Genomic DNA, 72,089 nt, shown 5'->3' with positions numbered 1-72,089 from the left:
GCAATATCATGAATCGTATATTTTGACATAGTCGAACGTCTACCATAACAGGTTATACTATAAATACTGATGTTGGGTATGTCGCAATCTATGTAGTGGGATATGATTGATTAAGATAGGATTTGTCCCTCTTACATAATGGGAGCAATATCTTAGGCCTCTTGATGGAGTGAAACTAGAAATGCATGGTCATGCTCAAATAAGTTGATATGAGATATCACACTTATTTGTTTATTGTAGTCTACTCATAATATCAAGAAATATGAGATTGAGCTATACAAGTGTGACTATTCCAGAACTTGTGTCCAATCTAAATATTAAGGATAAAATGATATAATACATGAAAAAATATCACAAAAAGGTTATGTCGAATCACGACTTCTTGTAACTTGGATAGCAATGATGCATTGCTAAATGTCACTCATTGCTTGTAATATTAGAAACGTTCTAGTATTACTACTAACGTTACAGGAGCCTATAGGATCACACCCTATAGTTGAAGCGAACAAAATCCAAATACATTTGGTATTGCATTTAGTTTTCACATGAATTAAATTAATTATTGAATTAATTTAATTTGATAGTTAAATATTGAACACATTATATGTGCAAACTTGTTGTACACAAATAGAGAACATAGATAAAATTAATATATGAATTTGATTCTATAAAATATTAATTGTATATAGTTTATCGAAATTATTAATGTAAACAGTTATAATAATTAATTTCAGTCAAAATATGAAAGACATAGAAATTGATATTCTTTAAGAATGAATATAATTTCTTTTTCTAACTTTCCATTTTTTCTCTAATAATAAGGGAATAATCTCATTTTATTTATGATATGTGATATCAAAGAGAATAAAAAGGAAAATAGTCCCTTAGTGTGTTAGGGTTACCAAGAAAACACAAATCAAAAGGTCTAGCAGCTGTTTTTGAAAATACTCTGAAAAGTTCAAGAGAATTTGTTGTTCGTTCTTTGACTGGGTGGATTACGTAGAGGCCGAGACGTTATTGTTGCGGCTTGGGATCGACACCGTTCAAAGGGATCCTATCAACAATGTTGTTCGTCGCTCTTTCAGTTCCGAAAAGGTATATTTTCAACCCTTGTTTCAACTTGATTCATTCCTCAGACATGGATCCATGGTTGATGATCACCAAAATAATTTTTCCGCTGTGCCATGGGGCGTACCAGTGATCCAACATTTTATGTAACAGGAATTGAAGCAAGCATTTATAATATATAAAGCAAGATATGGCCTTATGAAGCAATCAGTGCAATCTATTTGTTTGGTAACTGAACAAAAAATCAATAAGACAACAGCTTATTAAAGGACTGAAGGAAACAGATGATCGAAGAAAAAGACGGGATAGATGGTGGCAGTGACTGACGATGTTGTCAACACAAGGAAAGCAACAACTTGAGACGATAAAAGTGATCAGATGGTGCAAGGGTTTAAAGAAATTAGGTCTAAGGAGAAGGTTGAAGATGGACGACAAAGGAAAGAAATAAGGGAATTTTTTTTTTATGATTGAGGACTTCAAATTTTTAAATGGTCTCTTCTTTTTTTCTTTTTTTTAGAAATGATGGCACAATGGAAAAAACAACCATCATATAACTCTAATGTTAGATGCTTGCATCATCTTAATGCATATTGTAATGTTGCAAAATGTTTTCAAACATTTTCTTACTACAAAGATATTAATATATGAATGTTTTATTTTCAGTTCAAAAATGGCACCAACTCCCTTATTGAACAGACTCATTGAAAACAAAATGAACGAAAATAACTATAATGAATGAAAAACGAACCTTATAATTATTCTGAGCTATGAGAAACTTAATAGTTCTTGATAATAAGTGCCCTTCGGCCACTCAAGTTGAGGCTAGAAAAAGCTAAGAAGAGTTTGATGAGATAAGTCATTGTTATATGCTAGCAAGCATGACCAGTACCCTATATAAGCAACTGGAGAGTTTTAACACTGCCAAACGATTCTAGATAAGCTAGAAGACATGTTCGAAGGCCAAACTAACTTGACCTAAAAGTCTACTATAACTAGCTTGATGAATGCCCTGCAAAAGCCCAGTACTCCGATCAAAAACTATATGATAACTCTTATGGGATACTTTGCCGAGGTTACGAACAATGAGGCCAATTTGGACCAGAACACTTAAATTGAGATGGTGTTCAAGAGTATGTCCAAGGATTTTGTTGGTTATTTGGTCGCATATAACATTGGTAACAAAAACTTGATGTTTACATAACTCATGAAGGAGTTAAAATCTTATGAGTTGATGTCGAATGATGTTCAGTAGGTCTGAATAACATAAGCAAATATAGTTGTCACTTCTTCCCCAAAAGGGAAGGGAAAGCGTGCTAAAAAAGGCAAGACTAAGGTCTCTGGGCCACGACAAGTGGAAAGGAAGAGAACCAGAAAACCTAAAGACTTATCTAAGTCTAAATGTTTTTTTTTTTGCAGTAAGAAAGGGAACTTCAAGGCAAACTGTAGAAAGATGAAGGAATACCTTGCCACTAAAGGCAAATGAATGAAACTCTTTATAATAGAAGCTTGTTTAGTTGGGGATTCAATGGACCACTAGGTCATTGATTCGAGAGCCACTAATCATGTTTGTGTTTCTACGTAGGAGTTCGAGGAGACGAAATATCTTAAAGATAAGAATCTATCATTGCGGACTGCAAACATGACAACTATGACAGTTGAAGCAGTGGGAGATGTACATCTTTACTTTGATAATGTTAGAAAGATTATTTTGAATGACGTTTTCTATGTACCAAGTTTCAAAAGAAACTTGATTCTCGTTGCATGTCTATATAAAGACGACTTGATCGTGACTTTTAATAATGGAATTGAAAATTTTAGAAATCGCAATCTTATCTGTAATGGACGGATGTCAAATAATTTCTATTTTAGCAAACCAAAGATGTATACACTGCTTGATACTGAAATATCAAATAAGAAACTTAAAACTTCTTGCTTTAATAAGGCGTATCTTTGGCATTTGAGACTTAATCATATTAACCAAGAAAGAATCACTAGACTTGTGAAAGAAGGCATCTTAAATTCAGTTAAAGAAATCGATCTTCCACAATGTGAATCTTGCTTAGAAAGAAAGATGACCAAGTGATCTTTTAATGCAAAAGGAAAGAGGGTCGTAAAACCCTTAAAACTTGTGCACACTGACGTATATGGCCCCATGAGCGTTAGTGCAAGAGGGGGTTACGAATATTATGTAACCTTTATTGATGATTACTCTAGATATAGGTATGTATACCTAATGCACCGCAAGAGTGAAACCTTTGATAAATTTAAAGAGTTTCGTGCGGAAATGGAGAAACAAATAGGTTTACCCATAAAGGCACTTCGATCTAATTGAGGTGGGGAATATTTATCAAATGAGTTCTTAGGGTACCTCACAGAGAACGCGATTCTATTCCAATTGACCGCATCAAGCACTCCAAAATAGAATGGCATGGTAGAGATAAGGAATCGAACATTGTTAGACATGGTACGTTCGATGTTAAGTTATTTGAAGCTGCCAAACTCTTTTTTGGGATATACAGTACAAGTGGTTTGCTATATTCTAAATGAAGTGCCAAATAAGGTAGCATCAAAAACTCTATACGAATTATGGCATGGTAGGAAGCCGAATCTTAATCACTTAAGAATTCGAAGATATCTAGCCTATGTATTGGAAAAAGATGCGAGGAAGTTGGAATCACGGATAGAATTGTGTATCTTTGTAAGATATCCAAAGGGAACAAATGGTGGCTTGTTTTATAACCCAAAAGAGCAAACTATAATAGTGTCAACTCATGCTACTTTTCTTGAAGAAAGTTACATGAATGACTTCAAACCTTGAAGTAAAGAGGTACTCAAGGAAATTTTGGGAAATATACAAAACCCTACATAAACGGTTCCAGAACCAACTCCTAATAGTAGACTTGCAAACAATTAACAATATAGGGTGTTTTGTCGTAGTGGGAGGGTCTCTTGTAGGCCTGAGTTCTTCTAATATGGCGGAAGTGATTTTAACACTAAGTCTTTCAAATAGGAAGATGGCCCACTTACTTATGATGAAGAAATACAGAGTGTTGATTCCAAGCTTTGAGAAATAGTTATGAAAAATGAGATGGATTTTATGGATTCCAACAAAGTGTGAGAACTTGTAGACTTACCGAAAGGGATAAAATACATAGGGTGTAAATGGATCTACAAGAGGAAAAGAAATACAAATGGAAAAGTGGAAACTTATAAGGCCAGACATGTAGCAAAAGGTTATACTCAGAAAGTAGGTATCGATTACAAAGAAACATTCTCTCTGGTTGCTATGCTTAAGTTAATTCGCATATTGTTATCTATTATGATGACTCTCAATTACGAGATCTGACAAATGGATGTCAAGACAACATTTTTAAACGGCTATCTTGAAGAGAGCATCTATATAATGCAACCCATCGAATATATAACTAAAAGAAATAAGCATAAAGTTTGCAAACTACTTAGATCCATATATGGGCTTAAACAAGTATCTCGTTCATGGAATCAAAGATTTATCAAGCAAGCAAAAGTTTTAGATTTGAACAAAATGTTAAACCTTGTGTTTATAAACTTTTAGGGGATGAAGAGGTGGTATTTCTTGTTCTATATGTCTATGACATTTTACTCCTTGGGAATGATGTAAGGACATTGTCATCGGCTAAATTGTGGTTAACCCAACAGTTTAGCATGAAGGACTTGGAAGAAGCTAATTTTGTTCTGGGTATTCGAATTTTAAGAGATTGAAAGAAAAAAGTGATAACACTGTCTCAGGCTTCACACATAGATAAGATATTAGAGCGTTATATAATGACCGATTTGAAGAAGAGAAATACACCCTCTGTATCAAGATTTTATCTCTATTTGGAATATTGTCCTACGACAGCGAAAGAAAAAGAGAACATAAAAAAGGTTCCTTATATTTGGTAGTAAAAAGTCTCATGAGAAAGGTTCATTATGCTTCAGTAGTAGGAAGACTCATGTATGCTATGTTATGCAATGGGGTTGGTAAGTCGATATCAAGCGAATCCAAGACCATGACACTAGCAAGTAGTTAAACGTATACTTAAGTATTTAAGAAGGACGAGGGATTATATGCTTATGTATTCTGGAGAAGATCTTACTCCTATAAGATATATTGATTTTGACTTCTAAATGTCTCGGGATTCGAGAAAATCAACATCCAATTTTGTTTTTGTCCTAGGCGACAGTACCATTTTGTGGAGAGGTGTAAAGCAGAGTTACACTGCTTAGAGGCTGAATATGTGGTTGCTTCTAAGGCTACCAAAGAAGCAATATGGCTTCAAAAGTTCCTTAAAAATCTTAAAATCATTCTTGGTATGGGAAAAGCTATCAACACTGTATTGTGGCAACAGTTCGACAATAGCTAATACCAAGGATACGAGAAACCAGGACGAAACATATTGGTTGCAAGTATCACATCATAAGGGAGGCAATTGCAAACAAAATCATAGATGTAGTCAAGGTCACATCCGAGACAACCTTGCCGACCCAATTACCAAAACTCTACTAGCTAGGAGTTTTAAGAAACACATGGAGAGCATGGGAATGCGGAATATGACTTATGTACTTCACTAGGGAAAGTGGAAGACTATTGGATCTGGTGCCCTGAGGTAGTATATTCGTTTGTAAACTTGTAATTTTTTTCAAAAAAATTGAATAATAAAACAAATTCATGGATTACATTAATATACTTTGTATGATTATCCACGTATGGTTTTTGCACGCAAAGCAAAATGGAAGCAAATGTTACTCATTGGTCGTCTGACGTTTAATCTAATACTAATTGATATTACGTGGTCGGATCATAATATGGAAATAAAACTTGTATTAGTAGATGAACCTAAACATATCATTAGTCTAATAGAAAACGAGCAAACCAATTGAAAGACTAATATGTCATCTATCAAGTCAATTTATGGAGATGCTTTATCTTAGGCATCGGAGCGACTGACTCTCAGAAGATAGAGACATAGTTGTGACTGACTGGACTGACAATACATCGAACAAGATCCAAGAAGAATAGATCCTGAATTCGTTTATGGATTTATTCACTTGTGACATTTATAATGTGGCATACCTAAATCCTGAGTGGGTGACAGACTATGTATGCGTGACTCGCACACTTTGATGTAAGTAAAAAATTGAGTTCAAATAGATAAGGAACTAAAATCTGGTGTGCTGGGTGTACACTTCTACAGTATGTGGAGTCGATCACAATAGTGGAATTCATAGCCCAAGACATGGGTAAATGATATCCTCTCATCGGCATTACATGGTTAAAGAAAAGTAAACATGGACATAGGTCATTCGTCTTTATGAGGAATGACTTGATTACTATTTGATAGTAATTGACTTTTCATGAAGAAAGATGTAATGGTTACCGTGAGACAAAATAGGATCATATTGGGAGAACAGATATGTAACAACCTATTTTTCAGTGGTGTCAAAAATAGTGGTTTTGAGACTTCAATTCCAACGAGTGAGTACGTAGATAGTATAAATTAATATTTACGAGTTTATTAAAGTGTCATATTAAAGTTTGGTACAGTGATTTTGATGTTTAGTTGGTCAATTAATGAAAAAGAATTAAATCGTAAAAGCTATAAAAGTTAACCAGTATTATTTTTATTAGTTAAAATGTTGAATTAATATTTATTTAAGGGTTTAAATGGAAAATTAACTCTTTTTGTTTATATTGGACTATGAGTGAATTGTTTTAATGTTTTTAAGTTAAAAACTTTAATTAAAAATAATGTTAAAAATAAATATAACATAAAATAAGAAAAGAAAACTTCACCATCTCTTTCATTTCTTTTTCCCCCACCGAAAAACCACCATTGAAGGAGAAAAAAAAGCTTCAAGCAACCTTAGATATTCAGCCATTGCATGTAAGTTAAATCCAAGCCCGTTTTTAGTAAATTTTATGTTTTTGAGATCGTTGTAGCTTAATTTTGCTAACCTAGGGACTATTTTGCAAAATCATCAAATATTTTAAATGTTGCCATTGTTGTTGGATGTTAAATGGTAGAGTTTGGAACTTTGTTATGAAATATGACTTATTTGTAAAGAGATAGTTGTTAGTTTTTGGATTAGGGACTAAAATGGAAACTTCCTAATATTAACATGAAATTTTTATAAATTTTGGTCCTAGGAGGTTTTGTGAGGATGGAGTTGTAAATGGTTTGAAAAATGGAGCTTATTTAGAAAAGATGTAATTGTTTACATTTTAATGACTAAATTGAATAAAATGTAAAATTTTAGGAAAATACCATAAAATGTTAAATAAAAGGTAATATGTATATATTTATGATTTATAAGTATTTGAAATTGATAATTGAATTAAACTATTATATAGATCAAGAAACGGATCATCTGGTAGATAAATGCGAAAAGGAAAAAATTGCTGAGTAGTCCTTAGTTTCGTGTTTGCTGCCAATTTTTGATTAGGTAAGTTCGTATAAAATTTATTCTGATTTATACTTGTTTTTATGATATTTTATGTAACAACTTGTAGTTAATTTTTCTATGGAACAGTAATTTTGATTGTTAGAGGGACTAAATTGCAAAGTGAAGTGTAGTTTTTGAATGTGATTGAAAATAAGAAAGTATACGATGAATTATATGTATATGATGATATTCAAAGGACTGATTGGTATGAATATGAATTGAGGCCCGTATGAACTTATTGAACGACTAGGATACAAATGACATGTTATTCGGGTTATTACCGTTTCAGGTGTTGGTCTTAGATGTTTTACCAATAGCTAATGTCCTACATTTGTTGCAGGTTCTTCATAGCACGTGTGAACAACATCGTGTAAAGTTACCATCTTAACCCATAGCTTGTGTGAGCAGGCCCATATTCACATCTCGTGTGAGCATTTCTATCCCGAGTATCCAATGTTATTTCGCTATAGTTCATCGGGTAAAAACAAGACTTATGGAATGGAAATGATAGTATGATTTTATTATATGTGAATGGTATTACATGAACCAAGTATGTTTGCTTGTATATGATAGAAAAGCATGGAAAACTTTTTATGTTTCAATTGTGAAGAAACTAACCTTGTTGGGTTTGTGGTTTGCATAAGATATCAAAGAATACCATGTTTCTTAATTTTGGGTAATTTATGTTAAATTTGCGTACGAACTTACTACGAACTGTGTATGCTTACGTCTGTTTTATTTTATTTCTTATGGATCATTAGAAATTATGCGGTCGGTTGGAATCAAGTTGGAGCTCACACTATCATTTTAACAACTTGGTAAGATTTTTTAATCATTTTAAGCTAGGTTATAAGTGGCATGTAAATAGGTGTTGTGGTTCTATGTGTATATATACAAGTTTGTGGTTTGAAATGGTTAAATGAATGTTGAAGTGGTATTTTGGTTAAGTTGGTAGTCTTGTGTGTATGATTGTATATATATTTATATGTAATACTTTGATCATGCTCCAAAGGCTAAGTTTTAATGCTTAATATGGAAATGGTGTGAATGGAAAATATGCATTTGATGTTGTGTATGAATTTGTGGGCATTGGTTTGGATGAAATGAATTGTGGGTATGGTAAATGATATCATATTTGGTCCTTGTTACATGGTGTATAGAAATGTTTATGATGCTTTGTATTGGTGTAAAATATAAGTGTAGTGTTTCAAAGTTTTGATGTTGGAATGGTATCATTGAGGCATATTGGTTAGAATTAGGGAAATGATATAATTTAGTTTGCTTTTGGAACAATTTGAATAGGTTTCTGGAATGGATAATTGCTATTGATGATATATGTGAGAGTGTGGTTTGTAACTTGCATTATAATGCACATTTCAGCACATACAGGCTAACATACAATCATGTGTCACACACGGGAAAGTGAGATGGCTGTTTGCTCTATATGATCAGGGTGGTTTTGGTTAAACACGATCACAGTCTCTCACATGGCCTGGCTACACGATGGTGTGAATGTTTGTAATTTTTTACATTTTAGTCCACACGGCCTGGATACACGTCCAAATGGCTCCAGCTTACATGATCTCAGTTTTTAACACGAGCTAGGCACATAGTCGTGTGGCCTTGTTTTGTGATTTTCTCCGAGTTGTTTAAAAGTTTGTAATTTAGTCCTTATTTTCACTCGGGTCAACTAATGAGCTTTTGTAAGATCGATTAAAATTCATATTTTTAATTATTAATAATCATGAATCATGACTTGTATTTGTTGATTTATTGAAAATTTATTGATGTTAAATGTATGTGATTGATCATGTCAATTGTTGTAACATCTTGTAGCTCGGTCCGGCAATCGGACCGAGTAAAGGGTGTTACAATATATTATCCAAAGAGATTAAGGACATCCTATTAGGGTAACATGCTTATGACAAGGTCACTGGACGAGCACTAATCGAGTTGATTTCGTAATGATATGCCGTTAGGGAGAGCTTTATCATGATACTATAGTGGAATGACTTCGTGACTAAATGAGTTTATAATTAATAGGCAAAAAACTAGAACTTAATTATAAATTATTTGTCTCAATTGCATATGTCCAATCGGTCCCCCTGCTAGCTCGTGGAAGCTAGAAATGAATTGCATGTTGAATCAAAATGAACAGAATGAATAGAAAAAGAGAAATGGAAAACATTCAGGAAATGATTATGGTTTTCTCCAAAATGAAAATGAAAATGGAGAAAATGGAATCATTTGGAAATGAATTTGGTTTTTTCAAAATGGAAATGAAAATGAAAATGAAAATGAGAAATGAATTCATTTATAAATGAGCAGAATTCTAAAAAATAATCAAATGATTGAGTTTATGTTTTGAGCTATTTTAAAGCCGAAAATGAAAATAAATCATACGATCATAGTGAAAAAGTTGAGCGGTGAAATATTAAATATATTTTTCAAAAATTTTATTAAGGGTAAAATTTTACCGGGGGTAAAATTGGGATGAAAAAAGTATTTAATTAAATATAAATATTGAAGTTTATTTTGGGAAATAGTAAAATAGAATTGGGTTGGATCATATTACAAAGTACTAGGTCAAAAATTCTAGAAAATATTCATAATTGGACTTGATGTGAGAGAGGCTCAAAATCCCTTCATGGAATATGAAGGGGCGACAACCCTAGTAGGAATACTAGGGGTGTGCCACCCAACCTAATCCTACCCTAAGTATGGAGTATTTTTCTATTTGAAATAAACTTCTCTAATTCAACAAGAATTCTACCTTCTCTCCCTATAAATAGATGGCACCGGTAGGGCTATTTACACATAACTTTTAGATATCATTATTCTACCTGAAAATAGTGAAAATTTTATTATCTAAGAATTAAATATATTTTCTGGAAAAATGATTTTTCTTGTTTTTTTAAAAGATAATTTTTGTTTTCACCCTAAAAGAAAAGAAAACTATTTCTAGTTTCTGTGTTTGGTTCAATTTGATAGAGCCACACTCAAGGCAATTTAGTTTTCAAACAATTAAAGAAACGATTTTGGAACCCTTCACCTCATTTTTTGATACTTTTTTTATTGCCGAAGACCGTTATTATGGAATGGGACACCTTGTTAACCTGCAAATCGTAGAGAAAGCAAAAGAGAAAGAAAGAAATTACAGCAAAGAAAAAGGTGGCAACAACTTTGTAAAGGAAAATCAATGAGGGGAGTTTTTGAAAAAGTTTTGGAAGAGTTTTCTTAGCTAATAGATGTTTTAGCGGCTCAAGTGAGGTAAAGTGGCATTTATATTTAAGTTTGTAGGGCTTAAAATTGGTGGGTTTTAGGGTTTAAGCATTGAATCACGTCACTAGGTCGGGTATTTTGTTACAAAACCCAACTTGATGTTGTGACACCCACTTTTTTTGTCACGACATTCCACTTTGAACGCTAGTGTCACGACATTCATCCTTGTAATTTCCAGGTTTCAGCAAAAAGTTTTATGTGGCAACATAGAGGTTCAATGTCGCAACATTCCCCCTAAAAGTTCGTAATTTTGGTTCGAAATATGGTGTTGCGACATTGTTGGGCCAATGTCACGACAACAACTCCATTTTTGCAAAAAAATATTTTTTGGTGGTGTCAGACTATCATATCCTCAATTCTTACCTACCTACGTTGATTAAATAAACGTAAGTATTCAACATACATTACCTCTTATATTATTATGTCCTACTCCTACATAAAAATTAAGTTTAGTTAAAAAATACGAAAAATAAAAGTAAAAATTTAAAAAAATATTGAAGTTTAATTACTAAAGTATTAAGTGCTGTTGCTAGATTCATTTGACAACCCATTAGATTTCTTTATTGACTTCTTACCTCGAGTTCAGCCATCTTGATTTGTCTAGTGTTCGTCATTCTAGCCTGAGTCCTTCCATCTCTCTCTCTCTCTCTCTCTCTCTCTCGTAGATATGTTTTCCTGCACACATAAGACAACAAGTATACCTTTGATCAAGGTTGTTAGTGGTACGATAAGATAATAACTGATTGTTTTCCAATAACTACCTTACCGGTTCCTTATCCTTGGAAGGATTATCGCATTTAAACACTTCCAATTCCCCTTCGATGTTCATTATTATTTCATTTTTCTCTAAAACGATAGTGGGTTTGGATGTGGCAAAAACGGTCTTCTCAACAGGATGGGAATCTTTTGATCTTTCTCAAATTCGAGGACAATGAAATCCACTAGAATTATAAATTGTCTCACTTTGACCAATACATCTTTTAATAAACCTTTAGGGTCTACCAAAGACATATTGACCAATTGCAATGTTATTGAAGTGCTCTTTAGTTCTCTTGATCTTAGTTTTCTGTAAGTAGATAAGAGTATTAAATTTATATTGGCCCCTAAATTGTATAGGGCCTTACCAAAGTTCATATCCCCTATCTCTCTTGGAATTATAAAGCTATCCGGATCTTTTAATTTATGGGCATCTTTTTAGTAATAATAGCACTGCATGAGGCATTCACATTTATTTGTTCCCCTTTCTTTATTTTCCTATGCCTAGACATAATCTCTTTTAAAAATTTTGCATATTTTGGATTTTTTCGATTAGATCTAGTAGGGGTAAATTAACATTTAAAGACAAAAATAATTTAAGGAAACTTATAGATTTAGCTTCATCACTTTTTCGCTTGTCTTCAAGCCTTGATGCGAATGGTATGCTTTTGAAATTCGGATCAATGCTCAATTGTGTTTTCAATTCAGCTACCTCTTCGGTTTCTTATGGCTCTTCAGCATTTGGAGAATTATCCACATGATCTTCATTTAACTTCTTCGAATCTGGGACATTTGGGTTTTTTAGGACTGTACCCAAACATAGCGTAATACCTTTCACGTACTCCTTCACATCTCTCCAAGGGTTATTCTCAGTGTTACTTGGGATGCCCATGTCAACTTGCCTTTGTATCATACCCATCATTTGGCTAAGTTGTGCCCAGATGTCAACGAACTGTGTGTTTGTTTCGGTGCACTTATTCTGCACCTGTCAGATCTCAATACGCATTGATTGCGTCTCCCCTTCTATCTTATCCATTCATTGCTCACATGAAGTGTGGTCCGTACTCATTGGGCGCCTTTTGTACTCTAGATATTTTTGCATATGTGGGGGTTGATAATGAGGGTTCTATCAATTTGAGTGAAATTTTTACCTCCTTTATTTCCTCCCCACTTAAGATTGGGATGATCCTTCCAACTTGGATTGTAAGTGTTGGAATAGGGATTTCTGACCCTATTTCCCAGATAGTTAACCTCATTGGATTGGCTCTTAGGGCAGTGCCCACTAATATGAAATGGTTTGTTCATGGATGGTCTGGTGGCATTCATCTCTAAATGGTTCAGCTTTTCTAGGATCTGCTAATATTTGTCCTCCTCCTGGATAGCTTTCACCATTGGTGGTCTCAGGTTGTATGTAAATCTTTCATTTGGCCACATATATAAGTTCATAACCACGTCCTCAATCAACTGATAGGCTTCCTCGCAAGTTCTGCTCATTAAGGCCCCTCCTAATGCTCCATCTAGTCTAGACCTTAGGTTTCCATCCAACCCATTGTAGAATATTTACATTTGTAGCCACTCTTGCATGCCATGATGTGGACGCTTCCACAATAGCAACTTAAATTGTTCGCATGCCTCATACAAATTTCCCCTTTTATCTGTCGGAAGTTTACAATATTGTGCCTCAACTGGAATGTTTTACTTATTGGAAAGAATTTGGTCAAAACTCATCTTACAAGCTCCTCCCATATAGTAATTGAACTTGGAGCCTGCAAATCTAGCCTACTAAACACATTATCACACAAGGAAAAGGGGAACAACCAAAGACAAATAGTGTCATTAGTGACCCCATTAAATTAAAAAGTATCACATAGTTAAAGTTAATGTTTTAGATGTAGATTTGGGTCCTCAATCAAAGTGCTCTAAAACTGCAGATTACTCTGAATCATTGGAACAACGGCGTGAAAGTGTATATAATCGTAATAAGTAATAAAGTGATAAGTATCGAGTATCATCTCCACAGGGACTGTTTAGGCAAAATTTATGAAATAAAGACTTTAGCAAATTGGTGGTGGAAAATAATATTTTTAGGAGTAAGATAAGATTAACTAAATTAATCAAACTAATAAATACCTAAGTATGCAACTAAAATGACCATAGAAAATTTATGCTAGTCTTAAGAGTTTTCACAATGGCATGCTTGTATGAGAACGATCATCCTTCCTAGCCTAGAATTATTCAAATTGTTAAAAGATGTTACGTGAATTTCGTGGTTAAATTGATCATTTATTAACCCTAATTGAATTTAGTAAAATATTTAACTTAATTAATTACTAAACCTATTTCACATATTTCTATGTCCAACAGACTCAAAATTTCAAAAGCAAAACATATTACAATGTTACGTAAGGTAATAATAGTTTTGGTATTATTACGATTTAATCCTGCATGATTAAACATTACACCATACAAGTAGTTTGCCAATTAATTAAAACAATGTTCATATTAATTAATTAATTCATACATTTCTTCACATTTATAATGCAATAGAAACTTAATAATGATTTTACTTATGCGAATAAATAGATAAAAACACAGAACACCTTTTAATAAAATTGATTAAAATGAACTAAGGAAATCAGATCATTCTAACAACAACGAATTTAAGAAATAATAATATTATTGAAAAAAAATACTTAATTGAACTCATGTTTATGAATTGAACAAAACAAATAATAAAAAGGGGAGAAGAAACTATAGACGAATCTAGATGTTCCCAAGGCATAAACTGATCCCTCCTTCCTTTTCTCTTCTTGTCTTGCCATTACAACTAACCCAATTTACCCTCAATAAATCCGACTAAGTCTACTCTCAAGGCTATGTAAGAACTCTTTTTCAAGAGACATAATTAGGGAATGGAGAAAAGAGAAAGCTAGTGGAGAGAAAATGAAGAGATGATGAAAAGTGAATGAGATTCATTGAAAGGAAAATGAGGGTCCTATTTATACTAGTTAGTGTTGGATAAAAATAGCATTTAGGAGTCTTGAATTTCTCCTTCAAGTTATCATCCATGAATTGAGGAGAGATGGGTTGATTGGTTTACTAAAATTAACTAGGTTCTTGAAAATGGAAGGCTTGAAAAGTGGAGGGCTTGGAATGATAATGGAGAGAAGTTTACGAGATTTTTTTAATTATTGATAGCTGATTTGGGATGGTTTATTCTACTCCCTTATTTGTGGAACAGTCCTCTCTCAATTGGATATTCTGCCTTTCTCTGCTTCAAGTTGTCCAAATTAATTGTCCCAATTAAGAACTAGGTTAATTAAAATGTAGAGGTCCAAAATTAATTTTCTTGGGTGTCCATGGATGTTGAATATTAAGCTATCATTGTGTGACAAATGCTTTTGAAAATACTTCAACAATTTGATCTTCTCAAGGTGCCTTCAAGGTTGATTTTGTCCCCATTTGGCAAAGCTGCTCAAAATTGGCATAATTACGTAAATTTATTATCAAAATAACTAAAATTCAAAGTTTATATTAAATCATGTCTAATTTAATTATTTTATAATATGAACACAAAATACAATAGAAAATACTTGGAATTTGTACGAATTAATGTTCAGAAGACACTGAAAAAATATATATTTTAGTGTTTCCAATCATCTAAATGATTATCGACTTTATCCCAAAATTGTTAGCGTTTATTGCTGGTCGGTTGATGCTGCCTTGCGCAACATCTAGAGTAGGTAGAGCATAATCTCGAAAAGTGCGATTCTGCTCTACCATCAGTTCTGCTATTGGTCTGTCATAATTTGATATGTCAAATTAGGCTCCCCAGTACACTTAACGAGCTTGTTTCCAAGAAAATTATATGTTTTTACTTAATTTCTGTTCTTAGTTTTAATAATTGAACTAGTGTGTTCTCGATTACTTTTGAGACTTGATATGGCCAATTGCACTATAGGGACCCTAACTATAAATTAAGTGTTTTAGGGAGTCAATGGTGACCCGAAAGTGAATGAAAATATCACCTAAAAAGTGGGTATCGTGATATCAATGCATAGAAGTTGTGATACCCCTGATAGTGTTGAAACGAGAAAAATTGTGATAATCTAAAGTGGTATTGCGATACCCAACATCCAAGGCAACCCCACACTTCAAGATTGACAAAGGTATCATGATACCAAACCATGGGTATCGCGATACCACTGTCGTAAGAGGAGAAAATGATAGTAGGGGTAGTCCTTGTCCAACTTCAACACCAACAAAAAACACACGCTGAGGGGAATTTGAGGTATAAGAAGTTGGGCCAGAACACTACTAAAAGAAGTCAAAATTGGCTGAGAGAAACACACTAGATACAAGCCTTAGTTTAGTTTTCTTAGGATTTTCTTAATCTTTTAGGGTTTTACTTTTCTCTTCTCTTCTCCATAGCTTAGGTTTTATTTTTCCTACACATTTTCCATGTTTTTTCTTAGTTCTATCGTTAATAGTTAAGTTAGTTATCACTGTAGCTAGGGTTTATTTGCTTAGTTAAAGCTTCCACCTCTTTTGTATTTACATTTTAATCCCATGTTAATGTTATTCAGTTTTGTTTAATTTCCTTTGTTAAAAATTATTTCTTTGGTGTTTTTATTTATTGTTCTTGCCTTTATTATTATGCTAGCCAAGCTTTTGCAAGAAAACTTGGGTTTTTATTAATTTCCTTAGGGTTTAATTAATGTTATTTTTGCTTGATATCTTGTTGTTAATGGTTTTAATAAAGCATGAGTGGCTAAATATCTAGGGGTTGGTTGATGGAAATGTTGGGTAATTGATTTTTGAGTTTAGGGGCTAAATTGCAAAACTAGACTAAATCGAATAGACTTCAAAACTTAAGCGTGACACCCTTAAGGGAAAATCAAGATACGTGAGATCGAGAGGACACCATACCGAGCATTGATTTGATAGTCTCGGGCTAGTTTGGTGAGGTTGAGAGATAAATTGAACTAAAAGTTGAGGCCGAGAGGTAAAATGGAGTCAATTTAAGAGTAATAACAATTTAGATCCCTAATTCGAATGTCAACAAACCACTTGGAAATCAACCAACCGCTTCTTGTCATCGTATTTACTCGTATTTGATAGTTACATAGTTTACTGTCTTTACAATTTAGTTCTTTGTTAATTTAAGTAATTAATTAGTATAACCAAACCTTTGAATGGTTTGTCGTACTATGGTATTTAGCGAGTAGTTAATTAGACTCCTCGATTTGCATGCTCTTAGCTTTAGAATTGTAAGTATACAAGTCAAATTGTAATATTTTTAAAGTATTTACAACAGAACACCAGGAAGTATTTCGTCATTGTACCCAATGGAGGTTTGTTTAGAAAGCAAAAACTAAATTAAACAACCAAATTTCAAATAATAAAATTAATAAAAAGATGATAAAAATATTATGTAAAAGAACATAAAATAAAAACTAAATTAAACAACCAAATTTCAATCAATTTATGCAAATAAAAGATTAACTTGCATATGTGATCGTGATTAACTTCAGATTTAGGTTTTAACAACTTAGCTAACAATTAACCTAGTTAATACTTTTTGGCCTATAACTAAATTAATTGATTGTTTTCACCTATTTATCTTTCGACCTGATAGCTTAAATTGGGATAGATTAAATGGTGCTCAGTAGACTATCCTTTCGGCTTCATCTACCTAAGTTACTTCTTAGGGTCGTCAATCTTAGGGTTTACTTTCGCTTAACCTATACCAAAAAAATTGGAATAAACCCTAAACCCTTAGTCAATCACTCCCATTTCCACTCGTCAATCTTCCTAGGGTTCTTAGTTCATGGCCATACTAGATGCAAATTTCCCTAATCAGAGTTTTAAACAATCTATTGAAACATAAAAAGAAGAAAAGGGAAAAGAGAAATCTAGAATCAAACTTATGTGTTGAAGATTGATCCATGAAACTCGTGGAATATATGTTGATTGTGATTCGATTGAAACAAGAATGGAAATAAACAAGTAAAATTACTGAATAAAAGAAAACTAAATTGAAATTGATTCAAAATAAATGTTTGAACATAAAATAAAAACTAAAACCCGTAAATTTAGTAACAATGAAATTTAATAATCTAAAGAAGCTCCCTTAGGTCAATTATAGATTTCTAAGTATGTTAATTAAGGTTGTACGGATGAAAAACACCCTTAATTGATAACTAGGCCTCGTCAAATTGGTGTCGCGACATCCCAAGGTTGTTGTCACGACATTGGACTTCGAATATAACACCTATTAGTTTGAAATTGGATGTCGCAAGATCGATGCCTTAATGCTCCCCTTCAGCTTTGAAATTGGGTGTTGCGACATCCATTCTGAATGCTGCGACATTTTGAGATAATCCACTGACTCATCTGCCTAAAACGATGTCCTGCACACACAATTTAGTCCTTCCTTAAGCCCAAATTGGTTTAAAAAGTTATGAAACACACTAAAATGCTCGTTTTATTGAATTCAAAGATAAACTTACTAAACTGATAATTTGAATAAAAAGCTAACAAACTACATAAACACGAGCCCTTTAAGTGTTGAAAAGGGCTTAATTTGCCACAATGAATTGTGGTAGATCATCTATTCCACGTCGTGGCGTCACCAAACAATTTGTAACGTCATGATATCAAGCCACTCGACATTGTGACGTCACATATTGTCGACCGACCTTGCAACAAATCCAATTGAATCAAAACATACCAAAAACATGCCAAACAAGTTCAAACACTCAAATTCAACTTCATAACAAGACATTCACTACATATACATCAATTAAACCTAAACATTTCAATGTCATTAAGGCATACCAACTAAATCATTCCAAATGCCTATCCTTACCTATGCCAAGTATATCAAAACATACCAATTTACTTCAACATACCTAATTCATTCATCAACACTTTTATAATATTATCCATGAACCAAAATAACCATTCATCAACATATACCTTAAGCAAAATAACTAAAAATTACATTTCAATGCATACATCAAATTAACCATTCTTTTCACCTCATTCCACCATGTTTAATATGCCAAGTACAAATAGATACATATATTACCTTTCCAAAAGAATCAAACATGGCCAAAACATGTACTAACCAATTCACATACCATAACTAATATGCAAATCACCATGAACCAAGTTCAATACCATTTACAACTCATAAAGACTTATATACATCAAGGATTACACCAAAACATTTATATACATGCCACAATCCCTAACTCAAAATGACCAAAAAGCTACCGATTTGGGGGTAGGATAGTGTGAGCTTTGGACGATCCGACTTGACATGTTCTGTAAGATAACGATCTACAAGGAAAAGGGAAAACAAACTAGGTAAGCATATAAAATGCTTAGTAAGTTCACAGGCATTAAACGAAACTTAACTCATATTTTATCTAAATACAAAATGCAACCTTAACTTTTCATAGTTTAGCTAGGCATGGCAAAGCAAAGAATCAATAAGGTGAGTATTAACATGTAATCGAACCATATGAAAACTCAATCACTTATCATACCAATTCATGTCATTTTGTATAACAAATTTCAAACTCATTCAATCAAGGGATAATGTAATCACATACATATTTAAGACATTTTTCCAATACATTATTCAAGTTCAATTCAACATTTATTCAAGTGAACATCAAGATCATTGTATTTCATTTCCATTTCTCATTTCGTATAATTTGTTTCACTCGATGAACCCTAGTAAACGGACTCGGATACACAGTAGCTACACCACACTAGTTGCTCGTCTGAGATGAATAAATTCATATCAGGTTTACATGTCTGATCTGACGAAATTTGATACGTCAAATTAGGCTTTCCATTGCACTTAACGAGCTTATTCTCGAGCAATTTGAATGTTTTTTTTGTGTTTGTACTTAATTTTAGTTCTTCATTTTAATAAGTGAATTAACACATTTTATGCTATTTTAAGACCTGAGATGACCAATTAGCACTCAGGGAGTCTAATGAGGTTGGTAAGTGATGCAGGGTATAAACCCCTAACTCGTCTCCGTTACTATATTAGGGTTGCGGAGTATTACCAAGCAATTCCAAACAATTTATATCAAAATATATATCATTAATGTCATTCAATAGTAATTAACAAAAACTCATTAAAAACCTATCAAAAATATACAATTGGGCTTTAAATCGGACCTTCAAGGCCCTAAAAATAATTTAAAAACAATTTGGGACTAATTTGAAACAAAACAGAGGTTTTAAGAAAAAGTTGCAAAAATGTGAAAATAGGGGTCACACTACCGTGTGACATAGCCCAGGCCGTGTAACAATTGAACAAGGGCCACACGGCCGTGTCCCAGCCCATGTCATCACCCGTGCAACTCACTGAGTAGGGTCACACAGTCGTGTCGCAGACTGTGTGCCAGGCCATGTAACTCTCTGACTTGCCACACACTGCCGTGTGCCAGGCTGTGTGACAGTCCGTGTAACTCATTGACTTAAAACACTAGGAATTTACAAATGACACACGGCCATGTCACCAGGCTGTGTGCACCAAATTTGACCCAAAAATCATGCCATTTTAAAACCAAACCATACCTATTCCACCACTCCAATTATACACATATTCGAAAGACCTAGGCACTATTCCAACACATCTAAACATACCAAATCAATCAACCAATTTCATTTAACCAATATGTCATTCAAAGGCACCACATATATACTAAACATTTAGTCTAAAAAATTATTAAAAGACCTTCTTTATAAGACATTAAGCAAATAAGCATTACACTATGAATAAAACCACTTCATTCAACAACTAAACATCAAGGTGTTCATATATGCATTATATATGTATACTTGTTTCATCAATACAAAACATACCCTAAGTAAAACAAGCATCTCATTTATGAGCTACATCCATCAACATTTCAAAATCACATATTTATCTATATATACATGCCACTACCTAAAAGATACAAAAACTACCAAATTAGATGGATAGTGTGAGTCGGATGGTTAATCCTTCCAGAAAGTCAGCAACAATTATCTACAAAACAATCCACAAAAACCTGTAAGCTCACATAGCTTAGTAAGGACATAGTATAAAATTTAATCTAAATACAATTAGACACGGTTCACATATTATTTGATTACTAAAATTTCTAGAATACAAATAATGAGATGATGTAACGATATAATGTTCTCAAATATACCAGAATAAACTCAGGAGCATGTATATGCCTTCAGGAGTACCAAAGTAAAATAGGAGCATGTATGTGCATTCAGGAATTCGAAGTACAAACAAGGGCACGTATGTGCATTTAGGGGTACCAAAGTACAAACAGGGGCACGTTTGTGCATTCAGGGGTACCAAAGTACAAACAATAGCATGTATGTGAATTCATACAATAACTATCTATAAACATATTAATTAAAGAACAATAATATAAGATTACAAGTATAATTTCATTTACGTATTGAAATACTATGAACTTACCTACGATTTAATTTCGGTTAACACGCAAGGACTATTCCATTATTTTCCTCTTTCCTCGGTTATTATTTTTTGATTCAAATCTTGATCTATATAATAATTAAATACAATATATTAATCTCATACACATTTCAATTTTCATTCAATGCATATGACCCTTAACTTTTCATTAATTACACATTTTCCTAAACTTTTACAACTTTTGCAATTTAGTCTTCTAACCGAAAATAATCAAATTAATCATTTTCTCAAGTAAAAATTTACTGCAAAATAATCTAGGCCCTTAAACAGTCCCAATTATACTTGAAATTCACCATTAAAACTTGAAATTTTGACATTTTAACAATTTAATCCTTAAATCAAAATCTAATAAAAATCATTTCACAAAACAACCAAATACCACAATCAAAGCTTCAAACACATAATTATCATAAAAAAACATTCAAGATTCATCAATGGAAACTTCTAAAATTTTTAACAGATTCAAAAACAAAGGTACGGGCTAGCTGGACCTAGTTGCAACGATCTAAAAACAGAAAAATTACTAAGAATAAACTCAAATAGAACTCACATGCAAGAGGAACTATGGACGAACCTCCCTAAGCTCTTCAATGGCGTTTCTCCCTTTCAAATTTCAATGGAAGAACATAGAGAAGATGATACAATTTTTATTTTTATTATTCTTTATCTTATTATTACTTAATTACAATTTTATCCCTATAAATAAACATACCAAATGAGAATTTAATTGTCTTTTACCGTCCATCTATCTTCTCTATGATCTAATTACTACTTAAGTCCCTTCTCCTTTGATAATTAAACTATCAAATCATTACAATTCAATAATTACTAAGCTTTACATCTTTTACAATTTAATCATTTTTACTTAATTAATTGTCTAAACGTTAAAATTTCATCACTAAAATTTAACATGAATCCAATGCAACCCTATAAAATTAATTAAATTATAAAAATTCAACTTTAAATATTAGATTTTTGGTCTTGAAACCACTATTCCGTTACCATTAAAAAAAAAGATATCACTTTAGGAGTCCACGGTGGCCTTAATAGCAAGAGAACATCACTGAGAAGGGGGTATCGTGATATCAAAGCATGGAAGTCATGATATCCTTGACAGTGTTGAAAAAAGGAAGATGGAGCCACCAGCAATGGTATTGCTATACCTAAACTCCCAAAGGACCTCTATTTCAATACTAATGAGGATATCGCGATACTGGACCATGGGTATTGCGATATCATTGTTGAGGGAGAGAAAAATGATCGTAAGGGTAGTCCTTGTCCAACATGTCCTCCAACCAAAATTAGACAATCAAGGGCAATTTGGTCACCTTTTGGCTGAGAAAAAATGAGAAACCTTTAGTTATTCATTTTTTTCATCTTTTTAGCTTAGGGTTTAATGTTTTTGACATCTTTTTAAGATTCAAACTCTTTCTTTTGTGGTTCAATGTTAAGTTAGTTAGTTAGTTAGTTATTTCTGTAGCTAAGTGCTAATTACCTTTTAATAGTTCAACTTTCCTTGTAGTTATATTTTAATCTTATGATTTAATCTTATGATTTAATCTTATTCAGCTTTGTTTTATTTCACCTGTTAAAAATCGTTTCTTCAGTGTTTTTGTTCATTTATTCTGCTGCCATTATGGTTTTCTCCAAGCTTTTGAAAGAAATCTTGGGTTTTTATTGTTTGCTTTGTGGTTAAGTTGATGGAATTTTTTATTGATAGGTGTTTAGAGATAAGCATGAGTATCTAAATTATAGGTGGTTGGTTGATGTAAATATGGGAAAGTTGATTTTTGGGTTTATGGACTAAATCAAATAGATTTTAAAACTTAGGATTGGCGCCCTTAAGGGAAAATTAAGATAAGTGAGACTGAGAAGAGATCTTATCAGGCACCAATTTGATAGTCTCAGGTTAGTTCGATGAGGTAGAAAGATAAATCAAACTAATTTGTCTAAATCAGTAAAATTAGGACCGAGAGGTATAATTGAACCAATTTAGAAGTATTAGCGATTTAGATCCTTAATTCAAAGGTTAACCAACCACATGGAAATCAACCAACCGTTGTCTGTTATTGTATTGGTTAGTTTCATACTTTGCTCACTTTACAATTTAGTCCTTGTTTGCTTCTAGATAGTTAATCAATGTAATTAACCTCTTGTATGGCTTGTCGTAATATAATTGCTTAGTGATTAGTCAGCTAGACCCTTTTAGTTGTATGTCCATATTTTAGAAATCACTTAATCACCGACTCATTTGGGTTGAACCATTGGGATACTTTGGTGTTCTATTGGACACTATAATATTACAACAGACACTTTACGCTTGCAATTAAAATCGCAGTTTTAAATTTTTTTATAAAATTGTTTTTTTTGCACACGTGCAGCCAGGTCATTGTCCGAGCTAAACCTTTAAAACAACATCAAGTTACTTGTTTGAGCTAAACATGTGTCACATGTATTTGTGAGTCCGCAACAAATGTTGGATCTCAGGAACATCTTTAATTAATCCCGTACAAGTACGCACAAAAACCTATTGGCATGCAAATCGTATCCTAACATTTACTAAGTTTACACAAGCATCTATGACACATATAATCATCACTTTTCAATTTAATCCAATTCTCACCTTTTTGTACCAATTCATAACCAATTTATAGATTGGATTCAATTTTTCAGGGACTGAATCTTCATGAACTTACCTGGTCAAAACAAAAAACAACTGAATCTTTCGGGACTAATCGACAATTTTGGCTTTTCCTCGATTATCACCGGTTTGATTCAATTCTTGATCTATAGAATTATTTCATTCAATAACAAACATTTATACAATGTGCTATGACATGAATAAACCTATACAATCTTATTTTTGATACCCTTAAAGATTTACATTTTATTTAATTCAATCCCTTAAATCGAAATAAAATATCTTTCAATTTAAAATTGAATTCAATTACATCCCTTAGGGACCCTCTACTTTCTATTTATACTGAAGTTTTACAATAATTTTACATTTTATAAACTTTAGTCCTTATGTACAAAACAAACCATAAACTTTACAATCTAGTCCTTTTTCATAATCCAAGCTTAAAATCTATCAATATAACACCAATTTCTTCAAGAAATCAAAAATAAAAACTGTTAAAAACTTTAGCAGTTTTGCAAATTAGTACATGGGCTAGCTAAATCAAGCTTCCATGACCTCAAAAACATATAAATTATAAGAAAAGGACTTCAAATTGCTTACCAATCAAAGGCCGAAAGTTGAATGCTTTAAAAATGGTTTTTCTTAGGTTTTCAAAGCTTGGTTTGGTTGAGAGATGAAGAAGATGAATGAAATCCACTTAAATTTTCCTTATATACTTTAATTAAATCTCTAATTACTCAATTAACTTAATTAAACTTAATCACCATTAATCAAAATAAGTGGATTCTTCCATGACGAAGCACTAATTCATAATAAAAAATGGCTTAATTACCATTTTGGACCTTTGTCTAATTGTAATTTAAGTCCCTAAATCTTTGGCCAATTACAAACCTATAGCAATTGGACTTTTACAATTTAATCCATGCACCATAATTAAGTAATTAATAGAAAAAATTAAAAGACCAAACATCAATATTCTTTTATACCAACTTCGTAAATATTCAAATTTAATATTTACAGGCTCAACTTATGGAAATAGGGTTCTAAAATTGCCATTTTTGGTACCATTAAAAATCGAGCTATTACATCAAGAATTGATTAGAAAGGGATGTTAGACGTATTTAGCATATATCCTGGATTCGAGAATATTAGTATCCAATTTAGATCGATTCCCCATGGTACGTGAATTTCCAAATATTTTTCCTAAGGAATTACTAGGTCTACCGCCTGAAAAAGAGGTCGAATTTGTTATTGAGGTGGTGCTTGAAACTGCACTGATCTCAATTGTGCCATATAGAATGGCTCCAGCCAAGTTGAAAGCCCAAATTCAAGAGCTTCTAGATCGAGAATTTATCCTACCTTGTGTTGTCGTGGGGAGCCCCAGTCTTGTTTGTGAAGAAAAAAGACAAAACTTTGAGACTGTGTATCGATTACCAACTAGTTAAATAAGGTAACGATAAAGAAAACACATTCATTTGTGAATGTGACCCATTTCTCTAACTTCATCATTTTCATCCATTTTTGTTCATTTGGTTCTACACATAATTCATTATGGTTTCAACAAGCTAGCGGAGGGACCGATTGGACATATGTAATTAGGGATCAAATAATTTCTAATTAAGTTCCAACTTTTCGCCTATTAATTATAACCTTATTTAGTCATGAATTCATTCCACTGTAGTATCGTGACTGAACTCTCCCTAGTTATATACCATTACGAAAGCTATGCAATCAGTGCTTTCCAATGATGTTGTCATAAGTATGTTACCCTCATAGGATATCATTAATCTCTTTGGGATAAATCTATTCTCGCAATAAGATGTTATTTATCTTATAGTAATCATTACATTTTTCTTCATAACAAGTCAATTACTATCAAATAGTAATCAAGTCGTTTATTACAAAGACAAACGACCCGTGGCCACGTTTACTTTCCATCTATTATATAATGTCAATGAGAGGATATCATTTACCCATTAGTTGGGCTATGAATTTCACTATTGTGAATTACGCTAAATACTATAGAATTCATATACCCAACTCATTAGCTTTTGGCTCAATATCTATTTGAACTCAGACTTTTACTTGCATTAAAGTATACAAGTCACGCATACATAGTCTATCATTCCCTTAGGATTAAGGTATGCCACACTATGAACGTCAAAAGTGAATAAATCCATAAAAAAATCTAGGATCTATTATACTTAGGTCATGTCTAATGTATTGTCAGTCATATCTATATCTCTATTGTAACAACCCTCACCCGTCTCCGTCACTAGATTAGGGTTACAGGAATTTACAACCATTAGTAGAACAAACATAGATAATTTCAATTAAAAAATTTAATTTTAAATCAAACATTAATAAAATCAAACAACCAACATGTCATTCAAAATAAAACGAGACTTAAATCGAGCCTACTTAACATTAAAAGTGATTGAGAAACAACCAATGATCAAATTGAATCAAAATATGAAAATGAGGTAAAAACTGAAAACAAGGGTCACACGGCCGTGTGGTTAGGCCGTGGGATAAGACTTAACCTATGTGGAGCAAAGACATGGCCATGTGGCCAAACTATGTAATAACCTATGCCTGTGTAACTTAGGGTCACACGGTCGTGTCACTAGGCCGTGTAACTCTCTGAGACCATGTGGACCTAAAATCACCAAAATTAAATAGAGCACATGATCGTGTGGCAGACCATGTCACAGGTTGTGTATACCCAAAAACACCTTCAAACACAAGCCATTTCACACACCCTTTCTTAGGTTCCAAGCCATGCATTAACCAACATCCAAACCTAATCAAAATCTGTCAAAATATGTCCAAATATACCAATTCACAATGTAACAGCCCGTTTTCAGTGAAATCAGAATAGTGGTTTCGGGACCATAAATCTAAAGTCAAAAAATTTATTTTATTATTATTTTATGGTCTACAGTATGATAGAAGTATCGTATAAAAATTTTGTTAAGAAATTTTATTGTTTACATGCTTAATTTGATAAAAAAGATCGCGTAAAGTGTAAAAGTTGAGTTCTAATAGCTAAAGGTATTAAATAGCTATAGGGCTTTAAAATGGAGGTCTTTATATGGTAATTAGACCATTATTTTGTTAGTGGATGATAATGGCTTGGCATTTTGTGTAATTATTAAAGTTTATAAAGGTTAAATAGGTAATTAAGTAAATAAATGATAATTAAAATAAAACCAAATTAGTATCATATTTTCTTTCATCTTTCTCAACCAAATATCAAGGAGAAGAAACCATTTTTCTTAAAGCTAGGTTCGTCCAAGCTTATTTTTCTCAATTGGTAAGTGATTTTTGTCTAGTTTTTAATGATTTCTATGTTTTCGGGATCGTTGTAGCTTAATCTAGCTAGCCTAGGGACTAATTTGTGGAATTATTAAATTTTTAGGATTTTGCCATTGATGAACATGCTTGATTTTTGAAGTTTGATGTTAAAAAATGAATGGTTGTTGTTAGATAAACAACTTTTGTAAAGAAATTTTTGATGAAATTATCAATTAGGGGCTAAACTGAAAAATATGATAAATTATGGTAAAATTTTTGAATTTGTGAAATATGTGGGTTACTATTAATCTGTATAAAAATCGGCTAGGCTTGGGTAAGGGATAAATTGCATGAATTTTATTTTTCGAGCCTAGGAACTAAATTACAAAGAAATTAAAAGTACAAGGGCAAAATGGTAATTTTATGTTTTGGTATAATTTGGTTGATAAATATATTAAATTGAGTTAAATTTATTCGTATAGATCTAGTCAAACCACGTAAATAGTTAGATTGAGGGAAAGAGAAAATCTCAGATTAGTTGCCTCCATATCTACGTGTACTCGTTAATGTAAGTTCGTGTAATTAAATTGAGTATTTATATATTTGAATTGAATTATATGTATGTGATTTGCATAATTGCCATGTATAAATATTGATTGCATATCTGATGACGTACGACGATTACCGAGCCCCGTTTGAACCTTAGGAATACATAGGATACAAATGAGATGACATTAATGTTACCGATTTGGTTGTGGTCTTGCATGTGTTGCAGACACACCACAGCTGGTATGAGCTTACCGATTTTAGCTCATGAGAGCTTATCGATTCTCAGCTCGTATGAGCTTACCGATTTCCAGCTCGTGGGAGCATACCGATTCATAGCTCATATGAGCATACATGTACAGGAATTGATGGATTATAGTTTAGCACACTATGTGTGAGCTATCCTACGTATCCAATGATATTCTAAATGGTTCAATGGACAATGTTCTGATACGATGTGACATGAGTTCGATACGAACTATTACAGGTATAGATATGAATTACATGGAAAATGATATCACATGGTATATAGGTATATGAAATGGAGGACACATGTACATGTAATTTGATTAATTGTTAAGCTCATCCATGACTTGGTTTATATATGTGTTTACATGACTAACATGGTTGATGTATATGTGCTTAGGCATTTGTACAATATATGTTGGGATATGCTTTGTTTTCTTACCTTATATGTGAATAAATGGTAAGTTGAATTCCATGTTATACAAACTTACAAAGTTTAAATGCTTACTCTGTGTTATTTTTCGTGTTTTATAGTGAATCAAAAGGTCGTTCGGGTTGGAAGCTTATCGAAGCTATATCACACTATCCACCGGCTCTTTTGGTACTTTTGGTTGGTTTAAATTTGGTTGTAATGTCATGTATAGGTTATTTTGGCTAATATTAGTCAATGTGTTTTGGTTATGGATATGACCATTTGGTTGGTTTGCATTTTGACCTTGTGTTGGTGAAATGGTACATTTTGATTTGTCTATAAGTTGCCTTATATGGTTGAGGTATGGCTTGATAAGGTAGAATGATGGAAGGTAAAATGATGGTTTGAATATGCATTTTGTGTAAGCCTTGAATGGTTGTGAATTGGTACTTGTTTGAATGACTTATTTGGTGTTTTTAGTGCACAAGTTATATGTGAATTATATGATCATTTAGAGCTAGTTTTGTATGTCATATATGGTACATTTTGGTATGATTTCAAAGGGTAAATCAAATGGCATAATATGGCTTAATTTTGGTCAAGCCTTTGTTGGTTAATTGAGTAAATTGTGTTTATATTTGCACATGTTCTTGAATTGTCATTTGAGGTGCCTAAGGACATATTGGTTGTATGTGAATATAATACATGTTTAAGGCTTGATTTTGCTTGTTTTGGATGCCTTAATATGGCTTGTTTATATGCACAATGTTGAGTGTAGGTTGATGCCAAATTGGGTGACAAATATGGCTTGTAAAATGGCCTATTTTCGTCCACACAGACAGAGACATGGGCGTGTGTATCAGCCATGTGTGACACACAGCTAGGTGACACGGCCGTGTGTCCCATGTAGTTTTCAAAGGGTTGCAAGTCAGGCTGTTACATGGCCTAGCACACGGCCTGGCACACAGGCGTGTGAGGTTACTTTGAAGGGTACACGGCCTAGCACACGGGTGTGTGGCTTGGCCATGTGACCAAGTTAGAGAGTTACATGGGCATGGACACGGACTGGGACATGGCCGTGTGTCCCCATTTCAAATGGCTACACGGCCGTGTGACCCTTGTAGCTTTGAAATTTTTCAATGTGTTCCAAAAAATTCTCTGAGTTTTCAATTTAGTCCCGATTTGTTTCTAATGCATATTTTGGGCCTCGAGGGCTCGTATGTGGGACAATATGAATGATTTTGATTGGTTTTTGATATGAATATTGATATGTTATGAAATGTTTGAAATTCTGTTTATTTGTACTGTAAATTTTGGTAATACTCTATAACCCTATTCTGGCGACAGATACGGGTTAAAGGAGTTACACACAATCAACCTAAGTTCCTAACCCATATGCCTTCATTGGCACCTCAATTCAAACATTAATATCAGAAATTCAAACCAAAGATATAATTAACATGTTAATCTCATTCAGTCATCAACTATGACTCAAATAATATATGCCAAAATCTTTCATTTATACCAACTTTCCAAAGGCCAACATAATCATTCCAAAACTATAAGTTACCAAAAATCTAAATGACCATTTCCACATCTATTCTCCAATTAAGACACCAAAACCAATTGCTATTTCAAAACACCAAATACCAAGCCATGCTTACCATTCAAATGGCACAAAACACCAACTCACCAAATAGGGTCAACATGATATAACCAAGCTTGCAAATTTAACAAGAACTTTAAATTTAACAAGTTTAAAACCCTATATACATGCCACAAACTAAAAACCCAAATAAAAAACTACCAAAACAGAAACTTGATAGTGTGAGCCTTGAAGTTGATCTGCTCTACCAGTTCCACAAAACGTTAACTACAGAAAACAAGAACAAATAGAGTAAGCTTAAATAGCTTAGTAAGTTCATAGATGAAATTCAAATCAACTTAGCTCAATTAACAATATAAAAACTAATATAGCTTAGATTAATTTAACCTGACAGTCATGTACAAGAATTCACATGATTAGTACAAGATTAGTTCCTCAAATAATTCATGCTCATTAACGGTTTAACCAAAACCTTCATATACATAACATAGACATTTCATTTCATCAATACCAAATAAAATGTTCAAACATGATATTACTTTAATAAAAACTTTTTAATAGATAATCATTGAAAATAACAAGTCATTTTGAGATTAATCATAATTTTCATAGCATGATGAACTATAGCATCATGAATTGGATACACGGGTTTCCCCAAAACACACTAGAGAGCATTGAAATGCTAACAGAGGAACCGAAGTGCAAATAGAGGCACCGAAGCGCGATCTCGTACAAGCGCACATTCTAACCCTATTGGCATGCCAATCATATCCTAATCATTTACTATGTTCAAACGGGTATTTAGCTGAATTATTAACATTATAAATTAGAGGCACTTCAACAATATCTGTACACATGCTATAAATCAATTACGTTAATTTCAATATTAATTAACCATATTATTCACCAACTACCGAATAACTATTTCTCACCTGCACTTAATTGTAAACATTTTATAATTTCAATTTACTATCAAAATTTAACCTGAAGACAATTTAACCAAATCATAATATCACAAGTTATAAATATATATATATTCATATATACTATGAACTTACCTAGGATATTCTATCGGTTGACTTGTAGGGACTAATCCACAATTTTTCTTTTTCTCGGTATTACGAGGTCTCGATACCTCATTTTTCGAACCCACTTGACTTTAAGGACAAACCACTTATACTTAGCTCTTTGTTCAATTAGAAAAAGTTTATCAAATCAAAATTCAATGTAAACTTTATTTGACTTGTATGAAATAAATAATAAATACAGACTAGATAGTCAGATTTCTGATCCTGACACCACTATTTTTGACATCACTAAAAAGGGTTGTTACATCTATTTTCTAGGAGTTACCCGCTCTGATGCTCAAGAGAAAATAATGCCCTAATTGGACTTGATAGACAACATATTAGTCTTTCAATCGGTTTGCTCGTTTCTGATTAGAGTAAAGACATGCTTATGTTCATTTACTAATAAAAACTATTTTTTCGTATTACAATCCAACCACGTAATACCGCTTAATATTTGTTAAACATTAGATAACCAGTGAGTCAATATTTGCTTCCATTTTGCTTTGCGTGCAAAAACTTTGAGGATAATATACAAATGATTTTAATGTAATTAATGGATATTATTAAACCAAATTGCTCGAAAAATACAAGTATATAAAACAAATATACTACAATTAGGACACCAGATCCAATATCTACTAGGTTTTCGAGACCTACAAAAACATAAAAACTTACTTGAAAATATTAACTAGTAGAAACCGACAAGTAAGATCATATCCACAGAGACATGTGATAACTTTATTTATTTAATAAACAATAAAAATAAAATAAGGGGGTTTAAAATTAAAAACAAAAGTTAATTAAAACAAAGTAAAGATATCGTAAAATAAAATAAAAGAAAATCAACGAGGGAAAAGCTCTAGCCAAAGGTGAAATCTCCATTTGATTCATAGATTCAATCATTGACGTAAAGATAACTTCAATGCCTTTAATAAATTAGTTCTAGTTGTTGACTCAACTTCAGGTAACCAATCACTCTTTACTTGTTCGATAATTAAGAGACAACTCGTTTGAAATTACTTACTGACAACGTTAACAACAGGAGAGACCTAATTTTAACCAACAAACTTACCTCAGCGAGGTTTATTTAAGCTAAACCACGCATCCACACCACATAATTGTAAACTATGATATAAACAAGTTATGCAATTTGTCACTCGTATTAGAATGAATTAAACAATCACAAATTTAATTATTTTAATTGACAAGGCAACCATTCTAAGTTATCAAATCTTGGTCAATATTTAATAAACCTAAGTAATTGTAATTATAACGAAGATACATGAATACCAAATAACAAAGAAGAATTAAAGTGTAAATTAAGTATCATGAATTTATTAAATCAAATTTCGATTTACCTTTAACCGAAAATCGAAAATAAAAATCCATAAAATAACAAAAACAAAATAAAACTAAAAGTTTCTATGAATAAGTTTAAGTATCTCCAAATTTTAACCTAATAATATCTACTTGAGTAAAAATATAATAACATGGAGATAATGCAAAAGTGCCCTTAATTAAATGAAGCGAAATTTTCAAGATATCTTGACAATTTTATTTAAACTTTCAAGTCATTTTAGGTGCCTTTCTAACAATTTTGGGCTTGAGTCGTGAAATAACTTTAGTTAGATTTTTCAATTCCTTCAAATCAATATATTATTGTCCCAAAACAGATGTTTATAGCTTAAGTTATAGCTAAAATACTAAAATTATCTTGTGTGAAATTCCAATATGTAAAACTTACCAAAAGTAAACTTTAAGTTTTTTTCTAATTATTCCTAAATTAATAATAAATAAAATATAATTATGAATAATATAGTTAATAATATAAATAGCATAATTCAAGATAAAAAAATATCAGAAATAATTAAAAATTACGCAGATAACAGACTCAAAACTTTAAGCTTAAGTAAAAAAAAAAAAAGTTCTGCCATCCTTGAAAATTCTTTCTTCCCTTTTCTCTTATTCGAATTCCAATTTCAAAATATTTATAATTCATCTTCTTTTTTTCTCTTATTCTCATTCCCCCATGCTCGCTTTGAAAAAGAAAAGAAAAAGGTGTCAACATTGTTCATATTCCCTGGTATATCCATCATTCCGTCCTTAATGGTCTTTGCAAAAAAAGAAAATGTAAATTAGCTTTGAACCAATAAAAGCACAAGATGTTGCAACTGTTCTTCATTATTTGAATTAAGGGAGCACTATCTGTTCTCATAAACAACATAATAAAGTCAAAATAGTTTGCAACACATATTGAGTGTCAATGTTATTTTTAGACTAGTCCATAATTTTCAGTGAAATATCAATAAATAATCTAAGGGTATGCTTACTATTATTTCTAAAGTTTACTTTTAAGACAAGAGCATTCTTAATAAGTTGTTTTTGAGAAAAAAGTACTTCTACCAAACCAAAAATTGGTCCAAAATCACTTTTTTCAGAAACTAAGAGCATGTTTGGTTGGGTGTATTGGATTAGCCAATACACCCCTAATCTATATTGCACCGATTACCTGTTTGGTTGGTCAGATTGCCCTAATACGGGCCTATTACGCAGCGCACCGATTCCCCCATTTTCCCTTATGCAGCGCGGATTTGTAATCCCTTCCAAAAGAAATGATTAGCTAATCGGTCCTCTTTTACCCTCCAAGCCGTTGCAGCATCTTCTTCTTTTTTTCATTTTTCTTTCCATTTCCTTCCAACCTTCTCCCTCCTTTTCATGCTTCTATCCTGACCAACCCTTTAACAAACCCTAACAACCCTCAACAAGGCCTTCAATTACTGAATCATCTGAGGTAACAGAGTAATGAGAGTAGCAGACAATGGTTCCCAAGCACGCTTTTCCTTCTTCTATTCCTTTGATTTCAATTAAATTTCTTTATATATACCATGAATTTAATAATCTGTCTTGAAATATTGTTTCTTTATTTTTGTTTTTTTGGGGAAAAAATGGATTTGCCTTTCATTTCATTCCATTTCGGCCTGAAATCTAAAAATATGATAAAATTTTTGGTTTTTTAGGTTATATTTACATGTAATTTCAATGTTAACCAGTTTTGTGTTTAAATTTCATCTTTGAAATGTTACACTTTCAATCGATCAACTGTACATAGGATTTGATTAATGAAGCTAATAGTTGTGAATTAACGAAAGGGAAAGATTTTAATGCCAGATTTCCATCATGGATCTTTTTAAACAATTCGGGAGAATATAGCTATGATGTTGCAGTGATTTACATATTGCTGGCTTATTATGAATTCTTTGTTTTGTTTTTTTTTTCTGAAGAAAAGCTCGTTATGAATTCTAAAAGATGAAAAAGAAAATAGAGTTACAGATGTGAGTATACTGTGTAGGTAACCATGATCAGCATTCTAATGGTTTTGTTATTTAATTGGTAATTTGGTTTTGTTGTTTTGATTACACTCTAACTTCCAATGTGGTTTAACGGGCATTATTGAATGATGACCATTAGGTCTCTTCGCATACTATCTTCTATAATATGGTAACAATTGCGAGTTCGTGCTACTCCCGGTCATACAATGGGTTGTGTTACCTATGTCACGGAGATGGACTGATCAACCTCACCAAGGATGGCTTTCATAGGAGATGCTCTGTTGATAAGGGGATGTGGGAGGATGATTTTCGGTATAATTTCTTGAAAATGTTATTGCGACTAATCGCAAAAAAATGGAACAATTAATATTAATGTCATTAATACAAAAGAAGCGATCTAAATTAAAATGTTAAGCATGTAAACCAATCTTGGCTTTTCTTATGCATTTTAAAATTTTGTATGTCCCCATGTGATGTTTGGATTAGGAATGTATATTTATCCGTGATATTTGTCCTGGAAGGATTCTTGAACCAATAATTGATTGTTTTGCATTTAATTTGCATGCCCTATTTGTATTTCAAACAATAGGACCGATGCGTAGATATCTAACTCTTGGTTACCTATTTGTCTAGTCTTCTACTTATTGGTGCTTACCTTGTTAATGTGGTTGCACATAAAGTGTTTGTCATTCACAAGCCTCATGGTAAACTAATCAGTAATTAAATCATCCTTGAAGTAAAAGTTTGAACTATCAGGGCTATACTTTTTGCAAAGGATTTTCAGTCGTGAGTACATAAATGCTGGTCTTATATGCTGGCAATTTCTTTCCATCTGGATGTCATTGTCTAATTTTGTTATACTTAAGTTTTTAAGATAATTTTCTCTAATGCTCCCACATTCAGTAGCCATTCAGTAACTCTACAAGTCAGTGCATTCACAGGTAAAGACAGGGAACTTTTTATGGTCCCATTCTTTGAGTTCTCAAAATTTTATTGTAATTGTCAAAATTTGAATAAAAATTATGGACTTATTTGTTTCATGGATCCAGATTTTTACATTACCGAAAGAGACATTGCTATATCCAGCTCATGACTACAAAGGATTCTCAGTAAGATATAAAACTTTATTCCTATCATTTCTTACATATATAAATGATTGCTTGATTTTATAAACCTCATTGATTATAGGTAACCACTGTGGGAGAGGAGATGCTATATAATCCACGCTTGACAAAGGATAAGGTATTCTTTCTGGAACCATCCATCTTCCCTTTTCTTTGGAAAATGGCTTGGTACTTTTGACAAATAGAAAATTAAGAGTGCCTATTTTCATTTCAGTGATAAGAAAGGGTTTCCTTTTGTCCATGAAGTCTTTTATGATCTTGAACTCATATAAGCTGCATATAACTTCTGTAATTAAAATTACATATGCATTGAACATTTCTTGCTGAGCATTGGTTTGATTCTCTTGTATGGGACTATTCCAATGAACATCGCCATGTTAAAACAGGAAATCATGAAAAAGCATGACATCTCAATACCTTCACGCATTTGATTGAAGATTACTCTTTATTATGATCATGGAATACTAGTTTCAATTTGTCCTATCAATATGTCTGATTATCTTATTTGTTGAATACCCTTTTTGCAGGAGACTTTCAAAAACATCATGGAAAGTAAGTTGATGCTCAATATATCCAGTCTATAAAGATTATAAAAAAAAGAAAAAAGAAAAAGAAAAAGCATCCTTGGGTTTTTTCGGATCGCCTGTTCTAATTTCTCCTCTGTTTTTGTTGGTGCAACAGATCTTAACTTGGCATAACCTAAGATGATTGATGTTGCAGCGCCAGCAAATATGGTTTGTGGGTTGCAAGATTTGGAACCTAAAGCCAACTGAGGCTTTGCTGGATCATCCATAAGTGTGCATAGATTTTAGTTGTATTATAATTCTGGATCTTAATATCACTGGATATGCTAAATAAAATGGCTAGAGAAGCCACGTGATTGCAAGGAATCCATAAATTATATATATACTATATCATATTGTAATCATGTAATATTGTCGTCTTTCTATCTGCATAGAAATAATCTTTACGTTGTAATCATGCTAAATAACATCGGAAACTGATTTGTCTTTGATTCTTTACATTGCAGAAATAATCTTTATAGTGGGGTGGGGTTTAGAGGGTTGGAAAAAGAAGAAAGATTTGAGTTTGAGGTGGAGGTGGAGGTGGAGGTGTTAGAGCAGAACTTAGATCTTTACCACAAATTTTGACAAATGGAAAATACATTATTATTTTGAATACATATTAGTAATTACAAACACGATTTGTTTGCTTGATAACATATAGATCTTTTTTTTCATAGTTTACCATGGTTGCTTTATGTCTATATGATTGTTCATAGAAAATTTTTTTGGAAGAAGCCTATGCATGACATTTGTTTAATCCATGTTTTCTTAGCAAGTATCTACATTATTAATCTATATTATATAGTATTATATATTATGATTTTATTAAATTCATATAAGAATATTTAATATTAAGAATTTTATTAAATTATATATTTTATTAAATTATATTTAATAATAATTATGTTAAATTATATTTTATAGTATTATATATTATGATTTTAGAAAATTCATATAAGAATATTTAATATTAAGAATTTTATTAAATTATATATTTTATTAAATTATATTTAATAATATTATGTTAAAATATATTTTATAGTATCATATATTATTATTTTAGTAAATTCAGATAAAAATATTGATTATTAAGAATTTTATTAAATTATATATTTTAATTAAAATATATTTAATAATAATTATGTTTAAATATGATTAAATTATTTATTATTGATAATAATAATCTTATTAAAATTTAAATAACAATAACAATAATTATTTACCAAAATAAATTTATGCTAAGGGTATTCTAGTCATTTTAGTTTTTTCCATTATGCTATTACACCTCTATTCCATTCAACCAAACACAAGATTACTATTACGCCTCTATTCCATTACATTCAACCAAACAGTTGATTTGCTATTACACCTCTATTCCATTACACCTCTATTCTATTACACCTCTAACCCAATACACCTCTAATCCAATACAGCGAACCAAACGTGCCGTAAAAGTTTTAGCTTCTCTCCAAAAGTGATTTTTCTCAAAAACACTTTTGAAAAGCATTTCTAAACTAGACCTAAGTCTGATAATCTTACATTCTCTCCAACAATATTCTTACTATATAACTAAGACATTTGCTAATTAGCCGGCCAACTTTCTTCCATGATCTCACGTATTTCTCGTGATCTTTAAAATTAGCTTTGATGAGCTAAAGAAAAGAAAAAAAAATTGCAAGGGATGCATGTGATGTAAAAAATTGCTTGATATTAAAATTAATGGTAAATTACACCAACGGTCACTCAACTTTGGGGTAGTTGGCAAAATAGTCACTCAGGTTTCAATTCAGTCACTCAACTTTTGAAAAATAACAAAATAGTCACCACTAACCATTTTCCGTTACAGACATAACGAAGCTACCATTTTCCGTTACAAACTTAACAAAATGCCATTTTTCATCCCCCTATCATTGCTCTCCCATCCCTTGACTCCAAATGTACAAGTCAACTTTCGACTCAAAATTTGTGTGTACACTATTCTATATTAGTGCTTTGATATGTGGGCATTACTTTAGTCACTTGTAAAGCAATGCACTTCTATCTTATGATCTTGTTCCTTTTTGTTTTTATCTAAATTGATCTCAAAGGTCTATAGAGATCCAATCAACTTATCATATGCATAACATCAATGTTTTTTTTTGCTTCTTTTATGACTTTTACCTTGATACCGATTCTTTTAGGTAAGGATTGAAGAACCTTTCAAACCATCTTTGAATTTAAGTACTCATCTCCAAGAGCAAAAATATAATTAGATAAATCACAAAGTTTGACATAATACTCGTCAATTGTCTCATTCTCCTACATCTTCAAGGTTTAGAACTTAGTAGTGAGATTTGCAGTTTCAGTTGCTTCATAGTATTAGTGTCTTATTAAGTTGTTTCAAGAATATTGTAGACTTCCTTGACAATAATAGATTTGGAGATTCTCTTGAGCTATTGAGCATCTACACCATAGAAAATTGCATAAAGAACTTTCGGATTAGCATTGACAAGTTTTTCCTCTTTAGTAGTCCAAGTCAACTCTAACTTAGGTGACTTGACTCTAGAGACTTCAAAGAATGGACGCTCCCATCCAATAAGATCGAATTTCTGGGCTTTTTCATCAGTTGACTTGATGAAAGCCATCGTCCTAGCGTGAAAGTAAGCATAGTTAACACTATCGAGCATAGGGAAATGAGACATTGATAAACCTTCCATTGCAAACAAATATCAACACCAGAAAATTCACTAAATGTGTCAAGTGGTAGGCTCTAATACCAATTGAAAAATCTAAAACAATATTTGTAGGCAAAACTGAGCAATGCTAGAGGTAGTGCCAACTGCTTTAGGCACTAGTGATGAAAAAAATCAATAAAACAAAGAAAACTCAATATGTTTATGCAATTCGTTTTCCCTACGTCAGTGGGGCCTTGCCTAAAGAGATAATTTACTATCTTAGTAACTCGTACAACAAATGATTACAATCTCTAACATTCACCCTATTAAACTTTTCACTTTTGCACCTAAGATCTAGACAATAAGACAAAACCAAGTTACACATTTGATTTTGCACTTAGGCTCTGTTTGTTTATTGAAAATGTTTTTCAAAAATTATTTCTAGAAAATGACTTACTTTTCTAGAAAAGCTAATAATTTTTATGTTTGGATGAATCTGTAAAATATTTTCATTATTTGGCAAATTTCTTGAAAATATTTCATAAAAGTTGTTTTCAATGAAGAAAACATATATTTGAGATTTTATTATCTTTTATTGTTTAGTTGAGTTTATTTCATAAAGCTTATTTATATTTTAATTAATTATGTTTTAGTTTTAATTAATCTTAATTTACTTAATCAAGCTTAAAAATTAATTTCGTACATTAGGGATAAATTTATATTCAATTAAGTTGAAAGTGGTAAATATTTATTTTGAATATTATTTGGATGAGTAAGTTGAAAAATGATTTAATTTGATAAAATTGAAGTAAGGACCAAATTGTAAAATTTTAAAATTTCAAATTATAAGGGTCTGAGTAGTGAAATCTAAAACATTGATGTAGTAACTAAATTATATGATTATGAAACATGAAAATTTGGAAAGTTGGGTATAAAATAGTGAACTTTGAAACTATAGGGGCTAAATTGTAAAGATTTCAAAACTTTAGTTTTAAGACTAATTTACGTTATTTAAGAATATACAATTATGAAAAATAGAATATGAATGTCTAACTGTTCAAAAATCAAGGACTAATTTTTGGAATTTTGACAATTTTAGTTGTAAGGAATAAATTATAAAATTTGAAAATTTTAGAAAAGGGATTGCTTTGCAAAATTCTACAAAACGAGGTTTAGAACTAAACGTAAAATAAGAAAATTTTTTGAGGAATTAAATTGTAGAATATTGAAAATTTGGATTTTAGGGATTAAGTCGTAAAAAAATATAGAATTAGAATATAAGGGACTATTTTCTTCGACAGTGAATAGAGTTTCCCTTTTGTTACTCTGAAAGCTTCCCCTTTTTGTTTCTTCAATAGTGAAGACAGTAAACAAAACCTTATCAATTTAGAAAATGTCTTACGGAAAAAGATTTGGTAAAACATTTTCCTTAAAAAAACCTTGATTTTACCCTTTTTTGGAGAATGGTTTCTTTTGGAATTCATTTTCCACCAAACAAATACCATAAAACAATGAAAATATTTTACATGCAAACAAACGGATCCTTAATATTCTCACAAGAAATGTTCCTCAATGAATAAATGCTCTCAAATCAAAACATTAACTATAGAAGCCTCCTCAACTTCTAAGGAACTGAAACTTGCTATATACTATATCGTTTACAATTAATCTTTCTCATAAAACATGATAATCAACATGAAGAATATCTTCAATAAGCTTAGGACAAGTCTTCAAAATAAACTTTCAAGTTTACCTGAATTGATCCAGTCTCTTCAAAGTTGGGAAGTCATTCTCCATGATTCAATCTTCAAAATGTGTTGTAATTAGGGGTGAGCAAAACTCGATTCGACTCGAAAAAATTGAAAAAAATTCGAATTTCGAGTTAAACGAATCGAGTTATTCGAGTTAATCGAGTTATTCGAATCAACTCGAATTTTTTTTTCGAATTTCGAGTTCGAATCGAGTTGAGTTTTCGAATTCGAATAATTCGAATATTAAACTATAATGTTTTACATTTTTACCCCAAACTCCCAAATCTTTTTACTTTTCCTTCAAAACTTTTACTCCTTCCCACTTTCCTCCCAAAACTTTTACTCCCCTCCCCTCCCAACCCCCCAATCTATCCAAAATTCATTTCCCACCAAAATTTTACTCTCCCATTTACTTTTTCTCAAAATTTTACTCCCCAAAACCCTCAAAACCTTTTATTTTTCCCCAAAATTTTTACTCCCTCTCACTTTTTCCCTAAAACTTTTATTCCCTTCTCCTCTCACCTCCCATCTATCCCAAACCCTCCTCCCTCCAATTTTTTTAATATTTTCCCTCCAAAATTTTACTCCCCCTATTTACTTTCCCTCAAACTTTTATTCCCTAAAACTTTTTATTTTTCCTCTAAACTTTTACTTCTCACCCTTTACTCTCAAATAAAAAATCAAAATTATCCCCAAAAAAATCACTAAACATACATAGTAATAATTTTATTTATATCTACTATTTATATTATTAAATTAAATTTCATATTTTATATTATTTATATTATTGAATTGTTTAGTCATATTGAATATTTATATTAAAATTGAATTATTAATTATTCCATAAAATATTCGTGTTAAAGTTTTATATTGGTATCAATTTCACATTTTATTTTTAAAATAAATTTTGTTAAAAATCATATTTTACATTTAATATATTTTTAATTCCAAAATACACAATGACAAGAATCAAGATAATTGAAACAACTAAGCAAGCAAAAAGCTAACCAAGATAATAAAAATTAATAAATAAATTATGAGGTGATAAAAGTTAATAAAAATTTTGATTAAGGTGGACAAATTTTATTACGATGGGTGACAATGGTTACAAGAACCCAAAATTATTTTTTAAAATTTAACTCGAACAAATATATTCGATTCGATTCGATTCGATTCGAATTCCATCTCACTCGACTCGATTTGAGAAAAATTCAAATAAAGTTAGGATGATAAAATGAGATTCGAAAACTCGATTAACTCGAAAATTTTCGATTCGATTCGATCGAATGCTCACCCCTAGTTGTAATAAATGATTGTGATATCATAGATAAACTTACAATCAACTAAAATATCGCAAAAATAAAAACTAAATAAATTTATTACCAAAATTTATCAACACAAAATATTATAAACTTATCCAAAAAAACAAAAATTCAGAATCCAAAAAATTTATTACCAAAATTTATAGTTTATGAATTGAACTGCCTCGATACAAACTATAACCCCAATATAGTCGTTCTTTTATGAATGCAAGGAAGAGGACGTATACACGTGGGTGGGTCGTCAGGTCATATATCCCCAAATAAATCTAAGGGTAAAGGCTAGGGTTCTAAAGGAGAAGATGGAACCAAGGTACCATTATTTAACATAATTATTTTGAATTTATAAGTATTTTAAACTGTAAATTAGAAGAGACCGGAATGGACAAACGGTAATCCAACCTGATTTCGGAAAATCTACTTTTCGATCATTATTTAAATATGATATTTTCATCCTTCACTTCAAATAATAGGTGATTCTTTGTTTTCTCTCTCTTCTTTTTCCTTCTTTCTTTGCTATAATCCCATGAAACAGCAAATAATAAAACTGGTGAGAAATGGATTGTACAAAGAAGCACTCCATCTATACGGTGAAGACCTCATTGCATCATTGCTTCCCAACAAATTCACATTCCCTCCACTCTTCAAAGCTTGTGCCAAGCTCAACTCACCAATTCAAGGCCAAATCCTCCACACCCATCTCATCAAGACTGGGTTTTCCCATGACATCTATGCTGCCACTGCTCTCACGGATATGTACATGAAATTGCACCGCTTTGAATGTGCCCTCAAGGTGTTCTATGAAATGCCTGACGGAAACTTGGCTTCCTTAAACACGATCATTTCCGGGTTTTGGAGAAACGGATATTGTAATGAAGCGCTTATATTGTTTAAGGAGATTTGTTTTGGATTGTGGAGGCCTAATTCACTCACTATAGCTACCGTCTTGCCAGCTTGTCAAAGTCTTGAACTTGGTATGCAAGTTCATACTTTGGCCATTAAGTTGGGAGTTGAGTTGGACGTTTACGTGGCAACTTCGTTGCTGACTATGTATTCTAACCGTGGAGAAATAGTTTTAGCCATTAACATGTTTGTAGAGATGACTGATAAGAATGTTGTCAGCTATAATGCTTTTCTTTCAGGGCTTCTGCAAAATGGGGTTCCACTTATGGTATTGCAGGTGTTTAAGAACATGATGGGAAATTGTCAAGTAGGACAACCCAATTGTGTTACTTTCATTTCTATTATATCTGCATGTGCAAGTCTTTTGTACCTACAGTTTGGCAGACAGGTTCATGGGGTTCTTATGAAAATTGAGACACAGTTTGATACTATGGTTGGAACTGCACTTGTTGATATGTATTCAAAATGTCGGGCTTGGCAATGGGGCTATGATGTTTTCAAGGAGATGAAAGGAAGCAGGAACTTGGTAACTTGGAATTCAATGATAGCAGGGTTGATGTTAAACAATCAAAGTGAGATGGCTGTTGCACTGTTCGAGGAGGTAAAATTTGAAGGAATGAAACCTGATTCAGCAACATGGAATTCAATGATAAGGGGGTTTTCGCAGTTGGGGAAAGGATTTGAAGCTTTTAAGTATTTTGAGAAGATGCAGTCTGCTGGTGTAGAACTGAGTTTAAAATGCATTACTAGTCTTTTGCCAGCTTGTTCAATCTTGTGTGCTTTAAAGCAGGGAAAAGAGATCCATGGTCTTGCTATAAGAAGTGGTATTAGTAACGAGGAGTTCATGGCTACAGCACTCATTGACATGTATATGAACTGTGGGTATTCCTCTTGTGCGCGTAAAATCTTTGATCAGTTTGAGTCAAAGCCTGATGATCCGGCATTCTGGAATGCAATGATTTCCGGTTATGGAAGAAATGGAGAGAATGGATCAGCATTTGAAATTTTTGATTTGATGCGGGAGGAAAAAGTAAAGCCAAATTCAGCAACTTTCATTGGTGTTATATCTTCATGTAGTCACACTGGACAAGTTGACAGAGGATTACAAGTTTTCAGAATGATGAATAAAGTTTGTAACTTGAGCCCAAATCTTGAGCATTTTGGTTGCATGGTTGATCTTTTGGGTCGATGCGGCAAACTAGAGGAAGCCAAAGATCTAATACAAGAACTTCCAGACCCTCCCGCTGCAATTTTTGCTTCTCTGCTTGGTGCTTGTAAGTGTCACTTAAATTATGAGCTAGGAGAAGAAATAGCTATGAAGCTTTCAGAGTTGGAGCCAGAGACTCCAGAACCTTTTGTGATACTGTCCAGCATATACGCTGCAGTAGGAAGGTGGGGAGATGTGGAAAGAATAAGACTAATGATAGATGACAGAGGATTGAGAAAATTCCCCGGATTTAGTTCAATATCCGTGACATGAGAAGGAACTTTTTATAGCATCCGAAATTTTTTTTCGCTCTACCATATTCAAACTTTTCATCTTCTTGGTATATTCCAGGTTACTGGGAAAAAAGTTTCACCACTCAGTATTTGCCTCTCTGGACCTAACTTTTGGTCTATTTAAGCTCATGGAAGGAAAGCAGTAAATTTCATTGGATTTGGTTCATTTGAAATTACATGTAGAGGAACTGCTTAGATTAGATGGCAAGAAATTGTAAACTAAATCAAATTCAATTGCATGTCTGGCATCTTCTTGGGTTGTGACTACAAGAGACAGTTCACTTATTCAACATTTCTTTCACTGAAAACCCAAAATAGTTATCGAAAAAGTTTGGGGGCTCAAATATGAAGCAAGAGATCACATCTCTAAGGGTAATTACACCTGTAACTTCATTCTCATCCACTATATAGATTCTGTGCACCCTTTTGGTGGCAAGGCACTGGATCACACTACCAAGAGTTGAATCTACCTTGCATGTTATTGGTGTGGTGACTCTCCCAATTTCTTGGCCGGTTGAGACAACAGTACTAATGAAATCCTCCACGGTGAGCTGCCTGTAATTAAGAATCAAGTAGATAAAAGCATTGTTAAACCACCCTTGGTTGCATGGAACACTGTTTGCTAAAATAGTAGATATAAGTTTTGGAGAGGCAGACTAGGTAAGCATCTTCAGTAGTGACCTAACTCGGAATCATCGAATTTTCCCATGGCTCTGTTTGCTAATTATCACTTGTTAGTAAATAGTAGTTTTCCTATGGTAATTTAAAATTTCAACATTAAATTTGAGATAATGCTATGCAGGTTAAAAGCTGCATGTCTTTCACTGTACCTGAAATTGGAGAAAAGTTCGGGTTTGAGCAGCAAGTGTCTTATGTCTCTTATGCTTACATTCCCAACAATCTTTTTGCTCGGCCCCTCTACAACCGGAAGACCCCCAACATGGTTGTCTCTCATTCTTTTGAAAGCTTCAAGAACCAGGTCATCATTTTGGATGCTAATAACCTGACAAAGAAGATAAGTAATTGAAGTTTAGTGTTGAAATTAGCTTGAAAAAAAATATTTACTAGTTACTTGAAGTGACAGTAAAGTTTCACCTCATTAGAGGACATGAAAGGGAGTCCCATATCCGAAATAGGCCGTGCAGCAATACAATCAAACCAGTCCCTCCCTTTGCATCCTTCCAGACCTCCAACAACCGCGGATTGAGTAATGTAGTTTTGGAGTTCGGGATTTCCTGGCTCAATTACAGGTACATTTCTTAGTCTATATTTTGAGAGTAGCAGTAGGACACTCAACATGGAACTGTCTGTTGCAACCGGAATAAAAGGAGCCCACCTGTATGATTTAACTATTGACTTCACCTGAAAAACATAAATCACATGTTTCATGATGGCATTAAAGAGGACTGGATCTTCATTCTGGTCTCTAGTTTTGTTTCACTACGTTCAATCAGAATATCTTATGACAGGGCATTTAGGGTTAAGATTATTACTTGTAGTGAAAGAAAGCCAAGGATTTAAAGATAAACAAAGATGGCCTACTTGACCTCCTGAGCCAGTAAAACTGAATGTATGGTAAAGTGAACCCAACTCTTTGAATATATAAGTAGCATTGCACTAAGCTTACAGTGGTTGACTTGAAGGGTTCTTCTTGAAGGATAACTTTGTAAAATTCTTTGCCCAAGTTGTCAGCAGCAGCTGGAGCATCCCCTCCTGATGCTTGATCAGCTGCAACACCACCAGCTACAGCGGCTCCTACTGCAGCAACAGTTAGTCCAGCAACTGCAGCTGGACCTGTCACACCGACTGCTAATGCTCCAAGAGCACCAACAGCTCCAGCACCTAAACCAACAGCTGTAGCTGTGCTGGCTGATAAAGCAACAGCAGCAACCTCTGCAGTCTCTAGTACCCAGAGAACTATTGCTGAGTAATCTATGATCCCCAAGTACCTCTCCCTCCAGTTCATGCTAGTGGCTGCATCTGGGTTTATCACAGGTGCAGACAAAATGTTGCATTCTGATAGAACCTTAACAGCATCGGCAACTGTTGTGTCTGCTTGAATTTCAATCACTAGAAAAAAAAATTTGTTGCCACACATTAGACATTGAGGCATTTCCATTACTCACACGAAGTACATCAACTTAAAATTGCTTAAGCTGCACCTTTGCCAGCAGGAACTTGCGGGAAAGATGAAACAGGGATTCTTGCAAAAGCGGTTGTTAAAGTCTCTTGCAATGGTTGTGGTAATTTCTTCCTGGAATTTACTTTCTCAAAGTAAGCTTCACAGCTTGAAAGTGCTGAACTTTCCCTGGTTTGTTGTGCTTGTGCCATCTCTACAGTCAATATGTAGCATAAGTTGGTAACTACCCCAATTTATAAAACCACAAGCTAATCCTAGTAAGGTTCTAAAATGGGAATATACCATATGCAAAGTAGACTAATTATCGAAAACACTATCTTGATTTTTCTTTCAAATGAGTGGAGACTCAAACCTCTGATTTTGCGCCTCCAAAGGAAAGGTCATCAATCAATCACCACAAGGTTTGGCCATGTTCATTTTATTTTTTAAACTTGAGTTAAAAAAAAACCATGTATTTTTCAAAAAATGTGATCAAAACTCTCAAACGAAAAACAAATCCAATTAAACCCTCAATTAAATTCTTTATGCAGATGCATCAGCAATGATTTTTGACATGGCATGGTCATGCCAAAAAAGAAGAAAAAATTTTCGTTCTCATATTAATTTTGTAGCATATTTTTTAAAGCTATTCAGGCTACCCCTTTAACGTTTTAGAACCCATGTATCTACATTATTTTTTCTTCTCCAATCATGATAAAGGAAAATAACTAATGACATGATTCGATTAACATCAAAACTCCAAATTCCCTTTAAAACAAATCAAAACTCCAAATGGTTGGATTAACATCATTTTTTTCTTTCTCCAAATGGTTCGACCTCTGCCATCTCAATCACTTGAATTAAAATAATCAATTTACAACTCCACATGGTTCGATTAACATCAAAACAATTTTTTGTTTTTTGAAAAAAAATTCCTGTAATTTGCATTTGGAAATCAATACATGAAACCTAACAGGGATAGGATTAGGAGAAACAACTGTAAAACATAAGCAGAAATTTGCAGAGATAATAACAGAAGAAAAGTAGCTACATATAAAAAGAAAATCCCAAGGAATTGAGATGAAATACCTGCAGAAAAATTGTTGAGTAAATTAGGGATCGTGATTCAGTTTGCAGGGCAAAAGCAGTTTCATTTCATTTGTCCGTAGGAGAGAATGTTATTAGAAAGTTTACGGTTTATGCATGGGGGACTTGTTAATGCCACGTGTAGCCATTTCACAACATTGCATGCCACCTGTTGTTTGAAATAGTCCGATGAGCGAAACAATTAAGCTTTTTAACTGATTTGAAATAGTCCGATGAGCAAAACAATTATGCTTTTAACTGAAGCAGGCTGCAAGCCTTGTGTGGAATTCAACTTGTTTCTACAATTTCACGCACCGCGAATAAAAATCTACGACAAATGCACATAGATAATTTTATAAAAGTTAATTGATTAAATAGGATTCATTTAATTTATTTGAATTGATTCTATTTGTGAAATATATGGAGAAACTCATCTACTTGAAGTTTTAGTGACTTAATGAGATACTTCAATAAAATTAGAGTTACCATGGCTAATGTAAATCTTAAAAAATAAGATTGTGTAGAGTTTAAATCCCTTAGTACTCTCATCTTATTGATAGGTATTATCTTTGCCGTTTATGTAATTCAATCTATACCGTTGGATCTGAGGGAGCTCAACTATAAATAGAGGCCTTTACCCTCATTTGTATTCATCCCATTGTACTACATTCAAAGCTGTTGAATATAATTGAGAGCAATTACCCCAACACTTGGTGTGCTATTATTTTCTTGTGGCTTTACTTTTCAATTCAAGTCCCTTTGTCTTTTCTTGTTGCTTCCACTTTATTTCAATACCTTAGAGAAATTCCTTTGCGAATTCACATTTTCGAGAGTAAAGTTGACTTAGATGGATTTGAAATAAATAAATCGCCTAAGGTCGCGCAATTTGCCAGACTAAAGTTCTAGCCCCGTGATAGTTGGTATCCGAGCCAAGGTTCAAAGTCCCCGATTGAGATGACGAAAGGAGTAAACAAGTAGATTGAGCCTAGGGAGACTTGTGGTAGGGGTAAAAAAACTAGCAGCTCGAGGGATATATTGTTAGCTTTGGAAGATAGGGTTGCCAAACTTGCACTACACCAAAACAGGTTTTTAGCGGCGTTTTTTTTGGCCTTTAGCGGCGCTTTTTAGCGCCACTAAAGGCATTTGCGGCGCTTCCACAAGTGCCGCAAAAAATGCCGCTAACGACAACGTCGCTAACGTTTGCAGCGTTTACAGAAATAAACGCCGCTAAAGGTCATGTTCTTTAGCGGCGCTTAAAAACAAAACGCCGCTAAAGAACCCATAAACGCCGCTAAAGAACATGATCTTTAGCGGCGCTTTTATCACAAACGACGCTAAAGAACATGATCTTCAGCGACGCTTTTATCACAAACGCCGCTAAAAGTACGATTCTTTAGCGGCATTTATGGAAAAACGCCACTAATTTTGGCAAATTTGTATCATCCGATTTTTCATCCATATACAATCCTTCTTGTAACATAAAATCCAACCAAAAACGACAAATTTAAATGATACTTCAAATTCAATGAAAGATATATGATATAAATTGATAACTGAATTATATAATTCAAAATGTTCTTACAATAATATTAAAATTAACAATGTTAAAAATATTCTTACAATAACTAAAGCACACTAAAATGTTTACACAATCATCTCCCACAAACAGGTGCAGCAGTAACAACAAGAAAAAAAGAAGAAGAAAAATACACAAATCCAGAAACAACAGTTTTTGACAATCACTTTTTTAGGAGTAATACCAAAAAAAAAAAACCCCAAGTTTCAACAAAAATGACACATTACTTAGAAGTCTCTTTTGCTTTGTCTTCAGTTTCAAATCTTAACTGCAAATAGAAGAATAGAAATGCATTTCAGATTCATCATATTTGTTCACATGACAAATCAAAACCCAATGTTCACAACTTAAACTACACAAAATACCAGCAAATGCTGCAAGCAACAGACTAGATCAGCCTGAATGTCCTTCTCTTGCAACAGGGTTTCCAGAATGTGCTGTCAAGGGTAGGAGAAGAGAAAAGCATTGAATAGATTCAACCTTTTTAAAAGTTAAAGGCTAAACTGCCACTTTTACCAGAATATTTTTCTCTCTTTTCACAAAATAAATAACTTAGAGAACATTTTTCTGCATCAGCTCTGCCGCAGCAATACAAGTCGCAGACCTTCAATATTTACAAAAAGGAGTTAAAATATGAAAAATAAAATATAACCATTTGCAAATAGGAAGTAAGGAAGTGAGAGAACCAAATCTTTCAATCTTTCCCAGAATTCAAATCTTTCAATAACATGACAACAGAAGAAGACAACCAAATCTAATTCAAAAGAGAACTCCACATAAGCCGACCTAACCTTTCAATCCTTCCCAGAATTCCTCATCTTTAGAGTAAATATTTCGGGAAAAGTTTACATACTTGAGAAATAGAAAAACAAAATTATGCACCCAAAAAAATTGAAAAAACATTATAAGAAAACAAAGAATAAAGTGGATACAATTAGGATTCACCAAGAGATTTCACATCGATTGCTCGGATAAATGAAAATCGCTAATTTGGCAATCAGTTCCTCCACCTTCTACCACCGCAATGTACAATAATTTTCTTTTCCATTTCAAATTTCTCAGAACCAAAAAACCATTACCATTTCCATAATCGCAAACCCTCAACTATTACCATAGAAAACTTCTTGAATCGCTAAAGAATATCCAAAAAAGATGGAAATGTAATGAAATGGAAAGTAAATTTTCAACAACAATAATAATAAAAGCTTACCTCTGAAATTTTTATGGCTTCTATGAGCTTACGCAACTCATTCTGGAACTTTAGTTCTCCATCGCTAGTCTTTTCTTTTCTTTTCTTTTTCAAACCACATTCACAAAAGAAATCATTCAATGTTAAAAATAAACTCAATTTATGTCATTAATCCTCAGACTATGCATAAATTGCAAATTTAATTTAGCTACTTTTAAAATTTTGAATTCCAAAAACATATGTTAAATTATAGAAACTAAAATAAAACTAAAATATAAAACTAAAAATAATCAAATGAAGCACTAAAAATTACAATACCAAATTATAATACAAAACAAAATCCATAAATTAGATATGATACAAAGATTAATAGCGAATTTAACCATAAAACAATTACAATACCATGTCAAAATTCATAACAATTACAAGCAATCACATGTCTTTGGTACATTCCAACTAAATTTCCAAATCCATAAATTTAATGAACATTTCTACCAATGTTCCACTTCATTTCACCATTGAATATTCCATTTCCCATTTCATATTTATATAAAAATACTGATTTTTCACATATATTCATTTTAATATTCAAGAACATCAATCAATTCAAATCAATCCAAATACATCTCACTATCACAATTTGTCTCACCTTATGTTTTTACCATGCACACATAGTTCTATATATAGCAATTTACAAGTAGTACGAATTATAGAAACACAAACCGTAAACTCTGAGATATTCATCAATCATTTTGTCTTTTCCGTTCTTTTTCAAGGAATTCGGGTTGACGTTAGCTATGAAATAAAATAAAAAAGGTATTTCATCAATACACAACCATTTTCATATTAAATTTCTATTTTATACAACTTTTGCATTTTATTCAATTTACTTCCTAAAACCGGGACTAACATAACTTTCAAATTTAACCTCCAATTTTTATACTAATTTCACTCTAGGCCTAATTTAACTTCCTATTTCTCATTTCTACCATAAATTTCTAAATTTTTGGAATTTAGTCCCTATTGCACAAAATCGTAAATTGATTTTACAATTTAGTCCTTCTTCAATACTAAACTTAAAATCTAACAAATTGGTCCCTATAATTTCAACTATTCAATAATGGTAACATCTTCAAACTTTAACAGTATCCAAAAAATATGACATGGGTAAGCTAGCTTGATTTATCGAGATTTTGAAAATATAAAAATTACAAGAAAATGACTAAGTTGAACATACTAATTGAAGCTTGAAACTTTGGAAAACTTAAGGTCGTTCATCCTCCCCCATTTATTCTTGGTTTCAAAATTGTGAAATGTAAAAAGAAAGAATGCTTTCTTGTTCATTCCACCAACCTATATCTTTTCTTTAATTAAATTTTTTTCATTTTATAATATAATTAACTATTATTTTAATAATATAAAATACATTCTACTTAATTAATCAACCATCTATATACATATTCTAGGTATATTTTCCATTTAAGACCTTCACAATAAGTTCTAATTATAAATCCTTAACAAATCACACTTTTATCACTTATGCGATTTAGTCCCTGAACCTTAATCAAGCACTAATTCAACAAAATTACTCAATTGAAATGGGGTTCTGAGGCCACACTTTCCTATACCACTGACTTTCGGGTCATTACGCTATCACCCATATTGCATTTCTTTTACTCGGTGATGTTGGTAAACTAAGCATGAAATCTATGGTAAGTCATTCCCATTTGCATTCTAGACTATAGATAGGTTGAAGCAACCCAGTGGGAACTTGATGCTCAGCTTTTACTTGCTGATATGTTAGGCACTTAGTGACATACTCCACAATTTATCTTTTCATTTCGGGCCACCTATATTGATACGGGGGTTGCGCGCAGACCAAGATCGAGTTGCCAAGTCACGGGAAACTCCTACGAAAAACCCTAAACAATCAGATCTGAAATGAAACAGAAAATTAAAAGATTAGAATTTTGAATTTCCAGATCTGAAATAAAATCCCCAAAACAGTAAAGAATCAAATTGAGAATAGAAATAAGTGTTAATAAGAATTCTTGAAACCCTAGAGGAGATTGCGATTCTGCCCAATTGAACACCAAGATAGTTTTCCCCAAATTTCAACAATCTAATTTCACCCAAAAAGAGTATGGAAGAACTCTAGAAATTGGGGATTTTTGGGTTGATTCCTTAAGATAGGAAAAGGTTGCAAACACAATAAGAATAGAAAATAAATTAGATAAAGATTCAGTACAAGCAGAAATAAAGAAAGAATTGACAGCAAGAAATTAAAAGATAAGTCCTAAGAAGCCTTGAAATCCTGAAAGATCTCACAACTCCCTTCAAACGACTATAATCTCCCCTCCAAAGAATATCAATGGCAAGAAGAAGGCTGAAAATGGCTCCCACAATCAAAAGATTGTTAAAACAACTTCTAAAGAAAACTCAAGAGAGAATTCTTGGAGAAAAACTCAAAGAGAATTCCGCACTTAAACAAATCTGATATTTTTGATATATTTGAGAAGTTGTTTACAAGGTGGCTAGCCATGCCTTTAAATAGGCCTTATAACTAGTCCTAATCTAATTAGAAAACTAAAATAAAAAAAATCCTAATTATTTTAATATGGAAATTCAGCCAAGGGTCTTTATTTGGGACTCTGGGACTGGATATTTACATAAAAATTAAACTAAGTAAAAATAAATAAATAAATAAATAAAAATAAAAATAAAACTTTACAACTTGGGCCACTTTGACAATTTGGCCTGATTTTCAACTAAGTATGGGTGGATTTCTTGGTTGGGCTTGGAATCTTCTTATTGGGCCTTGCCTTCAAGAATTTGGGTTGGGTCTCTGTGACTCGTATCATTCCCCCCTTCCTCAAAAAGATTCGTCCTCGAATCTGAAAAATCAAATGGGGACAAGTCAGCCACATTGAAAGATGGACATGTTTTAAAGCATTCAATCCTCTCAAATTGTTTCCACAAACCATGAATAAATCGCGAGTAATAAATCAAATGGTAAACGTAATCGTCACAAGTAGGTATTTGAAAAGGTTCACACGGTTCACAGAGTTGCACAATCATACCATGCATTAATTGACGGACTATAGATTCACTCACACATGCATCATAAAAATTATCAAAAACAATAATCTTTTTATCAACCATCAAAACAGATAGATCACCAATAAATAAAATAGGACAGTCAAGCATGTTTCGATCTAAGTGTTTTACAAAAATTAAATCATCAACATGATTTTTGTCACTATCCGAGGAGTACAAAGGTGTTTCAAAAGTTTCAAGCATCTTACCTTTATAATGAGAAGAATAAGGGTCGATTTTACCTTTTCCATTTAATACAAACCTTCGCTCATCGGGGGCATAGTGTAGTCGAAACTCCGTTGTTGAGTTAACCTTTGTCAAATGCAACTCAAACTTCATGTATAACCACAGAAACTTTTCGACATCCTTCTTCATATGTGGCCAATGGAAGTGTTCTATCCCACGTAAAGGTGGTAAACCTTTAGGGGACTCACTAAAAATATCCATAAAATCCTGCAAAAGACATTGAAACACACTAGGCAAATATCCATTAATGTTAGGTAGAGATAAATAGTTTTGCCTAAACCTCACAAGGATACAAGGCTGTTTATTGAGTAGGGCTCTCCGCACATCTTTTTTTGTTGCAATCAATTTTTTCTCTCTAGTTTTGCCACTTGCGGATTCACTCACCTTTGGGCCATTTAAATTTTGACTTTTTTCACTACTAGCCTCTTTTCTCTCTGTCTTTTTTATTTTTCCTTTCTCCTCACCCCTCACAAAATTTCATCATTTTTAATTGATCTTTATATACATCATTGGGATTTAAAGGAGCAAGAGTGAATTTTCGCCTTTAAACACAAGAGAGTATCTATTGAGCTTGCCTTGGTGTGTAACATCACGATCAAATTGCCAAGGCCGTCCAAGGAGCAAGTGTGCCACATGCATTGGGACCACATCACACCATACCTCATCCTCGTAATTCCCGAGCTTAAAAGTGATCAAGGACTGTTTTGTAACCTTAACTTCGAGCATTCATTAAGCCATTGAAGGTGATACGGCTTAGGGTGCTCGATACAAGGTAACTTTAAGGAATCCACCAAATAACGCTAACTACATTTGAACAACTCCACTATCAATCATAAGTGAACATAAGTTACCTTTTATAAAACACCTAGAATGGAAAATATTGGTCCTTTGGTTATCACAATCGTCTCCCATTTGGATGTTAAGGGTGCGGTGAGCATCTTATTATTATTTTTTGGACTACCCGCAAAACAAACACTCAACACTCAAAAAGAAAAATTAGCAAACCTCACCGTTAATCACTCAAAAAGAAAAATTCAAATTCTCAATGAGGTAGAATTCAATCTTGTGAGTTCTTTATCGGAGTTTATATCAACCAATTAGAGAGTGTGAACCAAACTACCAAAGAATCCTAATTTGCACTAGGATGCCAAAACCGGCGAGACACCAATTGATTTGTGTTGCACCGAGGAAGGATTGTGCACGCGTTTAAATCCTACTAACACAAGAAACAAGAAGGTGTTAGATATTGTAAAGGGAGAATAAAAAGCAAACAAATGAAAACCTACAACTAAGAATCAATAAAATTGTTGAAAACAGAAAACTCGAAAAATCATGAGTAACTTGACAACTTCGTTCGAGGTGTTCCTGATCTCAAAAATCACGAAATTAAATCTGGAATGTCTTCAAATATTGAATTTTGATCTGGAAAATTTGGGCACCAAATTCAACCCGCTGAATATTTTTTAATTTTTATTGGATTTCGTATTTTTCGATTTTTGACTTTTTCGACTTATTTTTTTATGGAAATATTTTGTATATTCAATAACAGTGCCACAAATATGTATGTAAAATTTCAGATCAATCAGAAAATGTTTACCCACTCAAATGAATTTTTTTCGAAAATTTTTCTGGTAAACTGCTGTTTGTAATTTAAAAATAGAGATCGGTTTAGAAATCAACCAGAACACCCAAAACGCCCAAAATCTGATACCAAATGATACGGGGTTGCTGCAGACCAAGATCGAGTTGCCAAGTCACGGAAACTCCTCTGAAAACCCTAAACAATCGATCTGAAGCGAAGCAGAAAATTAAAAGATTAGAATTTTGAATTTCCAGATCCAAATAAAATCCCAAAACAAGAAAGAATCAAATTGAGAATAGAAATAAGTGTTAATAAGAATTCTTGAAACCCTAGAGGAGATTGCGATTCTGACCAATTGAACACCAAGATAGTTTTCCCCAAATTTCAACAATCTAATTTCACCCAAAAAGAGTATGGAAGAACTCTAGAAATTGGGGATTTTTGGGTTGATTCCTTAAGATAGAAAAAGGTTGCAAACACAATAAGAATAGAAAATAAATTAGATAAAGATTCAGTACAAGCAGAAATAAAGAAAGAATTGACAGCAAGAAATTAAAAGATAAGTCCTAAGAAGCCTTGAAATCCCGAAAGATCTCACAACTCCCTTCAAACGGCTCTAATCTCCCCTTCAAAGAATATCAATGGCAAGAAGAAGGCTGAAGATGGCTCCCACAATCAAAAGATTGTTAAAACAACTTCTAAAGAAAACTCAAGAGAGAATTCTTGGAGAAAACTCAAAGAGAATTCGCACTTAAACAAATCGATATTTTGATATATTTGAGAAGTTGTTTACAAGGTGGCTAGCCATGCCTTTAAATAGGCCTTATAACTAGTCCTAATCTAATTAGAAAACTAAAATAAAAAAAATCCTAATTATTTTAATATGGAAATTCAGCCAAGGGTCTTTATTTGGGACTCTGGGACTGGATATTTACATAAAAATTAAACTAAGTAAAAATAAATAAATAAATAAATAAAATAAAAATAAAACTTTACAACTTGGGCCACTTTGACAATTTGGCCTGATTTTCAACTAAGTATGGGTGGATTTCTTGATTGGGCTTGGAATCTTCTTATTGGGCCTTGCCTTCAAGAATTTGGGTTGGGCCTCTGTGACTCGTATCATATATGATTCTTGCAAGTCATGGTACATTTTCGCACTACCGGGGTGCATAGCAAATAGGACCACCGTGAGCCTTGTGCAAAATCATTCTTTTCAGATCAATATTATTAGGAACATAGATTCGATTGTGAAACCGAAGGCAATCATTCATATCAATGATGAAACTTTCAATATCACTTTGCTGGGTAAGTTTCATTTTCTCCACTAATTTTGCGTTGACAAGTTGTGCCTCCTTAATTTGCTCAATAAACACGAGCTTAATTTTTAACTCAGCTAAAAGGTTGCCATCATCCTATATATTGAGTTGAGAAAACATCGCTCTCAATTCTATCACCGACTTTCATCTTAAAGCATCAGCAACAACATTCGTTTTCCCTGGATGATAATCAATTACGTAATCATAATCTTTCAACAATTCAATACAACAATGCTTTCTTGGGTTCAACTCTTTTTTGGAAAGGAGGTATTTGAGACTTTTGTGATCCATATAAATATGAAACTTTTCACCATAAGGGTAGTGCCTCCAGATTTTTAGAGCAAATACCACAACAACAACCGTTAAATCATGCATCGAGTAATTGCGTTCATCCGTTTTCAAATGAGATGACACATAAGCAATTACTTTACCATCCTGCATCAGGACACAACCTAAACCATTCAATGAGGCATCACTAAAAACAACAAATTCTTTCCTCAACTCAGGTAAAGTTAGAATCGGTGCTTTTGTCACCATAGCTTTCAACTTTTCAAAACTATCTTGACACCAACTATCCCATATAAATGGCATATTCTTTTGCAGGAGCTTCGTCATTGGTAAGGCTATTTTAGAAAACCCATTTACGAATCTCTTGTAATACCTGGCTAAGCTAAAGAAGCTTCGATCTTTGATACATTTTTCAGTGCTTTCCACTGAAGAATAACTTTAATATTTTTAGGTTCAATCCAAATTCCCTCGACTGAGATAACATGCCCCAAAAATACCACTGTAGATAACCAAAATTCACATTTACTGAGCTTTTTAAAAAATTTCTTCTTTCGTAACATTTACAAAACAGTTCTTAAATGCTTATCATTCTCAACCTGATCTCGAGTATATTAGGAGATTATTGATAAAAACAAACATGAACTGATCTTGGTAGGTAGGAAAATGTGGTTCATGAGATCCATGAACGCCATAGGTACCTTCGTCAGCCCGAATGACATCACTAGAAATTCATAGTGACCATACTGCATATGAAACGTTGTTTTCAGTACATCATTATCTTTCACCTTTAATTGATAATATCTCGACCTTATATTGATCTTAGAGAAGATTGATGCACCTTTCAACTGATCGAACAAGCCATCAATATGTGGTAGAGGATATCAGTTCTTTATTGCCAGCTTATTTAGCTAGTAATAATCAATACAGAACCGTATCGACCCATCTTTCTTCTTAACGAGGAATATTAGAGCTCTTTAAGACAATATACTAGGACGTATAAAGCTACGGTCTAGGAGGTCGTGTAATTGAATTTTCAACTCTTTTAACTCCGTTGGTGCCATACGGTACAGAGCAATTGACATAAGAGTTGTACCTGGGTAAACTTCAATTGAAAACTCAACCTGGTGACCGGGAGGCAGTCCTAACAACTCATTAGGAAAAAAATCTGGAAACTCATATATTGTCCAAATCTTACTTACCTGGCTTTCACCAGAGTTCGAGTTAATTATATATACTAGATATGCTTCACAGCCTTGATTCAAGAGCTTATTAGCTCGAATTGATGAATTGATATGAGTTGAACCACTCGATCTAATGCCTTTCACTTCTACAACCTCACCATCTGGACTTTAGATAGAAAACTCCTTTTTTCTATAGTCAAGAATCACACAATACTCAGTTAACCAATCCATTCCAAGAATCAAATCGAAGTCACCAAATGACATAATTAACAAATCATCATGAAACGATCTATTCTGGATTTCTAGTGGACATTGCTTACTCACCTTGTCAACAAGCACGGTTTGTCCAAAAGGACTCGATACATCCATTACAACTTTTGACATTTCAGATTTCAAGCTCCTCAAATTTACAAAGCTAGAATTTATATGTGAAGAGGAAGAACTAGGGTCAATCAAAGCATATATGGGTGTTGAATATAAAATAAATATACCTACTACGACATCGGTAGTATCACCTGTTGGATCTAGTGCCCTAAGTGTAGTATTTTCGTCAATATACACTTGTAATTTTTTTTGAATAGATTGGTTAATAAAACAAAATCATTGATTACATTAATATACTTTGTATAATTTTCCTCAGATCGTTTTTGCACGACAAAGAAAAATGAAAGCAAATGTTGCTCATTGGTTGTCTAAATGTTTAACTTTTAATAAACAATATTATTTGGTTGGATTGTAGTACGAAAATATAACTTTTTTTAGTAGACTATTGTAAACATGCCCTTAAATCTAATGAGAAATGAGCAAATTTATTGAAAGACTAATATGTCATCTATCAAATCCAACTGGGGAGATGCCTTGTTTTGAGTATCAAAGCAGATGAATCCTAGAAGATAGAGACATAGATGTGGCGGATTAGACTGACAGTATATCGGATAGGGTTCAAGAAGAATAGATCATGAACCTGTTTATGTATTTATTCACTTGTGATGTTCATAGTGTGACATATCTAAATCTTGTGTGGATGACGGACTATGTATGCGTGACTTGTTCACTTTGATGTAAGTAAATGTCTGAATTCAAATAGATAAGGATTCGAAAGCTAGTGCGATGGGTATACAACTTCTATAGTATGTAGCATCATTCACAAAAATAGAATTCATAGACCAAAACATTAGTAAATGATATCCTCTTATTGTCATTACATGGTTGATGAAAAGTAAATGTGGCCATGGGTCGTTCCGTCTTTGTGATGGATGACTTTATCACTATTTGATAGTGATTGACTTTTCATGAAGGAGGATGTAATGGTTACCATGAGATAAAATAGGATCATATTGGGAGAATAAATATTATCCCAAAGAGATCAATGATATAATATGAAGGTAACACACTTATGACTAGGTCATTGGATGAACACTGAGTAGTTACTTTTGTAATGGTATGTTGTTAGGGAGAGCTCAGTCATGATAGTGGAATGACTTATGACTAAATGAGTTTATAATTAATAGGTGAAAATTTGAAACTTAATTATAAATCATTTGAGCATCAACTACATATGTCTAACCGGTCCCTCTGCTAGCTCGTTGAAACTAGAAATGAATTGCGTGTTTGAATAGAAATGAATAAAAAAAGAGAAATGGGAAACATTCAAGAATGATTATGGTTTTCACCAAAATGGAGAAATGGAATCATTTGGAAATGAATGTAGGTTTCCAAAAATGGAAATGAAAATGAAAAAGGAAATTTGCAATCCTATATAAAATTACATAAAAAATGATAGAAGAATAAGTTTATATTTTGGATTGTTTTGAAGCCCAAAATGAAAATAAATTATTTGTTCATAGTGGATATGTTGATTTGTGACATATTGAACGAATTTTCTTAAAATTTTATCTAGGGTAAAATCATTAAAATTTTACTAAGGGTAAAACCATCAAAATTTTATCGGGGGTAAAATCATCAAAATTTTACTAGGTAAAATTAAGATGAGAAAATTATTTAATATGTAAATATTAAAGTTTATTTTGGGAAATAGAAAAATTGAATCAGGTTGGATCATATTATAGAGTACTGGGTCTAAAAGACCCAAGAAGTACTTATAAGTTGGACCCAATATGAGAGAAACCCAAACCTCTCATATAACATGAAGGGGGTGGCAACACTAGTAGAAATACAATGGTGAGTCATTCACCCCTCTCATACTCTAAATAGGTTGTTTTTCTATTTAAAATAAACCTCTATAACTCTATAAGGGTTCTACCTTCTCTTCTTATAAATAGATGGCATCGGTAGAGCTATTTACACAATTTTTGAGAGATTGTTATTCTGTCAAAATATAGAGAGAATTCATTCTCAAATTTTAAATATATTTTTCTATAATAATTTTACCAATTTCTATTAAAGAAGAGATAATTTTATAATTTTTGTTTTCACGCCAAAAAGAATTTTTTTTCTAGTTCTTTGTTTTGGTTTAAATTGGTTCTAGCCTACACTAGAAACAGTTTGTGGTACAAGAATAGCGAAGAAGATCATTTGGTAGAAAGCTGAAAAACATCAAGGATCCACTTATTTTAAAACACAAGTATGATTTCAGTTTAAGGTTTATTGCTATAAATATCACAAACCAGGTCGATTTTTAAAATTTTAAATTTTCGCTATGAAAAAAACTATTTTCAAACCGGGTATTTTTCCAACATCACTGTCTTCTTGGGTTTGGACCACATAAGCTCGAGCTAAAGCTCCAGCCTTAGATTGTTGAATAGATGGCTCAATCCTTTTTCTCAGATCACCTTTGGATACAGAACCACTGTGAGGATTTCCCCAACACCTAACAATAGTAACAAACTTTTGAGTGGTAGTAGATAGATCATTATTGTTCCCCAGGCAATCTTGGGGAAAGTGTTCTTGAGATCCACAATGGAAACAAACTCTGGTCAACTTCTAACATTCATTTTGGTGCTTTTTCCTCCTACAACGTTCACAGTTCAAAATATCCGGTGAGACCTCTAACACTGGCCACTGAATTAGTTTGGCTATCTATCTCAAGCTCTCTCTAATGTAACAAACCTTGAGGTCGATTTCCAGGGCTTTCGAGACTCCCTAGCTCTCTTAGGCAACTGATGCAAACTAGAAGTCCTTGCTCGCTTCCCAAAGGCTTGGTTGCTTGCTCCACCATATTGGCTCGATTAGCCAGGTTAGCATATTCTTTTATTTCGTGGGAGACCAACTCAAATCTAACCTCAAAATGTAATCTCTGAAGTGTATTTGCTAAGTCATAGAAATTCATGCTCATAATCGACTACAGACATCCCACCCTCTCTCAAAATCATAAATTCCTACTTCCAATCTTCTAGATATAACTCTTTGAAGTATTTTTTTTGGAATTTAGACTGAAAGAAATCCAAATTAATCTGATTAGTTGATACATGTCGGGTAACTATTAGCCACCACTGATATGCCTTCACTTTCAAGAGGGAGACTATGCACATGGTACACTCGTGCGAAGAACACTTGAGCTATTGTAGTACCCGATTCGTCGATTCAAGCCAAGTCTCAACTATTGAGGGATCAACCCTTTTAAATCCTTTAAACTCAGTGGCACCATACTTCCGCAATTCTTTTATCAAAGATAGTTGAAAAGAGGGCATTAATGCAACTTGTGGAGTAGCTCCTTGTAACAACCCATTTTCAACGTTGTCAGAAATGGTGGTTTTGAAACCTTGTTTTTCAATTATCGAGTCAGTAAATATTATTATCAATATTTATGAGCCTACTATAAGGTCATTTTGAATTTCAATCCGATAATTTTATTGATTGAATGATTGATTAGGGTATAAGAACTAAATTGTCAAGACCATAAAAGTTAGTTGCTATTGATTTTTATTTGTTAAAAAAGCTCTAAAACATAACATCAAGGTTTTAAATGGAAAATTAGCCATTTTATAAAGGTAATGGATGGTTTAATGTTATATTTAATTAAATTAATAATAAAATTTAAGAAATAAAATATGTAACAATAATAAAACATATGACTAATAGTGGAAGGAAAGAGAAAACATTATTTCATCTTCATCCTTCCACTGAAAATCACCATTGAAGTTTTGGCTACTTGCATAGATAAGTGAATTATTCCCTTTTTTTTAATTTTTATGTTTCGGAATTTCGAGAGCTTGATTTAGCTAACTCAGGGATTAGATCTTAAAATTGTTAGACTTTTAAAATGTTACCATTGATGATTTTTGAAGTTTTTTTTTGTTAAATGGATTAGTTGTAAGCTTTAATGTGATTAGGGACTAATTTGTAAAGTAAAATTTGTAAGTTTTGGGTTTAGGGACTAAAGTGCAATTATTTTTAAAATGTCATGGAATTTCTATAATTATGGATTTTAGAGAGTTATAGATGGATGGAATTGAAAATGATTTAAAATGAAGCTTAAATGTGAAAGATGTGATAATTTCGATTTTAGGGACTAAATTGAATAAAATGTGAAACTTTAAAGGTTTTGTAAAATGAAAGAAAATAGATCCATGACTATCATATTATGCTATTAAATTGTAGGAATTGAAAAATTGAATTAAATTTTGTATATAGATTAAGAACCGAACCAATCGAAGGATAATTGTGGTAAAGGAAAAAATTTGGATTAGTCCTCAAAATTGTGCTTATTGCTATTTTTGGTTAGGTAAGTTTGTATGAAGTTTATTTTGTTAATGCGTATTTATATTTGGGTTGTATAAATGTCTTGTGAGCTGAAATGTTGTGTAATAATGAATACTTGGCATTAGAAGGATTAATTTGCAAAATAAGGTGTTTGTGTCAAGTATGGATGAATATGTGATATGAGATGGATATGAATTGTTAATATGATTATTGTATATGTATATGAAAAACTTATAAGGGTTAAAAAGGCATGTGCAAGGATTTAAGGCCCGTGTGAATTAGTAAACGATTAGGATACAAGTGGCATGTCATCAGGGTTAAAAGGAATCAGGTGCCGATTTTGGATGTTTTTATCGATGGCTGAGGTCCTGCATGTGTTACGGATTCTCCACAACTCGTGTGAGTAGCATCGAGCAAAGTTTAAAGTCCCAATTCATATCTCATGTGAGTAATTACGTTCACAGCTCATGTAAGGAATTACATTCATAGCTCATGTGAGCAATTTAAGTCTCGTGTATCCGAGGTTACTTTACTATAGTTCTCCGAGCGAAAACAGTAACTCAATGAAATTCAATTGAATGGTAAGATCAAATGTGAAATCAATGGTTATATGTATGAAATGCTAAGGTTATATATCCATGAATGGTATTGTAATGAACTAACCAAGTTGGTTGTGGTGCCAAATTGTGAAAGTTGACAGGTTTTAAATCATGCTTATGTTATGTGATTTCAATTACTTATATTGTTTGTAACGTCGAAGTAAGTTAAATTGGTTTATGGATGAGCTTACTAAGCATCTAAAAATGCTTACCATTGTTCTACTTTTCTTTTTTGTAGATTGTTGGTTGTCGAACATGTTGAGTGGATCACGTCAGAGCTCACACTATCCGCTTTTCGATTCAGTAGAATTTTGATTATTTTGACTTGGTTATATGTGGCATGTACATGGGTGGTTGTATAGGTTCAAATTGAATGGATACATTTCTTGTACATAGATGTAGTTGTGGATATGTTGGTCTTGAGACTTGTCGCTTTAGCCTCTATATGACATTTGGTATTAAGATGGTTGTAATAGTTATAAATGTGTATACAGTTGTTTTGGTATGCCGTAATAGTTTATATGAATGGAAATTTTGAATATGGATTCCATGTTGCTGTATTTTGAAAATTATATTTGATGTTGAACTGGTATGATGGATAGGTATGACATTGTTGTGGCATTGATGCCAAACTTGGTATGTTGTTTGGTTTTAGAAATGTGGTTACTTATATGTGCTTGAAATTGGTGTTTTGATTGAATATTGCTAGTTATAGTCAAGTTTTGGTAAGTGTTGGATTAGCAACTTTGAATTGATCAAGTTGAGGTGCCCTTGAATGGCATATTCGATTAATTTTTAGAGAATGATATGTGTTAGCATGGTTTTGAAGTCTTCCGAATAGGTCAAGTGTTGTAAAATGCGTAATTGAGAGTTTTATTTAAGGTTAGTTTTCAAAACATACTTCAAGTGACCTATTTTTGTACCACACAGTCTAGCCATACGGTCATGTATCAGACATGGGCTAGTGGCACGGCCATGTGATTTTTGGAAAATAGGATGTTTCAGAGGCACACAGTTCTCGATTGTCACACTGGCCAGCCACATGCTTGTGTGTGTACTGTAGATTTGGTCAATTATTTATTCACACTGTAAATTGTTAAATGGCCCAGCCACATAGCCGTGTGATTGCAAAGATAAAAATTTGGTGTTTAACCCACACAACTGTAGAGAGTTACACTGCCTGTAACCCCTGTTTTGCATAATTGCCCATCTTTTTGAAAAAGTTTCTAATTTGTCCTTGTTCAATCTCGGGTCAAGTTTAGAGCTTTCGTAAGATTGTATAAGACTCGGGAGAGATTTTAAATTGTATCAAATGATAATTATGACTAAAATTTGGTTTGAGTTTGTTGTTAAACATTTGCAAACTTAATGTTTTTTGCTTTAGCATTTCATATCTCGAGTTCGGTGACCGGACCGGGTCAGGGGTGTTACACTCTCGCCAGTCCCTGGAGGGCGTCCACTATAATGCGGAGTAGATCTTCATCTCCCCGACCCTCTGGTCGAGCTCTAGTAGCTCTAAACTTATGAGCATCGGTTGAATCATTGTTAATTGCCTCAATCCCGACTTTATTTTCACTCTTAGCGGAATGACCAAAATCATTTCTTGATTTTTTTTGACATCTTTAGCTATAAAACAGAGAAATTTTATAATCAGCATCCAAATCCTAACTCAGACTTGACTTAATTTTGGCATGTACCTCTAGACTCAACTCTGAGCCAACTCGTAACGCCTTAAACCCGACTTGACTCACTAGGTTCAGATCACAAGTGTTACGAAAACCATTTAAAAAATTTAGTAAAACATTTAACAATTACTCCTTTTTATTTAAAAACGTTTTCTCATTATTTAGATGAAAGACCTCATATTAAAGAGAAGAGGAAAATTTCTAAAAATAATATTTATATCAGACTTACTACAACTTATTACAATACAAATGTTTACAAAAGACATACTCTGTAGGTTTTGTCCTATAATACACCAAATTTTCCAAAACAACCACTGTATACATAATATCTCCTCCCTATAACTCTGGCATAACCCTAGCATAGTCCCTCTTGGCAAACTCATCAATCGACATAACTTGGAACAAAAACATAACATTTACAAGTTATAAGAACTTAGTGAGTTTTAAATACACTTTACCTTTAATCATTTATGTGCTAATCTCTTCATCCAGTTTTATATAGATTTCTCAATTTGCTTTACGCTGATACCATTCTATCAACAAACAAGCATATACACATACCTATCCACCGCTTACATACCTTTCGAATCAACCTGAACTTAACTATTTGGCTAACTTCAGATCATACTAGACCACATTAGTTCTTCTTCTCTATTCAGACATCATACAATGATTTTCCCATAATAATTGATCCCAAAGATTACTCACAGGAAAACATTTGCTCTTTTTACGGATTCCCACACAGAGTTGAATACCTTTAACATATCAATCAGATAAATTTTTTTATATCGACACCCAACTCTTCACATAAAGTTAACAAATTAGTAGCTCATTCAGAAAATTTCCTTCTAATTCTCACTACAAAACATGATAACACCCAAACTGATAAGTGATACATACATTAGATAATTCCGAAATTTAATCAAGATGTTATTCAGATATGGCAGATACCAACTACATAGGTTTTCCAACTTTACATCTCATAGATGAAATTAAACCAATGAATACTTGTATAACTCTTCTTACTGAGAATATGCCCAAATTTCATACTAAAAGATTATTACAATGGATAACTTATTTAAACACCCAAATTTATTCGATTTATAACACAGAATCATTCAAAGAAAAACTACAGACATTCCATATCCTTGTTGTAACTTATCAAAGTACGCCACAAAGGCTAACAGAATGCCACAAATGCCAAATTAGAATAAGCCACAAAGGTATTATACAAAGTACACCAGAAAGGCTAGTAGAATGCCACTTAGGCATTTCAAGAATTGTCGTGTTTGCAATACGGATTTGCCTAAACTCACTTCCCGTGAGGTTTAACAATCATCACCCTGGGACATGTATAAAACCCCAGCTGATAAATGTGGATCATTCGCCCTTTCCAGAATATGTCATGGCCATGAACTTGTGTTCAGAATTTTCATATCATAATTTGTTTTTACTGTTACAACGGACTTCATCAAATACCACCATGATGACCAAACTCACATCACAACCTTTCAACACTTAGATACACCCAATTCTTAAACATTTCAAATCACACATCACACAATATCACACCCTCAGGTAGGCTGACACATTTTCCTAATCAAATTATACATCAATACATGTTTCTTACACATAAACACAATCACATCTCACAGTATACATTCTAGACACACATAGAGTTACTTCACAGAATCACATACACCCACACACACATACACACAATTCATTCTATTCTGAACTCACAAGGGCTTACATCAGTCACGAGAAACTTTTAGAATTTCAAAAAGAATCAAAGAGTAATATTTTAGAAAGACGCACCTTTTTTAGAACCTTTTCACACATATATATATCACCCCATAACATTTAGTGGAATTTGACAAGTGTCATGATGTTTCAAAATTTTTCATTCTTAATGGCCTACAGAATCTGGAAGAAACATAAATAAGAGTCTTGTCCATATGTTATTTGACCAATTAGTTCAATCGGTTTCTTACTAGATCTAGTTACCAATACATGTTCTTCACAGTGCTTGAACAACCTAGGCGAACTATGCTTTTGGCGGTAACTTACACAAATCTTACCTTTCTTTTATCAAATTCCTTCTTTCATTAAACAACATGTCAAATACTAAATCCTGATATACTTCCATGGGCAGACACTCATTTTTCCCAAAATGGTAATTCGCCAGAAGCTTTCAATTTGGTAAACTAACTACCAGAGTACGCTAGAACAGACAACTTTGCGTCTATCCACCTTCAATTTAGATCAGCTTAATTTGGGGTGTGCCAACTCTCCTCCCTAATAGAATTTCATCCTTAAAATTTTCTAACTTGGAAGAATTCTCTAAGACAATTGAAAACTACCGTTCGCGTCAGACGCATACCACCAATCTAGTGAACTATCCTACCCACTTATATTTGTTTTTTTCAAAGGCATAAATCTTTCCAGTACTTAGCGGTTACTTGCGTGATTTTTAAGCATTTCAAAACTTGTTCTTTGAATAGTGTCAAATTTATACTAGAGAATCTTAACAGTTACCCCAAATTAAAATTTTTACCCACGATTGCCTCTATAAAATAGATACTCAAGCACCCCTCAAAAATTACTTTTTTGAATCAATTGAAACCCTAATTTCTTCTCTGATCAATCCTTCTGCTCTTTTCATCTTCAATCTTTATTTTTCTTAAAGGTAACATCTATCTTCATTCTTTTCCTTTTCTTTTATTTTCTTTCACACAAAATGGTTCGAACCACTACTAGAGGGATGGGCCGAGGTCAAGCTAGTCGAACCGTTATTCCCAAAAATCCAGTTTCATTTGGACCCCAAGGTCCTAATGATACTCCATGGCGTAGAGGTTGCGATGATCGATTGTAGTACTACTCAAGATTAAATGATCGATCTTTAGGGGTCTGAGGTATCTAATGCCCAAACTTTGCCTATAACTTTCGGCAACTCCAAAGATGTCATCTAAGGGATAATTCTATAAGTTTCATGTTACCCTTAATTCTGTTGGAGGCTGGCTTCCACTTGTCATTTCATCCCTTCTTTTGTGCAATGCTAAATGAATATGGCATTACACTAGAGTAGTTATTAGCCCCATCCTGGTGGATGCTGATGGCGTTCTTTATTGATTGTTGTATGCACAACGAGTCACCACTGTTGGGTTTTTTCTAGAAATTTTACTAGCTAAAGGTAAAAAAGAAAGGAACTTCTACTGGCAGCGCTCATTTTAGTGTATGCTAAGGATGAGAACCTATAATCTAGAACAATATTTCCAATCACCATCAAAGAAAATAAAAATACATAAGATTCATATGCAAACTCGAATTTGGGTTTGGTTTTCCTACACGATGGTCCCTTCCTTTAGAGAGTGTCTATACACAGTGCCAGCTAGTAGATGCTTAAGTTGCTTCAAAACAATATAAACGACTAAGAAGGGAGGCGCATATTGGATTTAGTGGAAGTGGTTTCTGTTAGAAATATTTTCCAATATTTTTTATAGGAGTTAAGCTCAAATGGTTGTCGACCAAGTGATTCCTTAAATTGGTTGGACGATTTCATTATGCTTTTTGTTGCTGAGGCTTGGCCTTATAATTCAGATGATGAATTAACACATGATTCAGTGGGGTGTATAAAAGAGCCTTTTTTCTACTTTTACAACATTTGTGGTCTTCACCCACGCAATTGAATATTTTAAGTAATCTTATTTCAACTTCTATTTTTTATTCAAACTAGGTTACTTTTTATGTTTCTGTTGCAAGGTCTTCTTCACACTCTCATACTATGCTTGACTCATATCAAAACATGGACATTTCAGCCATTCTTAATAAGGCTCGAGCAAAAAGGAAAACTACGGCGGCTTCTTCAGGAAAAACAACAGTCAATAAATCTAATAAGAGGCCCAAATTGGAGGAAAGTACTCAAGAGACTTGGAGTAGTGAATGCCCTCCCTTAACACGACGTAAACCAAATAAGAAGCCTGTTACAACGGATATTCACACTTCTCCAGTTCTTACTTTACCTGCTATTCCAGCACCATCAATAGAATTTGTCCACCCTATAGACTCCCTAATTTATATATATGATCCTCTCCTAATAGAGAGTCCTACAGAAGCAATACCCCTAATCCAACCAGTTGTTCCTCCCAACATTCCATTACACGAGGTTCTTTCTGTTGAAACAGAAGGATTTTTCCCTTGGCGTAACATAATGAAGTTAGGTCTACCTTTTGTATCACTGAGTTCTAGTTTTTAGTAGCAACAAAGTTTAGTGCCTCAGCAATTGAAAGAGGTTTTTACCTCTTATCTTTCTTCTAATCCTTATTCATTTTTGCTATCCCCCATGGAAAAGGCTTGAAAAGCTTTACCTGTAGAGTTGGACTCTGGAGTTGGGCCTTCCAAAACACCAGTGATTAGTATAATGCTAAAATTGAAAAATTGGAAGAGGTTGTGAAAATCTGTGAGAGCTCTCTGACTTACGCCGAGTTCATCAAGAATCAACCAACTTGACTGGAAGACTTGATGCCCGAGTTATGGCTTTGAAGGGAAATGACATGAACCTCATACACTTTAAGTTTATAAGTCATAATTTAATTTGCCCGATCATTTCTTAAAGGATCAAAATCTCGAAGTATGTTAAAAAGGGTAGAAAAAAAGGATAACAACAAAGTTATACAAGAGATAAAACTTTCAAACTTGAAACAAACTTAGAAAGAAACCTATGTTATATAACAACGAGACCCAATTTCTATAAAAATGCTTAAAACTTGAAAAGTTTGGGAAATAAAGAAGAAACCTTAACCGACTATTTATAACGAGATAGAAACTAGAGGCATAAATGTGATCACCACACTTCGAAAATGGATGAGAAGGGAAGCGATAAGATTGAAGGTAATGAACGCCACAAGGAAACAATTATTAATAAGTTCAGTTTTTAAAGTTCTCAAAGAACTAAGAGATAAATCTCAAATAATATAATTCGAAATTAATCATTAATCTACTACAAAGCGTATGACTAACTATTAAAACTAAATCTAGTGAACATGAACAGCCAATTTTGGCCATTAATGAATTACATGCATCAACCCATTCATGGACCAATTTGGTTCATGTATTTCTACATCCCTCTTGACCATTCATGCATCTTAAGGTTCAATTTATATCTTAGGTTCAATGTATGGCTGAATACTTCTCCCTTTGATGTGCATGAATATTGGCATTCATCTCCCTTCCCAGATGCATCCCTCTTGAATGTACATGAACTTAGTAAGCTCATGAATCAACCAAAAGTCACGTTAATCCCCCCTTGTGTTGCATGAATCTTCCAAAATACATATACACTTCCCTCAGAATTGTTCATGCATGAAAAATGAATTTGTTGATGCATTGGATATTTGGGTGCATGAATTTGGAGAGGAATATGAATGATCACATGGTGTTTGGTGGTTGGCCAAATGTACCTTCATCAAGTATAAATACGTATCAACATAAGCTTATTTTTGAAACAAGACACAACACAAACAATCATACACTTAAATGACTCAATAATGCAAAACACACGTAACTAGACTCTGAAATATGCATCAGCATTAAAATAAGCATGTATCTTAACATACGAAATAAGAACAATAATCACATGAAAAATAATCAAATGACATAATCATTTAGTCTAAAAACACGCATAAACATTATTGAAACGAAGAAATATAGCTTAAAACAAATATGCAAATATCCATGTCCATTCATATTTCATCTTGCACTTGGGTCTCTCATGTTTGGGCCAATCGCGAGTTTTTCTAGCCGAATCAACACATGATGTGATCGAATCACATCAGGATAGCATAAAGATGCAAAGACTGAGTGTGAACAATTAAATGAGGAGATCAACTAGCTAAAGAGTAAAGAATCTACTTTAGATGAGAAGCTCAAAGCTCAGAAGAAACATCACAAAATAGAGTTGGAAGGTCTATGCCATTCCAGTGAAGAAACTTTCAGAAAATTCCAGGAGGACACCACAAAGAACCATAATGAAGCTTTGCCAAAATAGAGGTCAAATTTGATTCTACATGCCCAAGTGGATGTAGGTCCTCTTAATCTTAGTTGAGTGGATTTAAACTGTCTTAGTGACATCTCTACTAAGTCACTGAACTTTAATGTTTACCACCTTAGGGCGAAGAATGGGAAACTTTTCAGAGGGAGTGGAAATAGTTAATTGACTTTTTCATTCCTACCACATCCGAAGCTAAATATAATGAATAAGACTCAGTAGATGTAGATCGAAATCCTGAAGATCATCTTCCAATAGAAGACATCCCTAATGAGCTTATAGACCAGCCCGCCTAAGGAGATAATTAAGTGTTTCTTTTATTTTATCATGTACTTCTCTTTCTATCATCCGTGTAGTATCTTTCCTAATTTATTAACGAAACTATCATTTTTATCCTTCATTATCTTTCTTATCAAAATGTTTTAAATATAGCAAACATGCTTCAAACAAACAAACAAAAGTTTAACGTACCTAAGAGACTAAGCCAGGTTTGGTGTATTATGCATACATGGCCCCTTCCCACAATAATTGCCAAAGAATCGACTAAACCAGACTCTAATACCAACTTGTAACGCCCAAAACCCAACTCGACTCATCGAGTCCAAATCTCGGGTGTTACCAAAACCATTTAACAAATTTAGTAAAATAGTTAACAATTACTCCTTTTTATTTAAGAACTTTTTCTCATTATTTTGATGAAAGACCACATATTAAAGAGAAGAGGAAATTATCTAAAAATAATATATACATTAGACTTACTACAATTTATTACAATACAAATGTTTACAAAAGGTAGACTCTGTAGGAATAGTTCTACAATACGTCAGTTTTTCCAATACAACCACTGTATACATAGTATCCCCTCTCTACAACTCTGGCATAACCTTGGCATAGTCCCTCTTAGCGAACTCATCAATCGACATAACCTGGAACAAAAAACATAACATTTATAAGTTATAAGAACTTAGTGAGTTTTATATACACTTTACCTTTAATCATTTATGTGTTGATCTCTTCATCTTGTTTTATTTAGATTTCCCAATCTGCTTTAGGCTAATACCATTATATCAAAAGATAAGCATATACACATACCTATCCGCCACTTACATACCTTTGGAATTAACCTTAACTTAACTTTTTGGCTAACTTCAGATCATACTAGACCACATTACTTCTTCTCTATTCAGACATCTTACAATGATTTTCCCACAATAATTGACCCTAAACATTAATCACAGAAAAACATTTACTCTTTTAGGGATTCCCACACAGAGTCGAATACCTTCAATATATCAATCATATCATTTTTTATATCGACACCCAACTCTTCACATACAGATAACAAATTAGT

The 72,089-nt window shown here is 32.9% G+C and overlaps 2 protein-coding genes and 1 non-coding gene across 7 annotated transcripts; 2 read left to right on the top strand and 1 right to left on the bottom strand.

Moving 5' to 3' along the window:
• Positions 1-35,164: 35,164 nt before the first annotated feature.
• LOC105784092 (persulfide dioxygenase ETHE1 homolog, mitochondrial) lies at positions 35,165-36,564 on the top strand (the record flags this gene model as incomplete). The annotated part of the gene is made up of 5 exons (XR_008192998.1): positions 35,165-35,188; positions 35,297-35,356; positions 35,436-35,489; positions 35,899-35,923; positions 36,053-36,564. It is a non-coding gene; the product is annotated as a persulfide dioxygenase ETHE1 homolog, mitochondrial (transcript).
• A 5,416-nt stretch (positions 36,565-41,980) lies between these two features.
• On the top strand, positions 41,981-46,276 carry LOC105783864 (pentatricopeptide repeat-containing protein At2g02750). Of its 5 annotated transcripts, XM_052626802.1 has the most exons (4): positions 41,981-44,610; positions 44,867-45,314; positions 45,534-45,634; positions 45,722-46,276. In XM_052626802.1, exon 1 carries the CDS (start codon positions 42,188-42,190, stop codon positions 44,042-44,044), a length of 1,857 nt encoding a protein of 618 aa, XP_052482762.1. In that variant the 5' UTR covers positions 41,981-42,187; the 3' UTR covers positions 44,045-44,610; positions 44,867-45,314; positions 45,534-45,634; positions 45,722-46,276. The 5 variants fall into 5 exon arrangements, with proteins under 5 accessions (XP_052482762.1, XP_052482761.1, XP_052482760.1 ...); XM_052626801.1 differs by having other exon boundaries at positions 45,534-46,276; XM_052626800.1 differs by having other exon boundaries at positions 44,867-45,634.
• On the bottom strand, positions 44,196-46,395 carry LOC105783865 (SNF1-related protein kinase regulatory subunit gamma-1-like). Its single transcript, XM_012609554.2, has 5 exons — positions 46,227-46,395; positions 45,692-46,134; positions 45,160-45,426; positions 44,895-45,067; positions 44,196-44,619 (listed from the first exon to the last, which is right to left on the bottom strand). The coding sequence occupies exons 1-5, from the start codon at positions 46,393-46,395 to the stop codon at positions 44,343-44,345; spliced, it is 1,329 nt and encodes a 442-aa protein (XP_012465008.1). The 3' UTR covers positions 44,196-44,342.
• Positions 46,396-72,089: the final 25,694 nt, after the last annotated feature.

Source organism: Gossypium raimondii, chromosome 13, assembly GCF_025698545.1.
Source record: "Gossypium raimondii isolate GPD5lz chromosome 13, ASM2569854v1, whole genome shotgun sequence".
In the NCBI taxonomy this organism is placed as follows: domain Eukaryota; kingdom Viridiplantae; phylum Streptophyta; class Magnoliopsida; order Malvales; family Malvaceae; genus Gossypium; species Gossypium raimondii.
This window is presented reverse-complemented; position numbering and strand designations above follow the sequence as displayed.

Bases quoted from the DNA above. Each gene is read 5' to 3' on its own strand.
- LOC105783864 (XM_052626802.1), top strand. From the start codon at position 42,188: ATGAAACAGCAAATAATAAAACTGGTGAGAAATGGATTGTACAAAGAA.
- LOC105783865 (XM_012609554.2), bottom strand. From the start codon at position 46,395: ATGGCACAAGCACAACAAACCAGGGAAAGTTCAGCACTTTCAAGCTGT. The intron at 45,427-45,691 runs GTAAGCTTAGTG...TATGTTTTTCAG, and splicing joins AACCCTTCAAGTCAACCACT to GTGAAGTCAATAGTTAAATC. The intron at 45,068-45,159 runs GTGAAACTTTAC...CTTCTTTGTCAG, and splicing joins CTTTCATGTCCTCTAATGAG to GTTATTAGCATCCAAAATGA.